This window comes from Oncorhynchus kisutch, linkage group LG11 (assembly GCF_002021735.2).
Source record: "Oncorhynchus kisutch isolate 150728-3 linkage group LG11, Okis_V2, whole genome shotgun sequence".
NCBI lineage: Eukaryota > Metazoa > Chordata > Actinopteri > Salmoniformes > Salmonidae > Oncorhynchus > Oncorhynchus kisutch.
The window spans coordinates 12465179-12537267 of record NC_034184.2 but is presented as its reverse complement, the minus strand read 5'-3'; the positions used below and the strand labels follow the sequence as shown (position 1 = coordinate 12537267).

General features: G+C 46.4%; 2 protein-coding genes across 2 annotated transcripts; one reads left to right on the top strand and one right to left on the bottom strand.

Annotated features, from left to right (window-relative positions):
* Nucleotides 1–19355: 19355 nt before the first annotated feature.
* On the bottom strand, nucleotides 19356–47849 carry LOC109900012 (UBA-like domain-containing protein 1). The gene is made up of 3 exons (XM_020495720.2): nucleotides 47514–47849; nucleotides 46818–46877; nucleotides 19356–21700 (listed from the first exon to the last, which is right to left on the bottom strand). Exons 1-3 carry the CDS (start codon nucleotides 47619–47621, stop codon nucleotides 21374–21376), a joined length of 495 nt encoding a protein of 164 aa, XP_020351309.1. The 5' UTR covers nucleotides 47622–47849; the 3' UTR covers nucleotides 19356–21373.
* Nucleotides 47850–53011: 5162 nt separating this feature from the next.
* LOC109899162 (forkhead box protein J1-B-like) lies at nucleotides 53012–57112 on the top strand. Its single transcript, XM_020494220.2, has 3 exons — nucleotides 53012–53347; nucleotides 53686–54326; nucleotides 55299–57112. The coding sequence occupies exons 2-3, from the start codon at nucleotides 53757–53759 to the stop codon at nucleotides 56139–56141; spliced, it is 1413 nt and encodes a 470-aa protein (XP_020349809.1). The 5' UTR covers nucleotides 53012–53347; nucleotides 53686–53756; the 3' UTR covers nucleotides 56142–57112.
* The last annotated feature ends 14977 nt before the right edge of the window (nucleotides 57113–72089 follow it).

Genomic DNA, 72089 nt, shown 5'->3' with positions numbered 1-72089 from the left:
TATCGATGGCGGTTATGATATCGTTTAGTACCTTGAGTGTGGCTGAGGTGCACCCGTGACCGGCTCGGAAACCAGATTGCACAGCGGAGAAGGTACGGTGGGATTCGAGATGGTCAGTGACCTGTTTGTTGACTTGGCTTTCGAAGACCTTAGATAGGCAGGGCAGGATGGATATGGGTCTGTAACAGTTTGGGTCCAGGGTGTCTCCCCCTTGGAAGAGGGGGATGACTGCGGCAGCTTTCCAATCCTTGGGGATCTCAGACGATATGAAAGAGAGGTTGAACAGGCTGGTAATAGGGGTTGCGACAATGGTGGCGGATAGTTTCAGAAATAGAGGGTCCAGATTGTCAAGCCCAGCTGATTTGTACGGGTCCAGGTTTTGCAGCTCTTTCAGAACATCTGCTATCTGGATTTGGGTAAAGGAGAACCTGGAGAGGCTTGGGCGAGGAGCTGCTGGGGGGGCGGAGCTGTTGGCCGAGGTTGGAGTAGCCAGGCGGAAGGCATGGCCAGCCGTTGAGAAATGCTTATTGAAGTTTTCGATAATCATGGATTTATCGGTGGTGACCGTGTTACCTAGCCTCAGTGCAGTGGGCAGCTGGGAGGAGGTGCTCTTGTTCTCCATGGACTTCACAGTGTCCCAGAACTTTTTGGAGTTGGAGCTACAGGATGCAAACTTCTGCCTGAAGAAGCTGGCCTTAGCTTTCCTGACTGACTGCGTGTATTGGTTCCGGACTTCCCTGAACAGTTGCATATCACGGGGACTATTCGATGCTATTGCAGTCCGCCACAGGATGTTTTTGTGCTGGTCGAGGGCAGTCAGGTCTGGGGTGAACCAAGGGCTGTATCTGTTCTTAGTTCTGCATTTTTTGAACGGAGCATGCTTATCTAAAATGGTGAGGAAGTTACTTTTAAAGAATGACCAGGCATCCTCAACTGACGGGATGAGGTCAATGTCCTTCCAGGATACCTGGGCCAGGTCGATTAGAAAGGCCTGCTCACAGAAGTGTTTTAGGGAGCGTTTGACAGTGATGAGGGGTGGTCGTTTGACTGCGGCTCCGTAGCGGATACAGGCAATGAGGCAGTGATCGCTGAGATCCTGGTTGAAGACAGCGGAGGTGTATTTGGAGGGCCAGTTGGTCAGGATGACGTCTATGAGGGTGCCTTTGTTTACAGTGCTTGGGTTGTACCTGGTGGGTTCCTTGATGATTTGTGTGAGATTGAGGGCATCTAGTTTAGATTGTAGGACTGGCGGGGTGTTAAGCATATCCCAGTTTAGGTCACCTAACAGAACAAACTCTGAAGCTAGATGGGGGGCGATCAATTCACAAATGGTGTCCAGGGCACAGCTGGGAGCTGAGGGGGGTCGGTAGCAGGCGGCAACAGTGAGAGACTTATTTCTGGAGAGAGTAATTTTCAAAATTAGTAGTTCGAACTGTTTGGGTATGGACCTGGAAAGTATGACATTACTTTGCAGGCTCTCTCTGCAATAGACTGCAACTCCTCCCCCTTTGGCAGTTCTATCTTGACGGAAGATGTTATAGTTGGGTATGGAAATCTCTGAATTTTTGGTGGCCTTCCTGAGCCAGGATTCAGACACAGCAAGGACATCAGGGTTAGCAGAGTGTGCTAAAGCAGTGAGTAAAACAAACTTAGGGAGGAGGCTTCTGATGTTGACATGCATGAAACCAAGGCTTTTTCGATCACAGAAGTCAACAAATGAGGGTGCCTGGGGACATGCAGGGCCTGGGTTTACCTCCACATCACCCGCGGAACAGAGAAGGAGTAGTATGAGGGTGCGGCTAAAGGCTATCAAAACTGGTCGCCTAGAGCGTTGGGGACAGAGAATAAGAGGAGCAGGTTTCTGGGCATGGTAGAATATATTCAGGGCATAATGTGCAGACAGGGGTATGGTGGGGTGCGGGTACAGCGGAGGTAAGCCCAGGCACTGGGTGATGATGAGAGAGGTTGTATCTCTGGACATGCTGGTTGTAATGGGTGAGGTCACTACATTTGTGGGAGGTGGGACAAAGGAGTTATCAGGGGTATGAAGAGTGGAACTAGGGGCTCCATTGTGAACTAAAACAATGATAACTAACCTGAACAACAGTATACAAGGCATATTGACATTTGAGAGAGACATACAGCGAGGCATACAGTAATCACAGGTGTTGATTACTGGCGTTGACTAGGCAACGGGGCCAACAGATAAAACAAACAAGCAGAATGGAGTACCGTGATTAATGGACAGTCCAGCGTGCATCAGCTATGTAGCCAAGAGATCAGTGTCCAGGGGGCATCGGTGGATGGGGCAGGGAAGCTGGACTGGCGAGTGTTATCCAGGTTTAAAAAAAACTAACAATGACTGAATAGCTTGTAGCTAGTTAGCTGGTTAGCTTCTGGAGGTTCTTGAGTGTGTTCTAAAAAGTAAAAAATAATAACGATTCCGTATCACATTGGGTGAGGCAGGTTATCGGAAGGTATAAACAAATTAAAAATCAAAGAGATAGAAAGTAAATATGGGTCCAGTGAGTGTTTGGGACGTGGCGATTCAGACGGTTAGCAGGCCTGTGCTAACAAGCTAACAGTTCGTAGGCCCGGGCTAAACAAGGTAGCAGTTAGCGGAACGGAGCTAGACAAGCTAGCAGTTAGCAGGCCGAATTAGCAAGCAGGGAGATAGCGAGGGCTAGAGAGTTAGCCTTTGGGGGACGTCGCGATGGGGTGAGTCTGTTTATTCCTCTTCATGCGGTGACATCGATAGACCAGTCGTGGGCCCGGGTATTGTAGCCCAGGAGTATGCTACGGTGGTAGCACAGGTGAGCTGGCCGGGCAAGCTTCAAGCTAAGTGGGTGGAAACGCTAGCCAGGAGTAATCATCCGGGGTTGCGGTTTAGCTAGATAGCTAGTTGTGAAGATCCAGTTGAAAAATGTTCCGTTTGCGGTGGGAATCCGGGGATGAATCCGGGGATGAAAAATAAATAGGTCCGTTATGCTCTGGTTAGAGTCGCGTTGTTCGAACTGGCGAGAGCTTGCCGAGCTAAAGGTTAGCTGATGACCGGTTAGCTGACGACCGCTAGCATAGCTGGTGGTTAGCTGGCTAGCTTCAGTTGAGGGATTCCGGTTCCGAAGTAAATATAAATACTTTAGGAAAAATAGCTACATTGGGTGAGGCGGGTTGCAGGAGAGTATTTGGAAACTTAGGTTTAGCAAAATGTTTTTAAAGAGATATGCGAAGAAAAATATGTAAAAAACGAAAAAGAAACGATATATACAAGGGACACGATACGACAGGACGACTTACTGCTACGCCATCTTGGAACGGGGCAATTCTACACATTTTGCCATGTCTAATGTGTATTCTAGTGATATTTGAATAACAAATAAATAAAATAAAATAAAATTTGACAGACAGTAATCAGAGAGATATAGGTAGGAGCAAGCCCATGTAATGCTTTGTAGGTTAGCAGTAAAATCTTGAAATCAGCCCTTGCCTTGAAATTACAACATTATCTATGAACTAAAAAAAACTAAATACATTTATTTTGCTGACATGGGCTAGTTGACCTGGACATTTCTGACAAGTCATAAATAGCTCTCTAAGGTGCAATGACTAACATGACAAATGGAACTGATGATACACTACTCAATTTCGAAATTGCACCTTCTGCATCCTACTATTACAACTTTAAAGGGTAAGTTTAAAACCGGATTGAGTTAATAAAAAAAACATTAAAAAAAAATTATATAATTATATTATCTGTGGACCCCAGCCCACAATTTTGGAACCACTGACTTAGGACACTGTATATGCTGTTGTTATTCAGGTAAACCACCACTAGAGAGCAGCCTCATACACAGATTCCCAGGCAGCCTGAGGCCTGTCATATTGAAGAATTCTCTGGTATGAAGTAGTCAGTAGAGCAGCTCTATGTGTGCTCTGCCGCGCTGCATCATACAGAGGTTAAATATTACCAGACGAAGAGATCTGCCCGCCTCGCTTCCCTACTTTCTCCTTTCCTCCCTCACACTCTCAACTAATCTTCCTCTCTCTTTCTCTCTCTCTCTCTCTCTCTCGATTTGCTCTTTTGATAATTTTTCCAACTCTTCCTTGATTCTCTCTCTCCTCCCCTCACTCCATTTTCTTTCTCTCTCCCAGGTGACATGAGTGAACATAGTTCCTCCTCCCACAGGGGGTCAACTGCTGCTCCCTACACTCTCCTGTGAGATGTGACATACAGTGCATTTGGAAAGTATTCAATTCCATTCACTTTTTCCACATTTTGTTACGTAACAGCCTCATTCAAAAATGTATACAATGATTTTTTTCCCTCATCAATCTACACACAATGCCCCATAATGACAAAGAGAAAACAGATTTTTAAAAGATTTATTTTGAAGCACCTCGAGTCTTCTTAGGTATGGTACTACAAGCTTGGCACACCTGTATTTGGGGAGTTTCTCTCATTCTTATCTGCATATCTTCTCAAGCTCTGTTAGGTTGCATGGGCAGTCAAGGGGTCTGAATACTTTCCGAATGCACTGTTAATGGCGTGACAGACAGAGAGGATCCATGTCAGTGTGCCAGCTGTCTCAGTGTTACCACCCAGGGAGGGACACACAACACATGGAGAAATAGTACACCAGAGGTATATAGGATGTGGACATGAAGCGAGGGTTTAGGTTCAGGTTAAGGGTTAGGGTTAAGGGTTAAGGGTTAGGGTTAAGGTTAGGGTTATGGTTATGGTTGAACTGGGAAGTGGACATGAAGCTAGGGTTTAGGTTAGGGTTAAGGTTAGGGTTAGGGTTAAGGTTAGGGTTATGGTTAGGGTTATGGTTATGGTTGAACTGGGAAGTGGACATGAAGCTAGGGTTTAGGTTCAGGTTAAGGGTTAGGGTTAAGGGTTAGGGTTAAGGTTAGGGTTATGGTTATGGTTGAACTGGGAAGTGGACATGAAGCTAGGGTTTAGGTTAGGGTTAAGGTTAGGGTTAGGGTTAGGGTTAAGGTTAAGGTTAGGGTTATGGTTAGGGTTAGGGTTATGGTTATGGTTGAACTGGGAAGTGGACATGAAGCTAGGGTTTAGGTTAGGGTTAGGGTTAGGGTTAAGGTTAAGGTTAGGGTTAGGGTTAGGGTTTAGGTTAGGGTTAGGGTTATGGTTAGGGTTAGGGTTAAGGTTAGGGTTATGGTTGAACTGGGAAGTGGACATGAAGCTAGGGTTTAGGTTCAGGTTAAGGGTTAGGGTTAAGGGTTAGGGTTAAGGTTAGGGTTATGGTTATGGTTGAACTGGGAAGTGGACATGAAGCTAGGGTTTAGGTTAGGGTTAAGGTTAGGGTTATGGTTAGGGTTAAGGTTAGGGTTATGGTTATGGTTGAACTGGGAAGTGGACATGAAGCTAGGGTTTAGGTTAGGGTTAAGGTTAGGGTTAGGGTTAAGGTTAAGGTTAGGGTTATGGTTAGGGTTAGGGTTATGGTTATGGTTGAACTGGGAAGTGGACATGAAGCTAGGGTTTAGGTTAGGGTTAGAGTTAGGGTTAAGGTTAGGGTTTAGGTTAGGGTTAGGGTTAGGGTTAGGGTTATGGTTAGGGTTAGGGTTAGGGTTAGGGTTAAGGTTAGGGTTATGGTTGAACTGGGAAGTAGACATGAAGCTAGGGTTTAGGTTCAGGTTAAGGGTTAGGTTTAAGGGTTAGGGTTAAGGTTAGGGTTATGGTTATGGTTGAACTGGGAAGTGGACATGAAGCTAGGGTTTAGGTTAGGGTTAAGGTTAGGGTTATGGTTAGGGTTAAGGTTAGGGTTATGGTTATGGTTGAACTGGGATGTGGACATGAAGCTACGGTTTAGGTTAGGGTTAAGGTTAGGTTAGGGTTAAGGTTAGGGTTTAGGTTAGGGTTTAGGTTAGGGTTAAGGTTAGGATTTAGGTTAGGGTTTAGGTTCAGGTTAAGGGTTAGGGTTAAGGGTTAGGGTTAAGGGTTGAGGATATGTTTGAGCTGGAATGTGGACATGAAGCTAGGGTTAAGGTTAGGGTTTAGGTTCGGGTTAAGGTTAAGGTTAGGGTTAAAGGTTAGGTGAAAGCAATGCACGGGCATGTGTTCTCTAATTCTATTGCTCCTAGGGAGACATCTTTATAAAAGTTGTTATATGAGGTGAGTAAACATTCCCAAAGGAAGGTTAAAGTTAGGGCCTCAGTAAAGGGTGGGGTTAAGGTTAGGGCCTCAGTAAATCAAATCAAATCAAATCAAATGTATTTATATAGCCCTTCGTACATCAGCTGATATCTCAAAGTGCTGTACAGAAACCCAGCCTAAAACCCCAAACAGCAAGCAATGCAGGTGTAGAAGCACGGTGGCTAGGAAAAACTCCCTAGAAAGGCCAAAACCTAGGAAGAAGCCTAGAGAGGAACCAGGCTATGTGGGGTGGCCAGTCCTCTTCTGGCTGTGCCGGGTGGAGATTATAACAGAACATGGCCAAGATGTTCAAATGTTCATAAATGACCAGCATGGTCGTATAATAATAAGGCAGAACAGTTGAAACTGGAGCAGCAGCACGGTCAGATGGACTGGTGACAGCAAGGAGTCATCATGTAAGGTAGTCCTGGGGCATGGTCCTAGGGCTCAGGTCCTCCGAGAGAGAAAAAGAGAGAATTAGAGAGAGCATATGTGGGGTGGCCAGTCCTCTTCTGGCTGTACCGGGTGAAGATTATAACAGAACATGGCCAAGATGTGCAAATGTTCATAAATGATCAGCATGTTCGAATAATAAGAAGGCAGAACAGTTGAAACTGGAGCAGCAGCACGGCCAGGTGGACTGGGGACAGCAAGGAGTCATCATGCCAGGTAATCCTGGGGCATGGTCCTAGGGCTCAGGTCCTCCGAGAGAGAGAAAGAAAGGGAGAAGGAGAGAATTAGAGAACACACACTTAGATTCACACAGGACACCGAATAGGACAGGAGAAGTACTCCAGATATAACAAACTGACCCTAGCCCCCTGACACATAAACTACTGCAGCATAAATACTGGAGGCTGAGACAGGAGGGGTCAGGAGACACTGTGGACCCATCCGAGGACACCCCCGGACAGGGCCAAACAGGAAAGATAAAACCCCACCCACTTTGCCAAAGCACAGTAAGCACAGTAAAGGGTGGGGTTAAGGTTAGGGCCTCAGTAAAGGGTGGGGTTAAGGTTAGGGCCTCAGTAAATTGTGGGTTTAAGGTTAGGGCCTCAGTAAAGGGTGGGGTTAAGGTTAGGGCCTCAGTAAAGGGTGGGTTAAGGTTAGGGCCTCAGTAAAGGGTGGGGTTAAGGTTAGGGCCTCAGTAAAGGGTGGGGTTAAGGTTAGGGCCTCAGTAAAGGGTGGGGTTAAGGTTAGGGCCTCAGTAAAGGGTGGGTTAAGGTTAGGGCCTCAGTAAAGGGTGGGGTTAAGGTTAGGGCCTAAGTAAAGGGTGGGGTTAAGGTTAGGGCCTCAGTAAAGGGTGGGGTTAAGGTTAGGGCCTCAGTAAATTGTGGGTTTAAGGTTAGGGCCTCAGTAAAGGGTGGGGTTAAGGTTAGGGCCTCAGTAAAGGGTGGGGTTAAGATTAGGGCCTCAGTAAATGGTGGGGTTAAGGTTAAGGCCTCAGTAAAGGGTGGGTTAAGGTTAGGGCCTCAGTAAAGGGTGGGTTTAAGGTTAGGGCCTCAGTAAAGGGTGGGGTTAAGATTAGGTCAAGGATCAAGGGCATGACTTGGTAACCTGCTGGGTGCTGGGTTTAGGTTAAGGTGAAGTGTTAGGGTTTGGGTTGGGGTTAAATGGGACAAAAACTGTTAACCTCAAGGGATACAGGGTGCACGGGCACTTAATACAATTACCCCACTCATTTTATGAACCTCTAGTTAAAACCAAGGTACCATTCTAACCCACTGTAAAAATAGATGAAGTGGTCCCAGAAAACTAAAAACTTCCAACCAGAACACAGGGTTGTTCCCTGTTATATTTGTTAGTGGTCACTAAATGGCAAAAATTCCCATCAACAGCGTACCATAAAACAGTTGGCGCCAAGTGCCTTTCTCAACGGAACACCCAAAATATTTATTTTCCCCTTCCCTTGGGGGATTCAAGGCTAGGGTTAGGGTTAAACTGGGATGTGGACATGATGCAAGGGTTAGGGTTGAGGCTAAGTTTAGGGTTGATCTGGGATGTAGACATAAAGCTAGGGTTAGGGCTAAACTAACCCTTTAAGTGCTCTCCACAGTGATTTCATAGTTGCGTCACGTTCCAAAAATTCAGCTGCACAAAAGTATATGTGTGTGTGTTCTCAATATTTGTCTGAATGAGGCTATTTCCCATGTAGCACTGAGCAGCTGGCCTGTGGATGTGAGTAATGCCGGGAGAATGAAAGAACTGACACATGACATGATGAGAGACTCACAGCCACTAATCACTGTTCAGCTTTCCTCCTCCTCTCTCTCTCTCTCTCTCTCCCTCTTCTGCTCTTTCCATCCCTTCTCTATCAATCTCCTCCTCTCACTCTCTCCCTCTCTCTCCTCCCTATTTCCCTCCCTCTCTCTCTCATGCTGCAGCATATTCAGGACACAGAAGAGCAGCCGTCTCCCCACCGACACATTGGCTAAACGTGAGCTGCAGTGATGTCATCATACCAGGACATGCTTGGTTTCAGACGGACTGGTCCACTGCACCACTGACACACATACACACACAATGTCTGTGGTGCAGCGTGGGAAGGCAGATTGGGAATTGCCGTGGTAAAACAAGTCAGCATCAACATCCTTTTCTGAGACAGAGCTGAATGTCTTCACCAGAGGTCAGAAGTGTCTTTGTGCATAGTGTAGCTTAGGAACCTGTTGATTTACCCATAAAAAGGTCTCTCTCTCTCTCTCTCTCTCTCTCTCTCTCTCTCTCTCTCCTCTCTCTCTCTCTCTCTCTCTCTCTCTCTCACTCTCTCTCTCTCTCTCTCTCTCTCTCTCTCTCTCTCAGATTGAGTTGTGAGTGTTTTTTGGGTGGGGGACACTGGAATGTGTCTGTGTGTTGTCAGCCGCAGGGGGGTGGAGCTTTATCACGCACACAGGAGGGAGTGAAGGAGTGCGAGGGAGAGATAGAGGCACAGATAGAGCCACAGATAGAGGCACAGAGGGATAAATGTGCTCGCTGATGCATTTTGTTGTTATTAGCCTTGTCTGACCTGTTTTGTCAGTGTAGGCACACACATACGCACACGCACACACACACACACACGCACACACACACACACACAACAACAGCAATTAGCTACTAAGGTTGTACAAAACACTTCACCGGATTTCAGCGTAAAAGTTCCAATGACACACCAAAGTGCAGCAGAGGCCTCTTCCTGTTTCTAGGAAGACTCAAGCAGATGAAATAATGTTTTACACAGGTCTACACTGCGTGTATGTGTGTGTGCATGTGTGTGTGTGTGCGTGTTTGGTGTGTATGTGCTTGGTGTGTGTGTGTCCATGTCCAGCCTGTATCTGCAGTGTAAGAGGCTTTCTAATGTGTTTACTCAGGCAGCACTGACACGCAGAACAGAGGCATGGTAAACCAGCCTTTTGTGCCCCACTTAGGAAGTGGACCATGGAAGGGCTGAAGCTGCATGGGGCATTGTCATACTACTGTAGGTTCACAGGGTGCGTGTCAAGGCCAGTTAGTACAGGCTACTATAGTTACTGCTACTGCTGCTGTAGAGAATAGATGGAACAGCTCATACACGTGGTAGGCTATATACAGTGCATTCGGAAACTACTCAAACTCTTTGACTTTTTCCACATTTTGTTACATTGCAGCCTTATTCTGAAATTGTTTAAATCGTTTTTCCCCCTCATACATCTACACACAATACCCCAAAATGACAAAGCAAAAACAGGTTTTTAAACTATATGACATTTACATAAGTATTCAGACCCTTTACTCAGTACTTTGTTGAAGCACCTTAGGCAGAGATTACAGCCTCGAGTCTTCTTGGGTATGACACTTCAAACCTGGCACACCATCTCTTTAACAAACATGGACAATAAAGCACTGTACCTATTGTACTATCTTATTATGTGTTTGAGTTATATATATCTGTTCATTTGTGTATCAGTACATTTTCATGTTTTCCTGGCTAGTGTTTGGAACTGTGATTTGCTGTTCATCTGAATGTCTATTTTGGTCATTAGTGAGTATGAAGGCAGTGAGGTGTCCTCTACAGTATGCCTGAGTATCAACACTACAAAACACTACACTCTAAGAAAAAAGGCTTATTCAGCTGTCTCCATAGGAGAACCCTTTTTGGTTCCAGATAGAACTCTTTTGGGTTCCAGAAATAACTATTTTGGGTTCCAGATAGAACTCTTTTGGATTCCATGGACACTCACACTCTTTCTTTCATCTTATTTATCTCATTCCTTCATCTTATTTATCTCTTTCCCTCCTTCCCTCCTGTCCCTCCCACCCAGATTGTTACCTTTGTCACAATTCCTGCTAACTCATGGCCATTCATTAAGCAACCAACTTTTCCTCAGCCTCACCCAGAGAGACATAGGGGACAGGTTACCAATGCACCCAATACCCGTGCTCTCCCCTGCTCTCCTATCCCCTCTCACTCCTGCTCTCCTCTCCCCTGCTCTCCTCTCCCCTGCTTTCATCTCCCCTGCTCTCCTCTCCCCTGCTCTCCTCTCCTCTGCTCTCCTCTCCTCTGCTTTCCTCTCCCCTGCTCTCCTCTCCCCTGCTCTCCTCTCCCCTGCTCTCCCCTACTCTCCCCTGCTCTCCTCTGCTTTCCTCTCCCCTGGTCTCCTCTCCCCTGCTCTCCGCTCCTCTCTCTTGCTCTCCTCTACCCTGCTCTCCTCTCTCTTGCTCTCCTCTCCCCTGCTCTCCTCTCCTCTCTCTTTCTCTCCCCTCCCCTGCTCTCCGCTCCCCTGCTCCACTCTCCTCTGCTCTCCTCTCCCCTGCTCTCCTCTCCTGTGCTCTCCTCTCCCCTGCTCTCCTCTCCTGTGCTCTCCTCTCCCCTGCTCTCCTCTCCCCTGCTCCACTCTCCTCTGCTCTCCTCTCCCCTGCTCTCCTCTCCTGTGCTCTCCTCTCCCCTGCTCTCCTCTCCCCTGCTCCACTCTCCTCTGCTCTCCTCTCCCCTGCTCTCCTCTCCCCTGCTCTCCTCTCCCCTGCTCTCCTCTCCTGTGCTCTCCTCTCCCCTGCTCTCCTCTCCCCTGCTCCACTCTCCTCTGCTCTCCTCTCCCCTGCTCTCCTCTCCCCTGCTCTCCTCTCCCCTGCTCTCCTCTCCTGTGCTCTCCTCTCCCCTGCTCTCCTCTCCTGTGCTCTCCTCTCCCCTGCTCTCCTCTCCCCTGCTCCACTCTCCTCTGCTCTCCTCTCCCCTGCTCCACTCTCCTCTGCTCTCCTCTCCCCTGCTCTCCTCTCCTCTGCTCTCCGCTCCCCTGCTCTCCTCTCCTCTGCTCTCCTCTCCCCTGCTCTCCTCTCCTGTGCTCTCCTCTCCCCTGCTCTCCTCTCCTGTGCTCTCCTCTCCAATTTTCACCATGTAACCCTTATTATAAATAAAATTCACTCCCTTATCTCCCTTTCTCTCCTCTCTCCTACCTGGCCAACTCAGCAGAGGATGAAATTCTCCCTAGACATTGATCTAAGGTTATTTTTCCCATCCTAGGATTGGGAAAGGAAAGGGTTTTGGGGTGGGGGGGCTGATACAGGATCTGTGCTGAAGCAGCTATCTCAGTGTGGTCCAGGACCAGCTGCCAGCTACAGTGTAAGAAGGAGTACACTAAAGTCCAGCATTCCTGACTAGAGTGGTTGGTCTCAAAGGCTGCTTTCTCATTTTGGTGGTCTTGTAAATGGTGTGCCTGCTGAATCACAGAAGCCTACGCATGAAACTCTGACTTTGTCATTATCAGATTATATGCAGGTTTCCTATAAGGTTTCCAATAAGGTTTCCTCTAAGCTTTCCTATAAGGTTTCCTATAAGCTTTCCTATAAGCTGTTTCACAACCGGCCATGATTGGGATAGGGTCTGTCACGTTCTGACCATAGTTCTGTTATTTTATTCTTTGTTTTAGTATGGTCAGGGAGTGAGTTGGGGTGGGCAGTCTGTTTGTTTTTCTATGTTGGTTTTTGTGTTCGGCCTAGTATGGTTCTCAATCAGAGGCAGGTGTCGTTAGTGGTCTCTGATTGAGAATCATACTTAGGTAGCCTGGGTTCCACTTTTGGTTTGTGGGTGTTTGTTTCCGTGTGGGTGTTTGGGCCACACGGTACTGTTTTGGTTTTGTATATTTCACGTTTATTATTTTGTTTCAGTGTTCAGTTGTGTTTTTGAATAAATACATTATGGACACTTACAACGCTGCGTTTTGGTCCTCCGATCCTTCTCGCTTCTCCTCCTCAGAAGGGGGTCACTGGTCCAACCAGTGACCCCCTTACAGGGTCACTGGTTGGACCGGTGTAGGCCGTCATTGTAAATAAGAATTTGTTAAATAAAGGTTCAATAATAAATAAATAAAAAGCTTTTTTTTCTAACATTCTCTATGCTGTACTGAGTTTCTGTGAGAAGTGTTACTGCTTTAGTCCCATGTAATGTTGTTGGATGAGTCATGGAAAATCTACACCACAGCCTACTCTTCTATAGCAACTAAACAGGTATCCAACCAGGGTGGTCTGGTCCGCGTGACTCAGGGCCATGTTAGCACACAGAGCTAAAGCCTTGATGTAAGTCTTCAGGTCTCGTCATGTGAGTGTGTTTTGGCCAGCAACCTCCCCTGCACCATACTGTACCAGGTTGTGACGTTTTGTGCTGCGCTATGCGGTAGACACCACAGTGTGTGTGTGTGTGTTACGGTGTGCGTGTGTGTGTGTGTTTTAGACGGAATACTCTGGGTACTGTTAGGCTGGGTCTCATGTTTGCTTCCACAGGCTCAGAGCCGCAGCCCAGTGCCAAGTTGGCAGTGTTTTCAATCACACACACACACGGCGGCAAGGACACACACACCGCTGTGTTGGGAGGGGCAGGGCACAGAGGAATCAAAGCCGCTCTCTCTCATTTCCTGCTGAGGAGTGTGAGGCAGGCAGAGGTGAGCTGAGGACACGCTCAGAACCCAGTGACCCCTCCATTACTAAGACGATGGGAGGGGTGTGGTTGTTTTGGAAACAGCTGGTGTTTGCGTTTATATGAACGACACTCATTCTGGGAGATAAACAGGGTGATGACTGCCTTCTTGATCCAACCCTCTATCAAATCAGACAGACAGTAGTCTACTGGTTAAACAAGAGTTAGGAGTCTGGAGGGACCAACAGACAGACAGTAGTCTACTGGTTAAACAAGAGTTAGGAGTCTGGAGGGACCAACAGACAGACAGTAGTCTACTGGTTAAACTAGAGTTAGGAGTCTGGAGGGACCAACAGACAGACAGTAGTCTACTGGTTAAACAAGAGTTAGGAGTCTGGAGGGACCAACAGACAGACAGTAGTCTACTGGTTAAACAAGAGTTAGGAGTCTGGAGGGACCAACAGACAGACAGTAGTCTACTGGTTAAACTAGAGTTAGGAGTCTGGAGGGACCAACAGACAGACAGTAGTCTACTGGTTAAACAAGAGTTAGGGGTCTGGAGGGACAAACAGACAGACAGTAGTCAATCAAATCAATCAAATGTATTTATAAAGCCCTTCTTACATCAGCTGATGTCACAAAGTGCTGAACAGAAACCCAGCCTAAAACGCCAAATAGCAAGCAATGCAGTTGTCGAAGCAAGGTGGCTAGGAAAAAATCCCTAGAAAGGCTTATTCTAGGTCCCAAGAATCAAAGAGATCTTCTGTTGAATCTGACAATTAATCTTAATGGTTGTACAGTCGTCTCAAATAAAACTGTGAAGGACCTCGGCGTTACTCTGGACTCTGATCTCTCATTTGAAGGACATATCAAGACTGTTTCAAGGACAGCTTTGTTCCATCTACGTAACATTGCAAAAATCAGAAACTTTCTGTCCAAAAATGATGCAGAAAAATTAATCCATGCTTTTGTTACTTCTAGGTTAGACTACTGCAATGCTCTACATTCCGGCTACCCGGATAAAGCACTAAATAAACTTCAGTTAGTGCTAAATACGGCTGCTAGAATCCTGACTAGAACCAAAACATTTGATCATATCAACCTGCTAGCCTCCCTACACTGGCTTCCTGTCATGGCAAGGGCTGATTTCAAGGTTTTACTGCTAACCTACAAAGCATTACATGGGCTTGCTCCTACCTATCTCTCTGATTTGGTCCTGCCGTACATACCTACACGTACGCTACCGTCACAAGACGCAGGCCTCCTAATTGTCCCTAGAATTTCTAAGCAAACAGCTGGAGGCAGGGCTTTCTCCTATATAGCTCCATTTTTATGGAATGGTCTGCCTACCCATGTGAGAGATGCAAACTCGGTCTCAACCTTTAAGTCTTATGATATGATATGTGTAGTCTGGCCCAGGAGTGTGAAGGTGAACGGAAAGGCTCTGGAGCAACGAACCGCCCTTGCTGTCTCTGCCTGGCCGGTTCCCCTCTTTCCACTGGGATTCTCTGCCTCTAACCCTATTACAGGGGCTGAGTCACTGGCTTACTAGGGCTTTTTCATACCGTCCCTAGGAGTGGTGCGTCACTTGAGTGGGTCGAGTCACTGATGTGATCTTCCTGTCTGGGTTGGCGCCCCCCCTTGGGTCGTGCCGTGGCGGAGATCTTTGTGGGCTATACTCTGACTTGTCTCAGGATGGTAAGTTGGTGGTTGAAGAAATCCCTCTAGTGGTGTGGGGGCTGTGCTTTGGCAAAGTGGGTGGGGTTATATCCTTCCTGTTTGGCCCTGTCCGGGGGTGTCATCGGATGGGGCCACAGTGTCTCCTGACCCCTCCTGTCTCAGCCTCCAGTATTTATGCTGCAGTAGTTTAATGTGTCGGGGGGCCACATATGCTCTCTCTAATTCTCTCTTTCTTTCTCTCTCTCTGAGGACCTGAGCCCTAGGACCATGCCTCAGGACTACCTGACATGATGACTCCTTGCTGTCCCCAGTCCACCTGGCCGTGCTGCTGCTCCAGTTTCAACTGTTCTGCCTGTGATTATTATTATTTGACCATGCTGGTCATTTATGAACATTTGAACATCTTGGCCATGTTCTGTTATAATCTCCACCCGGCACAGCCAGAAGAGGACTGGCCACCCCACATAGCCTGGTTCCTCTCTAGGTTTCTTCCTAGGTTTTGGCCTTTCTAGGGAGTTTTTCTTAGCCACCATGCTTCTACACCTGCATTGCTTGCTGTTTGGGGTTTTAGGCTGGGTTTCTGTACAGCACTTTGGGATATCAGCTGATGTACGAAGGGCTATATAAATACATTTGATTTGATTTGATTTGTTATGTTCAACATAGGAGGGCCAAGCACAGGAAGCAGCTCTTTCAGTAGTTTAGTTGGAATAGGGTCCAGTACGCATCTTGAAGGTTTAGAGGCCATGATTATTTTCATCATTGTGTCAAGAGATATAGTATTAAAAACTTGAGTGTCTCCCTTGATCCTAGGTCCTGGCAGTGTTGTGTAGACTCGGGACAACTAAGCTTTTTCGGGACAACTAAGTCCGTAATTTGCTTTCTAATGATCATGACCTTTTCGTCAAAGAAGTTCATGAATTTATCACTGCTGAAGTGAAAGCCATCCTCTCTTGGGGAATGCTGCTTTTTGCGACAGTATCAAAAATATATTTGGAATTGTTCTTATTGTTACGCGAAATGATTGAGGAGGTGTGGAGTCAGGTGCAGAGAGCAAAAGATGTGGGAAAAAACACGCTTTAATGTCCCGGAAACATAACATGAACCAAAAGTGGAAAAACAAATGATCAGAAATATAAACGGACAGCGTGAAACCCAAATACAAACAAAAATACACTCAAACAACAAAACAGACTGACAAGCCCGCACGAAACAGAAGCGGGCTGAACGAACTATATATAACCCTCCCCTAACAACCAAACAAGAAACAGGTGATACCAATCAGACAAAACCAAAGGAACACAGAACAACGGATCGGCGATAGCTAGTAGACCGGCGACGACGACCGCCGAGCGCCACCCGAACAAGAAGGGGAGTCACCTTCGGTAATATTCGTGACACTTATTCTCCTCAATTAAATTGGAAAAATAGGATGATGTAGCAGCAGTGAGTCGATACTGTACCGTTTCTCCAAGCCAGTCGGAAGACTTCCAATTTGCTGTAGCTCCATTTCCTTTCCAATTTTCTGGAAGCTTCAGAGCTCGGGTATTTTCTGTATACCAGGGAGCTAGTTTCTTATGACAATTTTTTGTTTGTTTTTAGGGATGCAACTGCATCTAGGGTATTACACAAGGTTAAATTGAGTTGGTGGTTAACTGATTTTTGTACTCTGACGTCCTTGGGTAGGTGGAGGGAGTCTGGAAGGGCATCTAGGAATCATTAGGTTGTCCGAGAATTTATAGCATGGCTTTTGATGATCCTTGGTTTGGGTCTGAGCAGATTATTTGTTGCAATTGCAAACGCAATACAATGGTGGTCGATAGTCCAGGATTATGACGAAAAACATTAAGATCCTCAACATTTATTCCACGGGACAGAGTATGACTGGTAGTGAGTAGGTCTGGAGACATGTTGGACAAAACCCACTGAGTCGATGATGGCTCCAAAAGCTTTTTGGAGTGGGTCTGTGGACTTTTCCACGTGAAAATTAGTCACCAAAAATGTGAATAGTATCTGCCATGACTACAAAGTCTGATAGAAATCCAGAGAACTCAGTGAGGAATGCTGTATATGGCCCAGGAGGCCTGTTAACTTCAGCTATAAAAAGTAATTGAGTAGGCTGCATAGATTTCATGACTAGAAGCTCAAAAGATGAAAACCCAGTCATTTTTAAAAATGTTTTATTTGCTATCGTAAATGTTAGCAACACCTCCGCCTTTGCGGGATGCGTGGGGGATATGGTCACTAGTGTAACCAGGAGGTGATGCCTCATTCAACACAGTAAATTCATCAGGCTTAAGCCATGTTTCAGTCAGGCCAATCACATCAAGATTCTGATCAGTGATTAGTTAATTGACTATAACTGCCTTGGAAGTGAGGGTTCCAACATTAAGTAGCCCTATTTTGAGATGTGAGATATCATAACGTCTTCCAATAATGACAGGAATGGAGGAGGTCTTTATTCCAGTGAGATTGCTAAAGTGAACACGGCCATGTTTAGTTTTGCCCAACCTAGATCGAGGCACAGACACGGTCTTAATGGGATAGCTGAGCTGACTCCACTAAGCTGGCAGGCTGGCTAACAGCCTGCTGCTTGGCCTGCACTCTCATTGTGGAGCTAGAGGAGTTAGAGCCCTATATATGTTCGTAGCAATAAGATGAGAGCACCCCTCCAGCTAGGATGAAGTCAATCACTCCTCAGCAGGCCAGGCTTGGTCCTGTTTGTAGGTGAGTCCCAGAAAGAAGGCCAATTATCTACAAATTCTATCTTTTGGGAGGGGCAGAAAACAGTTTTCAACCAGCGATTGAGTTGTGAGACTCTGCTGTAGAGCTCATCACTCCCCTTAACTGGGAGGGGGCCAGAGACAATTACTCGATGCCGACACATCTTTCTAGCTGATTTACACGCTGAAGCTATGTTGTGCTTGGTGACCTCTGACTCTTTCATCCTAACATCGTTGGTGCTGACGTGGATAACAATATCCCTATTCTCGGCAGTTTTAGCCAACACCATCTTCAGATTAGCCTTAACGTTGTTAGCCCTGCCCCCTGGTAAACAGTGTATGATCGCTGGATGATTCGTTTTAAGTCTAATACTGTGGGTAATGGAGTCGCCAATGACTAGGGTTTTCAATTTGTCAGAGCTAATGGTTGGAGGCTTCGGCGTCTCAGACCCCATAACGGGAGGAGTAGAGATCAGAGAAGGCTCGGCCTCTGACTCCAACCCATTGCTTAATGGGGAGAACCGATTGACCGTTTCTGTCAGCTGAATGAGCGACACCGGTTGAGCATTCCTACAGCATTTACTTCCAGAAGCCATGAGAAAATTGTCTGGCTGTGGGGACTGTGCGAGGGGATTTAAACTACTATCTGTACTTACTGGCTGCACAGACGCTGAAACAGTGTCCTTTCCCACACTTGCCTTTCCCACAGTGTCCTTTCCCAAATTACCCTTGCCTAACTATTGCGTCTGAAGCTGGGCTTGTAGCACAGCTATCCTCGCCGTAAGGCGATCGTTCTCCTGTATATTATGAGTACAGCGTCTGCAATTAGAAGGCATCATGTTAATGTTACTACTGAGCTTCGTCTGGTGGAGGTCCTGACGAACCATGTCCAGATAAAGCGTCCGGGGTGAAAAAGTTGAATGAAAAAAGTCGAGCGAGGGAAAAACTAAAAATATAAACGGTAACTAAAAACCATAAAGTTGGCAGGTAGCAAAGTAAGGTTAGCAACAAACCGCACAGCAGCACGTAAACAAATCTATCGGTTATACTAGTTAAGAGTCTGGAGGGACCAACAGACAGACAGTAGTCAACTGGTTAAACTAGAGTTAGGAGTACTTCGGTCTGACACTGGACTGGTGGATTAAATCCCTGTTCCTCTCTAGAGTAGCCAGGCGTGTCGATTAGGATGACTGCACGCGCTCCAGCAGGTGTATCTCACTGATCATCCCTAAAGCCAACACCTCATTTGGCCGCCTTTCGTTCCAGTACTCTGCTGCCTGTGACTGGAACGAATTGCAAAAATCGCTGAAGTTGGAGACTTTCATCTCCCTCACCAACTTCAAACATCAGCTATCTGAGCAGCTAACCGATCGCTGCAGCTGTACATAGTCTATTGGTAAATAGCCCACCCTTTTCACCTACCTCATCCCCGTACTGTTTTTATTTATTTACTTTTCTGCTCTTCTGCACACCAATATCTCTACCTGTACATGACCATCTGATCTTTTATCACTCCAGTGTTAATCTGCAAAATTTTAATTATTTGCCTACCTCCTCATGCCTTTTGCACACATTGTATATAGACCCCCCCTTCGTTTTCTACTGTGTTATTGACTTGTTAATTGTTTACTCCATGTGTAACTCTTTGTTGTATGCTCACACTGCTATGCTTTATCTTGGCCAGGTCGCAGTTGCAAATGAGAACTTGTTCTCAACTAGCCTACCTGGTTAAATAAAGGTGAAATAAAAAATAAATAAAAATCTTCTCTGTGTCACGGTTAACACATTTAGATTCACCCAAGCTGACTCAACCTTTCTCCCTCAACTCTTTTCTCTATCTATATCTACCCATCTCTTCTCTAAATCTATCTCTATATCTTTCACCAACTGATGGCTACATTCAGTTCAGTCACAACTAAAGAGAGATCATACTGTGTAGGTTGACATACAATATTTATTTAGGAACACAAAAAATGCTAAGTTAATTATCAGGTAGTCCACAAATATTGTGGGAATGGTAATACAGTCACACAGGGGGAAATATAACACTGAGAAACCATTCAGGTATAGGCCATCCCAAGATTCCCAGATTCAAACAAAAATGATGGAAAAGGGATGAACTGAAACATCCTTTTAGTCAAATTAAAGATGGTTTACTCAGAATTAGAATGATATTTTCCTGAAAATGTTCTGCCTAAAAAAAGAACTTACATAAACAAAGATTTCTAGCTGGGTTTATTTTATATTCTTTATTCAATTGAAATAACCCAAGGACAACAAAACTGAACGGGGCTGACCCTGCATGTGAATATTGTCTTAAATCAATGCTTTACATAATCTGCTATAGGCAGGATCACAGTACACGTGTGATCATAACCAGTTGTATTATGCTGCTATACAAATTATAAATCAGAGGGATAAACCATGTAGTATCCCCTGCGCCAACAGCCAGAAACACGTCTCGGTTTCAAGTGTTTGCTACAAGACAGTATCCCTCATGCAAAGTGGCAAGTTCTGCTTTACAAATGGTCAATGTATTTATAGTAGTCTGTTTTTTCTGTAGATTTATTTTTAGCTTCTCCGATTGGCTCTTCCCAAACACAACATAAACAAATCCCGCCCACTCTCGAATCCTCCAAAACCCCATCCATCCCTCCCACCAAGAAAACATGAACTTTAATATATCAAACCATGATTTTTATATAATACCCAAATCTGCAGAACCATTGCAGTGGCCTGTTCTAACTTCCAGAACAGGTTAATAGTAAAGCATCACCCTTCGTTGGAAAGAAAAGCTATAGCAGTGAACAGTGTCATCGTCATGAGAAAATACCAGAGTTGAAAAATTACAATCAGTTTAAAAAAATGTTCTGCATTGTCAAACAGTTGAGAATCCCTGATAGGCTGAAAAAAGTCAGGTGACCACCAGGTGAGGTAAGAAGAGTTCCACCTTCCGATGGGTAATGAAAACTATGTCACTGTTTCTTCTGCTCGCTAGTTGAGTGTGTAAGTGTGCATGACGGTTACACTGCACACAGACACATGTTGAGAATACTAGAGTAAAACTTTACACTGCCAGATTCTCTCTCTCCATGCAACACAAACACTTCTTATCCCAGGTCCCCAGTAGAGGTAAAACACTGGATGGACAGATTCTCTCTCTCCATGCAACGCAAACACATCTTATCACAGGTCCCCAGTAGAGGGAACACACTGGATGGACAGATTCACTCTCTCCATGCAACGCAAACACATCTTATCACAGGTCCCCAGTAGAGGGAAAACACTGGATGGACAGATTCTCTCTCTCCATGCAACACAAACACTTCTTATCACAGGTCCCCAGTAGAGGGAACACACTGGATGGACAGATTCTCTCTCTCCATGCAACACAAACACTTCTTATCACAGGTCCCCAGTAGAGGGAAAACACAGGATGGACAGATTCTCTCTCTCCATGCAACACAAACACTTCTTATCACAGGTCCCCAGTAGAGGGAAAACACTGGATGGACAGATTCTCTCTCTCCATGCAACACAAACACTTCTTATCACAGGTCCCCAGTAGAGGGAAAACACTGGATGGACAGACAAAAAGAAAAGAAGAAGAACAAGAGAAGAAACAGTTGCTGCCTTTTAAATGTCAGAAAACATCAGCATGATGGTGATTACCTTTAGTTCCATACATTTCTTTGTCTTATCTATACATTTACTGAGAGAGAAGAAAAACAAACTAACAAAGATTTCAGTTGCTCTCTTATTGCTAAGTGTGTGCACTGCTTTTTCCATTAAAATGTTTTCCTTTTGATTCCTTATTTGAATCATTTTCTCCACCTCTTGTTGAAATGTCCACATTATGTAGTTGCTTGGTTTTTCTTGGTTTACGTAGCTGTCTTTGTCTCCACCCTCCCATCCTCTCCCTTCCTCCCCCCAGGGCCATCCAGTCCTGGCCCCTCATCTCTCGGCCTCCATGGCCACACTCGCCTTCTGTTCAGTGGCCGGGTGTTGGTGGGTGTGGGGGTTAATGGTGACCCCCGTGGGCCAGGCTGCGGGGTGGGAGGGTGGCTCCCCCTGAATCCAGAGTCCCTGACCCTGTGGGCCGCTCATGGGCATGGGGGGCGGTGGCACGCCCCAGCAATCGTGTGGAGGAGGGGGAGAGGTGGCCATGGAGGCCATGGGGCTGCTGGTGGTGAAGCTCTCTGAGGCCTTCAGCCGGGAGAACATGGTGAGGGCGTCAGGGAAGTTGGGTGGGGTGGCCGGTGTGTTAGCTGGGGTGCACATCTGGAGGAGAGAGACAGAGATGTTAGAGGGACAGAAGAGGAGGAGCCCATACTGTTTATAAACGTCACTGTGTGTGACACACCATCACTGTGTGTGACACGTTTCAGGAAACTAGGCGTATGTCATGGTCGATACTTCACAGGAGAGCCGTTTGAACTCTAAAATCAAAATAGTTTTTTTTGGGCAGAAATGCCTTGTGAATTTTCAATTGCCTTAATTTTTATTTATCTAGGCAAGTTACTTGAGAACAAATTCTTATTTTCAAAGACAGCCTAGGAACAGTGGGTTAACTTCCTTGTTCAGGAGCAGAACGACAGATTTTTACATTATCAGCTCGGGGATTCGATCTTTCAACCTTTCGGTTATTAGACCAACGCTATAACCACTAGGCTACCTGCTGCCCCATACGCTGAGAGTTTGGATTGGTCTGCCAAATAGCATGCTTCTGTCTATTTGAGCTGGTCAGTATGTCTAGGAAACCTGTCTAACGCTGCTTATAAAAACATGTATTGCGTAGTAAAACTTAACAAAAGACTCCACTATGCAAGTATCCATTTCAATAGAATGTCAACGCAAACAACTGTGTCAGAGCACTCTGTCCGAGTGTGCCAGAGCGCAGAATAACTGATGAATGTACACACGCTCAACACCGGTTGGATATGGCTGGCGTCAGTGAACACGGCAAAAAAAGCGTAATTAAATTGTTGCCAGGAGAACAGTTACAGTCACCAACACTCTGGAGAACATGAAAACAGCCTAACCAGCTCTGCTAGGGCGAGTAAAATGGTCAGAGTTTGGGTGGGGGCTAAAGTTGAAGCTGATTCTTATGGCATTGCACACAGGTAGTGTGAACCAGAGTGACTTGACACAACAACAGACCAAGCAAGCTGTACAAACAAAAAGGAAACAATACAGGACTTATTATTTAATGAAAGGGGTTGCAGTCTGAACCGATTTGGTTAACTTTAGCTAGCTACAACAATCGGTTTGTATTGCTAGTACTCTAAGGATTGGTTTTATGGTTCATTGTTTAGCTAGCTAGCTTCAGGTATAAACAAAAGACCAAGTTAAAGCTTACTGTTAGCTAGCTAGCTGATGTTAGATGGCTGGCTGGCTCGCTAGCTAACATTACATCTATGATCTGTGTGTAGTAATGTTATCTCAGAATGCCAAGCTAGCTATGACAATCGGTTTGTATGGCTAGTAATCTATGGATTGGCATTATGCTACATTGTTTAGCTAGCATGCCTGAACAAAAAAGACTCCACTTTGCCAGATGATTACACAACCCATCAAGTTAGCCAGGTGTGTCTGACGGTGATTACGGCTATCTATGCTTTTGTCACTTCTAGGTTAGACTACTGCAATGCTCTACTTTCCGGCTACCTGGATAAAGCACTAAATAAACTTCAGTTAGTGCTAAATACGGCTGCTAGAATCCTGACTAGAACCTTCCTGCTTCCTGTCAAGGCAAGGGCTGATTTCAAGGTTTTTACTGCTAACCTACAAAGCATTACATGGGCTTGCTCCTACCTATCTCTCTGATTTGGTCCTGCCGTACATACCTATACGTACGCTACGGTCACAAGACGCAGGCCTCCTAATTGTCCCTAGAATTTCTAAGCAAACAGCTGGAGGCAGGGCTTTCTCCTATATAGCTCCATTTTTATGGAATGGTCTGCCTACCCATGTAAGAGACGCAAACTCGATCTCAACCTTTAAGTCTTTACTGAAGACTCATCTCTTCAGTGGGTCAAATGATTGAGTGTAGTCTGGCCCAGGAGTGGGAAGGTGAACGGAAAGGCTCTGGAGCAACGAACCGCCCTTGCTATCTCTGCCTGGCCGGTTCCCCTTTTTCCACTGGGATTCTCTGCCTCTAACCCTATTACAGGGGCTGAGTCACTGGCTTACTGGGGCTCTTTCATACCGTCCCTAGGAGGGGTGCGTCACATGAGTGGGTTGAGTCACTGATGTGATCTTCCTGTCTGGGTTGGCGCCCCCCCTTGGGATGTGCCGTGGCGGAGATCTTTGTGGGCTATACTCGGCCTTGTCTCAGGATGGTAAGTTGGTGGTTGAAGATATCCCTCTAGTGGTGTGGGGGCTGTGCTTTGGCAAAGTGGGTGGGGTTATATCCTTCCTGTTTGGCCCTGTCCGGGGGTGTGCAGCTCTGCACATTTGTAGCTAAGTTAAACTTAGCTGACAATGATGCATTAAAAAAATGGTATTAAGTTTAACTTTACATTTTCTTTTCATGAACTTATCTTACTGTTATTTTGTTGTTTGCAGGTGCACTGTCCTTCTGGCTCTATGCAGCCAAGTCCCATCTAATTTTTAAGAACTCCTCGCAAGTGTGGCTTGTTTGGTGTCTGCTGTGAAGGAATACCACAACAAGTCAACTACTTGATTGATGAAAGCATGTCATTCAGCAAAGGCAGCAGCGCGGTCATCAACTACATGCACCATTTCTTCACCAACTACGGAGTTGGGGAAACACGTGTGGACCTGAATTGTGATAACTGCAGTGGCCAAAACAAGAACAAGTTTGTGCTCTGGTATTGTGCCTGGCGGACCATGCACAAGCTCACAGTCTGGACCTTGACTTCCTGATCCCAGGCCACACCAAGTTGCCCCTGACTGGTGCTTCAGCCTCATCAAACAGCACTTCAGAAAGACCAGAGTGAACACTTTGTCTGAGATTGCTGGTGTTGTGAAGAACAGCACTGTGACATGGGTCAACATCCCACAGCTGGTTGGACTGGAGGATGGTACGGTGCTGGTGGAACGCTATGGCTGGCAACAACACCCCTGACTCTGTACTTCAGGCCACTGCCACAGATCAAGCAGTACCAGCTCTTCAGGTGAATAGCATTTTCATTGAATTGTATGAGGTTATTCTTCCTATCTAAACTTGGGAGGTGAATTGATGTAGTTCAAGGTTGTAAAGTCTTTTTGTTATTTCCTGTTTTACAGCTTCGATGCTCTGAAGCCTGATGTTGTCACCAAGGAGCATTGGACTCAGTCGGGGCCAGGTTTTAGCTGCTGCGCAACGCTGACATCCTTCCTCCCATAGATGGTCTGCCTGTACAAGCACCACCTGGACTGGACACTGCTAGACAAACTTATATTTTTGAGAAGATCGGGGAGTTTTGCAACAAAGGGGCTATGGACATCAGATGTCCTGCATCAAAGTCAAGGGCAGGACAGAAACAGGCTCTCCGAATATAGATTTCCTTGTTCATGCGTGGTTCGGACTGACCAGTCATCAGCACAATCTGCAGTGCCTCTATTCAAATGACTCTCTCCTAACACACACCAAACGTTGTTGCTACTATTTATTTTTTTATCCTGCTGCTCAGCCACTTTACCCCTGACTGTATGCATATAACTACCTCATCTATCACTGATATTGTTATTGACACTGTTCTTATACATACTGTATATAATATAGTGATGGTGTGTAACTTACAGTGATGGTGTGTAACATACAGTTATGTTACACACCATCACTGTATGTTACACACCATCCTTATATGTTACACACCATCCTTATATGTTACACACCATCACTATATGTTACACACCATCACTATATGTTACACACCATCACTATATGTTACACACCATCCCTATATGTTACACACCATCACTATATGTTACACACCATCCCTATATGTTACACACCATCACTATTTGTTACACACCATCCCTATATGTTACACACCATCCCTATATGTTACACACCATCGCTATATGTTACACACCATCCCTATATGTTACACACCAAAACTATATGTTACACACCACACTATATGTTACACACCATCACTATATGTTACACAGTATCACTATAGGTTACACACCATCCCTATATGTTACACACCATCACTATAGGTTACACACCATCCCTATATGTTACACACCATCACTATATGTTACACACCATCCCCATATGTTACACACCATCCCCATATGTTACACACCATCCCTATATGTTACACACCATCACTATATGTTACACACCATCCCCATATGTTACACACCATCACTATATGATACACACCAAAACTATATGTTACACACCATCACTATATGTTACACACCGTCACTATATGTTACACACCGTCACTATATGTTACACACCATCACTATATGTTACACACCAAAACTATATGTTACACACCAAAACTATATGTTACACACCATCACTATATGTTACACACCAAAACTATATGTTACACACCATCACTATATGTTACACACCATCACTATATGTTACACACCAAAACTATATGTTACACACCATCCCTATATGTTACACACCATCCCTATATGTTACACACCATCCCTATATGTTACACACCATCACTATATGTTACACACCATCACTATATGTTACACACCATCACTATATGTAACACACCATCACTATATGTTACACACCATCACTGCATCCAGGATGAGGAGGCCAGTATCTAAGCCTGTATATGGTCAGTCCAAAATAGAGGGGAATGTAGGGGAATCCCATCCTTTCTCTCCCTGAGGATCCTGACGACATTCCTCCCACCCTTTTCTCTGTTCGGTTCCTAACAACCTGTGTTTGGGTTCAGCCTCTCCACGACCTCACATCCTGTTAGCAGTACCCTGACATATCTCTCTGCCAACCCCCATCTTCCCTCCCCAAAACAACACCAGCCAACCATCACCTTCCTGCAGTTCAGGAGCCAGGCCAGGCAGGCGTAAACACTGTCTTCATAACACACTCCTCAGAGTGTTGTAGCAACAAGACACAGCATCTCACTCCCAGAGGCCTGGTTCTTCCAGGGCCAGTTTCCTGTACTCCACATCGATATTATTATTATAGACTACTGTCTATTCCTGACCTCAACAACAAGACGTTACACAGGCAGCCCCAAATAGAGTGGGGCGAAAAAGTATTTAGTCAGCCACCAATTGTGCAAGTTCTCCCACTTAAAAAGATGAGAGAGGCCTGTAATTTTCACCATAGGTACACTTCAACTATGACAGAAAAATCTGAAAAGAAATCCAGAAAATCACACTTTTAATGAATTTATTTGCAAATTATGGTGGAAAATAAGTATTTGGTCAATAACAAAAGTTTATCTCAATACTTTGTTATATACCCTTTGTTGGCAATGAGAGGTCAAACGTTTTCTGTAAGTCTTCACAAGGTTTTCACACACTGTTGCTGGTATTTTGGTCCATTCCTCCATGCAGATCTCCTCTAGAGCAGTGATGTTTTGGGGCTGTTGCTGGGCAACACGGACTTTCAACTCCCTCCAAAGATTTTCTATGGGGTTGAGATCTGGAGACTGGCTAGGCCACTCCAGGACCTTGAAATGCTTCTTACGAAGCCACTCCTTCATTGCCCGGGCGGTGTGTTTGGGATCATTGTCATGCTGAAAGACCCAGCCACGTTTCATCTTCAATGCCCTTGCTGATGGAAGGAGGTTTTCACACAAAATCTCACGATACATGGCCCCATTCATTCTTTTCTTTACACGGATGAGTCGTCCTGGTCCCTTTGCAGAAAAACAGCCCCAAAGCATGATGTTTCCACCCCCATGCTTCACAGTAGGTATGGTGTTCTTTGGATGCAACTCAGCATTCTTTGTCCTCCAAACACGACGAGTTGAGTTTTTACCAAAAAGTTATATTTTGGTTTCATCTGACCATATGACATTCTCCCAATCTTCTTCTGGATCATCCAAATGCTCTCTAGCAAACTTCAGACGGGCCTGGACATGTACTGGCTTAAGCAGGGGGACACGTCTGGCACTGCAGGATTTGAGTCCCTGGCGGCGTAGTGTGTTACTGATGGTAGGCTTTGTTACTTTGGTCCCAGCTCTCTGCAGGTCATTCACTAGGTCCCCCTGTGTGGTTCTGGGATTTTTGCTCACCGTTCTTGTGATCATTCTGACCCCACGGGGTGAGATCTTTGCGTGGAGCCCCAGATCGAGGAAGATTATCAGTGGTCTTGTATGTCTTCCATTTCATAATAATTACTCCCACAGTTGATTTCTTCAAACCAAGCTGCTTACTTATTGCAGATTCAGTCTTCCCAGCCTGGTGCAGGTCTACAATTTTGTTTCTGGTGTCCTTTGACAGCTCTTTGGTCTTGGCCATAGTGGAGTTTGGAGTGTGACTGATTGAGGTTGTGGACAGGTTTCTTTTATACTGATAACAAGTTCAAACAGGTGCCATTAATACAGGTAACGAGTGGAGGACAGAGAAGCCTCTTAAAGAAGAAGTTACAGGTCTGTGAGAGCCAGAAATCTTGCTTGTTTGTAGGTGACCAAAAACGTATTTTCCACCATAATTTGCAAATAAATTCATAAAACATCCTACAATGTGATTTTCTGGATTGTTTCCCCTCATTTTGTCTGTCATAGTTGGAAGTGTGCCTATGATGAAAATTACAGGCCTCTCTCATCTTTTTTAAGTGGGAGAACTTGCACAATTGGTGGCTGACTAAATACTTTTTTTGCCCCACTGTAGCTACTATCTATTCCTGAACTACAACAAGCCGTTACACAGCCTTCAACTCCCAACAGCAGGACCGGATGTAAACAAGAATAGCCCAACTTGTGACGATGAATGCTAATTTTGAGAATGGGTCACGAGTACTGTGTCTACACAACACTCTTAGCTTATAACAAAATACATGCCATGTATGTAGAGACACCCTGCAGCGAGAGGAAATGCCCTTTCCTTCATGGTTACCCCTCTACTTCCTGGTTAACCCCTCTACTTCCTCCCTATTTCCTCTACTTAGGTATTGAAATAGTGATACGCGTGTTGACTCATAACCCACAGTTTAGGGAGGATGAAGGGCGGGTTGAGAAAACAATACCTTGAAAAATCCATAAATGTATCATTGTTGTGTAATTTATATCTATAGGCTACATTGAGGTTTTTCTTTATTTTAGGCTATCTGGCATTAGTGTATTACCCTAAGCTTTAGGGGCTAACTGTACTCCCACCAAATAGCCTACACACCAATCGCCAGTCAGAAAAGGTTAACGTCGATTCACGGAGGCAAAAAGCTGCAAAATGGAGAGTTGAAAAAAAAAGAGAAGTGAGGGCCAGAAAAGTAATGTTTGGGAAAGATTTGGTGATGATTGTGAGGCGCTATACCAATTCCACAGTCACAGGATGGGGACTTCAAATAGGCCTATGGGATGGCAAGCGAGCTGTAGTCTATTGTTGAGATGGGTTGAATGGAAAGTGAAATCTGGACACTGACTATAGGCCTATAACCTCTCACAGAGCCTTAATATTAACTCCTGCAGAATTAATAACCCTTTCATGTGGTAAAATTATACACCAAAATGTAGGCAAAATTTTGACTTGGGAACAGGAGGGGAAAAATATGATTTCTTTGTATCAGCATCTTGAGAGAATGTGAATGTGCAGTTAGGGACCGTCTGTAGAGGTGCTGTCTTTATCAGCATCATAAAAGCTGATAGTATTTCATCCACATAAAATATGCATCCAAGCCGAACTGAAATCTGATCAGAAACATGTTGGGTCGTTTTCACAGATTTCTATTTCCTTACAACTGTCAAACTGAAGTCATTTGGACATTTTGCGCAGAAAAATCTTTCCTGTTTCCCGCCCCGGTCCCTAAACATCTTTGCTCCAAGAAATAATTGTATTTATCCTATATGTAACTTGGCAAGCCAGTTAAGAACAAATTCTTATTTACAATGACAGCCTACCCCAGCCAAACCCAGACAACACTGGGCCATTGCATGCCACCATATGGGACTCCCAATCACAGGCAGATGTAATTCAAACTGGATTTGAACCAGGGACTGTAGTGTAGCTTTTGCACTGAAATGCAGAGCCTTAAACCATTGCACAACTTGGGAGCCCCAAAGAAGCTGAGATGACAGAAAAAACGTTACTGATTTCAACTAGATTGAAGCGGTCATTATATCAATTTATAACATGTTTCTCGTGAGGGCAACATATAATGACAGGAGAAAAGCTGCATGTATCTAATTATAGACAAGCTGACTAACAAATAGCCTACCAAAATGTCAGAAATTCTATATTAAGAAAAATTAAATCCTGCACCCTATCAAAAAAATGGTTCCGCTGTCTGACTGTAGCCTACAGCGCATTTTCTATATTAGCGGTTTAGAGTCGGGAGTGGGCCTGAGATTTTCACTTTATCACATATAGTCAGGCGGTTGTAGATGGGTTATTAGCTATTGCGGGTGAACATACAGCTGTCCCTAGCACCACTAGTATGTAACACTGCTACGCTAAATGGACCACCCCAGATTGTCTTACTGCTGAGCTCACATATGCCCTTCTCACTCACATACATTCACTCCTACACACATACACACACACACACACACACATAGGGAAAAGGACCGGTGTTCAGTGTAGCGGCTGCAACACACTCCTTGTCTGTAGAGGTCTGTCTGTCATCATCCTTGCAGTCAGTGTCTGTAGAGGTCTGTCTGTCCTCAACCTTGCAGTCAGTGTCTGTAGAGGTCTGTCTGTCCTCATCCTTGCAGTCAGTGTCTGTAGAGGTCTGTCTGTCCTCAACCTTGCAGTCAGTGTCTGTAGAGCTCTGTCTGTCCTCAACCTTGCAGTCAGTGTCTGTAGAGGTCGGTCTGTCCTCAACCTTGCAGTCAGTGTCTGTAGAGGTCCGTCTGTCTGTCCTCAACCTTGCAGTCAGTGTCTGTAGAGGTCTATCTGTCCTCATCCTTGCAGTCAGTGTCTGTAGAGGTCTGTCTGTCCTAAACCTTGCAGTCAGTGTCTGTAGAGGTCTGTCCTCAACCTTGCAGTCAGTGTCTGTAGAGGTCTGTCTGTCTGTCCTAAACCTTGCAGTCAGTGTCTGTAGAGGTCTGTCTGTCCTCAACCTTGCAGTCAGTGTCTGTAGAGGTCTGTCTGTCCTCAACCTTGCAGTCAGTGTCTGTAGAGGTCTGTCTGTCCTCATCTTTGCAGTCAGTGTCTGTAGAGGTCTGTCTGTCCTCATCTTTGCAGTCAGTGTCTGTAGAGGTCTGTCTGTCTGTCCTCAACCTTGCAGTCAGTGACAGGGTGCTGATGTTTATCCAGACTGGAAGGAAGCACATGCTCAGAGGAATAGTCTGTGTACAGTTAATTTTCAGTCATAGCCAGGCAGCACACACTGGGCTGTGCAGACTGCAGACTACAGCATTACGGCCTGCTGTAAAGCCATAGTAGCTTGATCAGGCTGGCAGAAGATACAAATTAGGACCTGTCTGTCTGTGAAGGACACAGCCAGGTAATGCTGAAATGGGTGCTGGGACAGTGCGTGAGGGCAAAGCATCAAATCCGATTGGATGAGTGGGGGCATGTGCACTTGAAATGAGAAAGGTGCATAAATGCATGTATGTACACACTAAGAGAAATGCATGTTACCAACCACAGCATCCATTATTTAGAGAGAGAGTGTATTTGTTCTAGAAGGAGAGTGTTCTAAAATAGGCGAACACTGAGGCGTTGTCATGGGGATGGTCCATTGTTATGGTGAAGACAGATCTGGTGGTGATGGATACAAACAAAAATAAAGGTTCTAAATTGTACCAGATAGGGTTTTTTTGGCTTGTAATCATAGCGGAACCCTTTTTGATATAAAGAACCATGCTGATAAGGTTCTAATGGAACCTGTATAGTACTATAAAGAACCCTGTCCTAAAATTCTATAAAGAACCATTAATAAAAGGTTCTATACAGCACCAAAAAAGGGTTTCGCTATGGTTACAACCCCTTTTGGGGCTATATAGAACACGTTTGTATGGTTCTATCTAGAATCTTTATGGAGAACGGTTCCATAAAATAACCTTTCTCAATCTGAAAATCATTTTGAAGAACCATAATGGTTGTTTTATTCTGGTCAGCCATATTATATTGTTAAATTCCATAGGTGTTACTATTGAATGAATTGACAAGTTGAATTAAGTCAGTTACCTCTGGAACAGCTGGGGGTCCCCGAGGGGAGAATTGACAACTAGTGACTGATTTTGTCAATCATTTTCAAATGACAGAAGGCCATAAGTGGGTCTCTCACAAGACACTGGCCATAGTCATATACAGTATAACCTGCAGTAGTGGTGTGCAGTTCGCAGACTCTTTTTAACTGACTCGTGAGTCATGGTTTGTATTTCCGAGTGACTCTTTCATTTTAATCGTTTGTTTGATCTAAATTCTAAAGCAGGATTAATACGTGCTCCTCTGGTTCAGCGGCTCTGGAGACGTGCTCCTCTGGTTCAGCGGCTCCGGAGACGTGCTCCTCTGGTTCAGCGGCTCCGGAGACGTGCTCCTCTGGTTCAGCGGCTCCGGAGACGTGCTCCTCTGGTTCAGCGGCTCCGGAGACGTGCTCCTCTGGTTCAGCGGCTCCGGAGACGTGCTCCTCTGGTTCAGGGAGCTGCTGACCAGAGGAGCACGTCTTCGGAGACGTGCTCTGACCACCAACTGTCTATCATGTAATAATATAGATCATGCTGCAGGCAGCATAGACAAGGGAAATAACTGAGAAATGATTACATGGTGCAAGAATGAATTGATTATTGAATGTTATGGATGGACACAGCTTTGTAGAACCAGAACATACACAGCCTGCCTCTGCTCAACATTCAAACTCCAGAACCAATAGTTTGTGCGGCTGCTATATTTCACAAACGATCGCCTATTGTGCAAATCTCTCTCGCAGCAGTCAAACAGCTGAAGTCGCAAATAGAGACAGATTTTCCATCACTAATATGTCCTGACATTACACAACAACATTAGATCAACTGGAATGACACTCTCACTCAGGGATGCACAAAAAGAGCTGTGAGCAAATCACACCTCAAAATATGCTAATGAGCTGCCGGCCCTACATTTGAGTGATCACTAAAAGAACAAATAGCCTTTTTGTGAACTGTAAAGAACCATTGAAGGGCTCAAAGGTTTACCCACGTAGAACCATCACCATTCTCAAAGAACCCTTGAGGAACCATCATTTTTGTGTGTGTAGGACGTCTGTCATTAAGTTTACTGTGGACTCCAATCTGACGTTTCATCCTGCCTTTCTGTCTCTCTGTCCAACCAGCCCTCCACTGTGGTGAGGCTTAAGCCCAGGCCTCACTCGTCACTAACGTCTCTGACCGACGACATTCCTGAATAAAACCCTGTTTACAGGGAGCAACGTGTTGAATTTGTAAGGGGAGCAGATATTCCTCCCGATCACTATCCAGCCTGGAGAGGTTCATACGTTTACATGACTGCTGTAGCCCTGCATATTATTCAACCACATGTTAGTTGTCTGTCTGTCTCTCCTTCCGTGGCTGTTTCATGTCAACCCTTGCAGACAGACCCATGAGAGTTTAACTAGAGGACGACAAAGATCTAGGTAGAAGTTGCCCTTCGGCACAGATGTTCTAGGATCAGTTTACCTCCCCCAAATCTTAACGCTAACCATTATGTGGGCCAAACACATAACTGACCTTAGATCAGTTTTTAGGCATAACTTTCTATTGTTAGATTACTTGTTAGATTATACTGCATGGTCGGAACTAGAAGCACAAGCATTTCACTACACTCGCATTAACATCTGCTAACCATGTGTATGTGACCACTGAAATTCGATTTGATTTTTATTTCGCCATTTTTATTTATTTCGATTTTTATCTCTCCACCAACATTCCCTCTAGTCTCGTGTTCATTTGCTAACTGATTTCCGACTTGCTAACTGCTGGAACGCAGCACGTGTATAACTTCAACCAGTTAGTCGAAAACTTCTGCGTTTCATAGTTCCGACTAGCACATGAACGCGGCATGAATCCCTGTCCAATGACGTCCCTTGCTCAATAAACAGGGTAGGGAAGTATTTACCGTTTTTTGAGAGAGCCATGAAAAAGCTGCACCTGTCTTAACTGGTTGAATGTGGAATGTACCGGAGCATAACGTAGAATTGTGCAGGATTGTTTTCAAAATCCATTCTGTCCAATGAGGAGGTCTGTTCCAAAGTCATCGACCTGTGTTGTGACAGAGGGAGAAAGTGACTAGATCCAGTCCTTTGCAAATACAGTCTGTGCAAATACAGGAGAGGAGATAAGCAAAACAATCAACTTTAGACTATTGGGATGCTTCCTCTGACTATCAGGGACCCTTGGGGCTAGGTGAGTAGAATGTCCTGCAATTAATATAATTATATGTAGGTAATGGAATAATTGATGAGTCTCTGTGTTCCACTGTAAAGCAACCTGATAAGACGCATGATGATGCACAGACTCGCAGCAGTGTCTGAACTGTCAGAGAGACAGAGAGACAGAGAGAGAAAAAGATTGACAGAGTGTGAGAGAGAGAGAGAGACAAAGACAGAGACCGAGACAGAGAGAGACAGAAATAGAAAGATAAAGAGACCAAGACAGAAAGAGAGACAGAGGGTTGCCCTTTTCTTGTGCAACAGGTCACAAATCTTGCTGCTGTGATTGTTATTGTGAAGTGGAAACGTGTAGGAGCAACAATGGCTCAGCCGCAAAGTTGTAGGCCACACAAGCTCACAGAACAAGACCGCCGAGTTTTGAAGCGAGTAGCATGTAAAAATTGTCTGTCCTCTGTTAGAACACTCACTACCAAACTGCCTCTGGAAGCAATGTCAGCACAAGAACTGTTCGTCAGGAGCTTCATGAAATGGGTTTCCGTGACCAAGCAGCCGCACACATGCATAAGATCACCATGTGCAATGCCAAGTGTCAGCTGGAGTGGTGTAAAGATCATCGCCATTGAACTCTGGAGCAGTGGAAAAGTGTTCTCTGGAGTGATGAATCACGCTTCACCATCTGGCAGTTCGACAGACGAGTCTGGGTTTGGCGGATGCCAGGACAACGCTACCTGCCCCAATGCATAGTGCCAACTGTAAAGTTTGGTGGAGAAGGAATAATGGTCTGCGGCTGTTTTTCATGGTTTGGACTAGGCCCCTTAGTTCCAGTGAAGGGAAATGTTAATGCTATAGCATACAATGATATTCTAGATGATTCTGTGCTTCCAACTTTGTGGCAACAGTTTGGGGAAGGCCCTTTCCTGTTTCAGCATGACAATGACCCGTACACAAAGCGATGGTTTGTCGAGATCGGTGTTGAAGAACTTGACGAGCCTGCAGAGCCCTGACTTCAACCACATTGAACATCTTTGGGATGAACTGGAACCCCGACTGCGAGCCAGGCCTAATCGCCCAACATCAGTGCCGACCTCACTAATGCTCTTGTGGCTGAATGGAAGCAAGTCCCCGCAGCCATATTCCAACATCTAGTGGAAATCCTTCCCAGAAGAGTGGAATGAAATGTTTGACGAGCAGGTGTCCACATACTTTTCGTCATGTAGTGTACAAGCGGGACAACACTCTCAGTTATCGGTTGAGACAAAGTAGAGTGTGTGTGTGTGAAACCAAAGCATGCGTGCGTGTACTGTACGTGTGTGTGTACTGTGCCTGTATGTGTGTGTATTAGAGGTCGACCGATTATGATTTTTCAACACCGATACCGATTAATCGGACAAGTTTTTAATGATTTATTTATTTGTAATAATGACAATTACAACAATACTGAATGAACACTTTTATTTTAACTTAATATAATACATCATTCAAATCAATTTATCCTAAAATAAATAATGAAACATGTTCAATTTGGTTTAAATAATGCAAAAACAAAGTGTTGGAGAAGAAAGCAATATGTGCCATGTAAAAAAAGCTAACGTTTAAGTTCCTTGCTCAGAACATGATCCCATGAACATATGAAAGCTGGTGGTTCCTTTTAACATGAGTCTTCAATATTCCCAGGTTAGAAAGAAGTTTTAGGTTGAGGTTATTATAGGAATTATAGGACTATTTCTCTCTATACCATTTGTATTTCATATACCTTTGACTATTGGATGTTCTTATAGGCACTTTAGTATTGCCAGTGTAACAGTATAGGTTCCGTCCCTCTCCTCGCCCCAACCTGGGCTCGAACCAGGAACACATCGACAACAGCCACCCTCAAAGCAGCGTTACCCATGCAGCGCAAGGAGAACAACTACTCCAAGTCTCAGAGCGAGTGACGTTTGAAACGCTATTAGCGCGCACCCCACTAACTAGCTAGCCATTTCACATCGGTTACACCAGCCTAATCTCGGGAGTTGACAGGCTTGAAGTCATAAACAGTGCAATGCTTGACGCATTGCGAAGAGCTGCTAGCAAACGCATGAAAGTGCTGTTTGAATGAATGCTTACGAGCCTGCTGCTGCCTACCACCGCTCAGTCAGACTGCTCTATCAAATATCAAATCTTAGACTTAATTATAACATAATAACAAACAGAAATACGAGCGTTAGGTCATTAATATGGTCAAATCCGGAAACTATCATTTTGAAAATAAAACGTTTATTCTTTCAGTGAAATACAGAACTGTTCCGTATTTTATCTAACGGGTGGCATCCATCAGTCTAAATATTCCTGTTACATTGCACAACCTTCAATGTTATGTCATAATTACGTAAAATTCTGGCAAATTAGTTCGCAACGAGCCAGGTGGCCCAAACTGTTGCATATACCCTGACTCTGAGTGCAATGAACGCAAGAGAAGTGACACAATTTCCCTAGTTTAATATTGCCTGCTAACATGAATTTCTTTTAACTAAATATGCAGGTTTAAAAATATATACTTCTGTGTATTGATTTTAAGAACGGCATTGATGTTTATGGTTAGGTACATTCGTGCAACGATTATGCTTTTTTCGCAAATGCGCATTTGTTAAATCATCCCCGTTTGGCGAAGTTGGCTGTCTTTGTTAGGAAGAAATGGTCTTCACAGTTCACAACGAGTCAGGCGGCCCAAACTGCTGCATATACCCTGACTCTGTTGCACAGAACGCAAGAGAAGTGACACAATTTCCCTAGTTAAAAGAAATTCATGTTAGCAGGCAATATTAACTAAATATGCAGGTTTAAAAATATATACTTGTGTATTGATTTTAAGAAAGGCGTTGATGTTTATGGTTAGGTACACATTGGTGCAACGACAGTGCTTTTTTCGTGAATGCGCTTGTTAAATCACCCATTTGGCGAAGTAAGCTGTGATTCAATGATAAATTAACAGGGACGTATTGATTATATGCAACGCAGGACAAGCTAGTTAAACTAGTAAAGTCATCATCCATGTGTAGTTAACTAGTGATTATGTTAAGATTGATTGTTTTTTATAAGATATGTTTAATGCTAGCTAGCACCTTACCTTGGCTCCTTGCTGCACTCGCATAACAGGTAGTCAGCCTGCCACGCAGTCTCCTCGTGGAGTGCAATGTAATCGGCCATGATCGGTGTCCAAAAATGCCAATTACAGATTGTTATGAAAACTTGAAATCAGCCCCAATTAATCGGCCATTCCCATTAATCGGTCGACCTCTAGTGTGTATGTGTGTGTGCTGTACCTGTGTGTGTGTGTTTGCTGCACCTGTGTGTATGTGTGTGTGCGCTGTAACTGTGTGTGTGTGCTGTACCTGTTTGTGTGTGTGTACTGTGCCTGTACGTGTGTGTGTGTGTGTGTGTGTGTACTGTACATGTGTGTGTACGTGTGTGTGTGTGGTTGTTTGTGTGTGTGTGTGTGTGTATTGTGCCTGTATGTGTGTGTATGTGTGAGTGCTGTACCTGTCTCTGTGTGTGTGTGTGTTGTACCTGTGTGTGTGTGTGTGTGTGTGTATTGTGTCTGTATATGTGTGTATGTGTGAGTGCTGTGCTTGTCTGTGTGTGTGTGTGTGCTATACCTTTGTGTGTGTACTGTACCTGTGCATGTGTGTGTGTGCGTGTGTGTGTGTGTGTGTGTGTGTGTGTGTGTGTGTGTATGTGTGTGTGTGTGTGTGTGTACTGTACCTGTGTGTGTGTGTGTGTTTACTGAACCTGTGGGTGTGTGTACTGTACCTGTGCCTGTGTGTGTACTGTGTGTACTGTGCCTGTGTGCCTGTGTGTATGTGATGTACCTGCGGGTGTGTGTATGTGTGTGCATGTGTGCATGTGTACTGCGCCTGTGTGTGTGTGTGTGTGTGTGTGTGTGTACTGTACCTGTGCCTGTGTGTGTACTGTGCATACTGTGCCTGTGTGTGTGCTGTACCTGTGGGTGTGTGTATGTGCATGCATGTGTACTGTGCATGTATGTGTGTGTGTGTGTACTGTACCTGTGTGTGTGTGTGCTGTACCTGTGTGTGCGCGCTGTAACTGTGTGTGTGAGTGTGTGTGTGTACTGTGCCTGTGTGTATAATGTGCCTGTGTGTGTGTGTGTGTGTGTGTGTGTGTGTGTGTGTGTGTGTGTGTGTGTGTGTGTGTGTGTGTGTGTGTGTGTGTGTGTGTGTGTGTGTGTGTGTGTGTGGGTGTGTGTGTGTGTGTGTGTGTGTTCTGTATCTGTGCCTGTGTGTGTACTGTGCATACTGTGCCTGTGTGCGTGTCTGTGTGCTGTACCTGCGGGTGTGTGTATGTGTGTGCATGTGTACTGCGCCTGTATGCGTGTGTGTGTGTGTGTGTGTGTGTGTGTGTGTGTGTGTGTGTGTGTGTGTGTGTGTGTGTGTGTGTACTGAACCTGTGTGTGTGTGTGTACTGTGCCTGTGTGTGTACTGTGCCTGTTGTACAGTCATGGCCAAAAGTTTTGAGAATTACAAATATTAATTTCCACAACGTTTGCTTCTTCAGTGTCTTTAGATATTTTTGTCAGATGTTACTATGGAATACTGAAGTATAATTACAAGCATTTCATATGTGTCAAAGGCTTTTATTGACAATAACATGAAGTTGATGCAAAGAGTCAATATTTGCAGTGTTGACCCTTCTTTTTCAAGACCTCTGCAATCCGCCCTGGCATGCTGTCAATTAACTTCTGGGCCACATCCTGACTGATGGCAGCTCATTCTTGCATAATCAATGCTTGGAGTTTGTCATAATTTGTGGGTTTTTGTTTGTCCACCCGCCTCTTAAGGATTGACCACAAGTTCTCAATGGGATTGAGGTCTGGGAAGTTTCTTGGCCATGGACCCAAAATATTGATGTTTTGTTCCCCGAGCCACTTAGTTATCACTTTTGCCTTATGGCAAGGTGCTCCATCATGCTGGAAAAGGCATTGTTCATCACCAAACTGTTCCTGGATGGTTGGGAGAAGTTGCTCTCGGAGGATGTGTTGGTACCATTCTTTATTCATGGCTGTGTTCTTAGGCAAAATTGTGAGTAAGCACACTCCCTTGGCTGAGAAGCAACCCCACACATGAATGGTCTCAGGATGCTTTACTGTTGGCATGACACAGGACTGAAGGTAGCGATCACCTTGTCTTCTCCGGACAAGCTTTTGTCCGGATGCCCCAAACAATCGGTTAGCCAGGTCCAGCATTCTGGGTAGTGTTGCTCGTGGAAACATGCAGAACAGCACAATGGAACATACTAAGCTCAGGACAAGCCTGCCTGGTACTGTGACACCCCACACACACACTGGGAAATACTATACACTCTGCGTGGCCTGAACAGATGGTAAACTTGGAACTATGAGCAAAAATACACACGCAGACACACACAGTCATGCACCCACACACACCTGTCTTTCTCAATACGGGAAACATACAGTGGATTTCAGTTTACTCCAATGGTATTTATCCTGAGACAAAGTGGAAGTTTTTTCACCAGCCAGACAGACTGCTACAGACACAAAGATGATCTGTGTTAGTAACTGAGGAGAATCATCTCTCATCTCCAAATACTTCTTCATCATTACCCTGTTATTACCCTATTCTACCCTGCTTGAAAACCAATACTCTTACTTTATCTTCCTCCCTTCCTTATTGCCTCACTACTCTTTTCTCTCCCTTCTTCCCTCCCTCCCTCCCTCTCCCTCCCTCCCTCCCTCCGCCCTGGTGATGAATAGATCATGGTCATTGTCCAGGGCCAGTCAGACAGAGAGGGATAGGACCATTTCTCTCGTAGCAGCCATTGCAAAAGTGCAGTCAGTCAGCCATGTTGTCATTTATGACTGTGATTATAAATATCTTCCCATCTAACATCTGACCAGTTATAGCCTAATGGAGACTTCAAAATAAATGTGTGCGTGTATTTGTATTTATTAAGGATACGCATTACTTCCTGCCAAGGCAGCAGCTATTCTTCCTGTGGTCCAAACAAGATGAAGGCAATTACACACTACTCTACCACAACATATCTACAATACAACACATTATTACACACTACTCTACCACAACATATCTACAATACAACACATTATTACACTCTACCACAACATATCTACAATACAACACATTACTACACACTACTCTACCACAACATATCTACAATACAACACATTATTACACACTACTCTACCACAACATATCTACAATACAACACATTATTACACACATCTCTCCCTCCCACCCCCTCCCCACCGCCCCTCCCTCTCTCCCACCCCCCTCCCCATCCCTCTCTCCCCATCTCTCTCTCCCTCCCTCCCACCCCCTCCCCATCCCTCTCTCCCCCATCTCTCCCTCCCCATCCCTCTCTCCCCATCTCTCCCTCCCTCCCACCCTCTCCCCATCCCTCTCTCCCCATCTCTCCCTCCCTCCCACCCCCTCCCCATCCCTCTCTCCCCCATCTCTCCCTCCCACCCCCACCTCTCTCCCCCCCCTCCCCACCGCCCCTCCCTCTCTCCCCCATCTATCCCTCCCACCCCCTCCCCTCTCCCACCCCCCTCCCCATCCCTCTCTCCCACCCCCCTCCCCATCCCTCTCTCCCCCATCTCTCCCTCCCACCCCCTCCCCACTGCCCCTCCCTCTCTCCCACCCCCTCCGACTCTTATTAACTGGCTCTGCTGTCCAATCCTTTCTTGACTACGTCACCGTATCCAGACGACAGCTAGCCAGCTACTGTGAATGCCAGCATTGTAAAGAGAAGTTCATTGGACCACAAGACGACACATGGAGTCTAATGGTTGGTTCATTGATCATCTAGACCTACAATATCACACCAGACAAGAATGAACAATGACATCCATATCCACAAACTGTATATTTGTGTTGGAGTGAATCACATCCCCTGGTTTTGATAATACAATAGTGACATGAAATGAGTCAAATCTACAGGCATATTGTATCAGTCTAAGCATTATAAACTGTATTTCCTGGTTGTTACTGTAGCTGGTTCTCTAGGTTAGTGATTAGTCACATGTGCTGTAGTGAAAGTCACCCCACTTCCTTCTCCCAGGTCACATGATGCTCCATTCACTTTACTACAGCTGTAAGTTACTTTCAGTTCCACTCACCAACAAAGCCGCCAGTCAACAACACACCACACACACACACACACACACACACACCAAAGTGTGGGTGGTTTCACCACCACCTCCTATTCAGAAAGTCCCCCAGCTCACACCCTCATAGAGGTGCAGTGAGACCTCGGTCTAGGCCCAAAACACAGCCAGATAGTTAGCTCTGTGTCTGCAGCCTAGCTGGCCCCTGCTGCTTTGAAAGAGTCCATTTGGAACAGCCGGAGTCTGGCTTCCTATTGGAATGTGTTGCGGTGGCACTGTTTGTATGGGCAGATAGTGTGTGGAGAGGGAAACCGCGGAGGGGAGAGCCGAGCAGACACAACAAAGAGGAAAACCTAAACATGGCTGAGCATAGGCTAGCCTCTGAGGACCGCTGGGTCAGGAGGGACAGGAAGGGGCGAGGGCTGAGAGGAGTACAGGGAAGGGCGGGGGGAAGAGACAGCCAGGGTGGGACAGGGGGGAGGGAGGGTAAGAGTGGAGGGTAAGGAGGGGCAGGCGGAGCAGGGAAGAGAGTAGGGAGGAACCGGAGGAGCAGAGTGGAGGGTAGGGGGGCAGGAGGCTGGAGGGTAGGGAGGGGCAGGCGGAGCAGGGAAGAGAGTAGGGAGGAACCGGAGGAGCAGAGTGGAGGGTAGGGGGGCAGGAGGCTGGAGGGTAGGGAGGGGCAGGCGGAGCAGGGAAGAGAGTAGGGAGGAACCGGAGGAGCAGAGTGGAGGGTAGGGGGGCAGGAGGCTGGAGGGTAGGGAGGGGCGGGCGGAGCAGGGAAGAGAGTAGGGAGGGACCGGAGGAGCAGAGTGGAGGGTAGGGGGGCAGGAGGCTGGAGGGTAGGGAGGGGCAGGCGGAGCAGGGAAGAGAGTAGGGAGGAACCGGAGGAGCAGAGTGGAGGGTAGGGGGGCAGGAGGCTGGAGGGTAGGGAGGGGCAGGCGGAGCAGGGAAGAGAGTAGGGAGGAACCGGAGGAGCAGAGTGGAGGGTAGGGGGGCAGGAGGCTGGAGGGTAGGGAGGGGCGGGCGGAGCAGGGAAGAGAGTAGGGAGGGACCGGAGGAGCAGAGTGGAGGGTAGGGGGGCAGGAGGCTGGAGGGTAGGGAGGGGCAGGCGGAGCAGGGAAGAGAGTAGGGAGGGACCGGGGGAGCAGAGTGGAGGGTAGGGGGGCAGGAGGCTGGAGGGTAGGGAGGGGCAGGCGGAGCAGGGAAGAGAGTAGGGAGGGACCGGAGGAGCAGAGTGGAGGGTAGGGGGGCAGGAGGCTGGAGGGTAGGGAGGGGCAGGCGGAGCAGGGAAGAGAGTAGGGAGGGACCGGAGGAGCAGAGTGGAGGGTAGGGGGGCAGGAGGCTGGTGGGTAGGGAGGGGCAGGCGGAGCAGGGAAGAGAGTAGAGAGGGACCGGAGGAGCAGAGTGGAGGGTAGGGGGGCAGGAGGCTGGAGGGTAGAGAGGGGCGGGCGGAGCAGGGTAGAGAGTAGGGAGGGAACGGAGGAGCAGAGTGGAGGGTAGGGGGGCAGGAGGCTGGAGGGTAGGGAGGGGCAGGCGGAGCAGGGAAGAGAGTAGAGAGGGACCGGAGGAGCAGAGTGGAGGGTAGGGGGGCAGGAGGCTGGAGGGTAGGGAGGGGCGGGCGGAGCAGGGTAGAGAGTAGGGAGGGAACGGAGGAGCAGAGTGGAGGGTAGGGGGGCAGGAGGCTGGAGGGTAGGGAGGGGCAGGCGGAGCAGGGAAGAGAGTAGGGAGGAACCGGAGGAGCAGAGTGGAGGGTAGGGGGGCAGGAGGCTGGAGGGTAGGGAGGGGCAGGCGGAGCAGGGAAGAGAGTAGGGAGGAACCGGAGGAGCAGAGTGGAGGGTAGGGGGGCAGGAGGCTGGAGGGTAGGGAGGGGCAGGCGGAGCAGGGAAGAGAGTAGGGAGGAACCGGAGGAGCAGAGTGGAGGGTAGGGGGGCAGGAGGCTGGAGGGTAGGGAGGGGCAGGCGGAGCAGGGAAGAGAGTAGGGAGGAACCGGAGGAGCAGAGTGGAGGGTAGGGGGGCAGGAGGCTGGAGGGTAGGGAGGGGCGGGCGGAGCAGGGAAGAGAGTAGGGAGGGACCGGAGGAGCAGAGTGGAGGGTAGGGGGGCAGGAGGCTGGAGGGTAGGGAGGGGCAGGCGGAGCAGGGAAGAGAGTAGGGAGGAACCGGAGGAGCAGAGTGGAGGGTAGGGGGGCAGGAGGCTGGAGGGTAGGGAGGGGCAGGCGGAGCAGGGAAGAGAGTAGGGAGGGACCGGGGGAGCAGAGTGGAGGGTAGGGGGGCAGGAGGCTGGAGGGTAGAGAGGGGCAGGCGGAGCAGGGAAGAGAGTAGGGAGGGACCGGAGGAGCAGAGTGGAGGGTAGGGGGGCAGGAGGCTGGAGGGTAGGGAGGGGCAGGCGGAGCAGGGAAGAGAGTAGGGAGGGACCGGAGGAGCAGAGTGGAGGGTAGGGGGGCAGGAGGCTGGTGGGTAGGGAGGGGCAGGCGGAGCAGGGAAGAGAGTAGAGAGGGACCGGAGGAGCAGAGTGGAGGGTAGGGGGGCAGGAGGCTGGAGGGTAGAGAGGGGCGGGCGGAGCAGGGTAGAGAGTAGGGAGGGAACGGAGGAGCAGAGTGGAGGGTAGGGGGGCAGGAGGCTGGAGGGTAGGGAGGGGCAGGCGGAGCAGGGAAGAGAGTAGAGAGGGACCGGAGGAGCAGAGTGGAGGGTAGGGGGGCAGGAGGCTGGAGGGTAGGGAGGGGCGGGCGGAGCAGGGTAGAGAGTAGGGAGGGAACGGAGGAGCAGAGTGGAGGGTAGGGGGGCAGGAGGCTGGAGGGTAGGGAGGGGCAGGCGGAGCAGGGAAGAGAGTAGGGAGGAACCGGAGGAGCAGAGTGGAGGGTAGGGGGGCAGGAGGCTGGAGGGTAGGGAGGGGCAGGCGGAGCAGGGAAGAGAGTAGGGAGGAACCGGAGGAGCAGAGTGGAGGGTAGGGGGGCAGGAGGCTGGAGGGGCAGGCGGAGCAGGGAAGAGAGTAGGGAGGGACCGGGGGAGCAGAGTGGAGGGTAGGGGGGCAGGAGGCTGGAGGGTAGGGAGGGGCAGGCGGAGCAAGGAAGAGAGTAGGGAGGGACTGGAGGAGCAGAGTGGAGGGTAGGGGGGCAGGAGGCTGGAGGGTAGGGAGGGGCAGGCGGAGCAGGGAAGAGAGTAGGGAGGGACCGGAGGAGCAGAGTGGAGGGTAGGGGGGCAGGAGGCTGGAGGGTAGGGAGGGGCAGGCGGAGCAGGGAAGAGAGTAGGGAGGGACCGGGGGAGCAGAGTGGAGGCTGGAGGGTAGGGAGGGGCAGGCGGAGCAAGGAAGAGAGTAGGAAGGGGCTGGGGAAGCAGAGTGGAGGGTAGGGGGGCAGGAGGCTGGAGGGTAGGGAGGGGCAGGCGGAGCAAGGAAGAGAGTAGGGAGGGGCTGGGGAAGCAGAGTGGAGGGCAGGGAGGGAATATACCCAGGCAGCCGGCAGGAGTTTAGGAGTAATTTCCCCTCGCCACTGATTTGTCCCCTCGCCACTGATTTGTCCCCTCGTCCATCTGATGGTTAAGGTTAGGATTTAGGGAGGGAAAGCTGATCCTAGATCTGTACCAGAAAGGCTACTTCGGTCCTAAGCTCCTCACTGAGTAGTAGGCTCCTAACTCCACCACGGTTAGGCTAAGTCTCACTTTAACTACAGGCTTTAACTAAGGCCCTTACATCAGTAACAGGCTCACAGAACTGAAGTCCACAGGAAAGGGTCTGCTTCACACCCATTAGTCTTTGTGCTGTCAAACAGAGGATGCTTCATTAGTATTCTGTCCAATAAACACGACTCATTTGAAGCCTGTTATGCTCTCTGAAAAAAGAGTGTGTACAAACACACACACAAACACACACCCATCAAATCCGTGTCTGTGCAAAGCTTAACGTTTGTTTATGTTGTGCCAGGGAAAGGACACGGCACTCCTCTAGCTTTGCAATAGCTGCTGAAAAAATTATAAAAAGCTTAAAGTTAGGCTAAATCTCCCACCTTTCACAACATTATACAAGAAGAAGCAGGGGCTGCTGCATGCCGCTACTGGGACCAGTCCATATTTAATTGGTGATCAATCTCCAGCTGTAAAAAGCTCATAGGTGGAATGTGTTGATGCTAGGGTAAATACGATTTAGACTTAGCTAAAGGAAAGTCCAAATTAATAAAGATAATATTTTATAGTATACTCTGGAACAGTCATCATCTCATTATACTGAGCATAAACATTTATGTGAATTCATGAGCATAGAATAGAGAAATCCCACCTGCTTGAGGACAAGAGGTTAGCGTACATTAGAACACTACATGCAAACACATAGCTAAGTATCTTACCACTCATGTTAGGGGTAGATTTATATTCATGTGTATTGTACTGTAGAGCATTGACATGGTTAATGTTCAGTACAGTTGCTCAGGACCTGGTTTATGCTGGTTTCCTTTACGGAGCTTTAGCTGATTCCATCAGGTCTGTCAATCACTATAAAGTGTGTCAGTTAGAGGAAAGACTGGAGCAAAGTGGATTAAGTCTCTATAGCCAAGCCACACATACAGGCTCCAGGGGGTTGGCAATGGCTGCAGCCTGCCATGAAGTAGACTACCACACACACAGACACAGAGCAAACTGTTCTGCATTGAGATGGAGGTTCATTATTCTGTGTCTATGGATATGAAATTCCTACTGATATGACAGGCTACTGTACACAAATACAAGTGTACGAACCAGGTTCACCTATATCTGCGTGAATGTTGACTTACTAAATAAAAAAAGTCATTTCAGGTGACACACATATAGGCAAAAAAAAGGTTGGAAGGTAGAAGTACTGTTTCTGCACAGCTAATAGATGTCATCAGGTCTCGGTTGAATCACTCCTACAGTGTTGTACTTTCAAACACAAAAGCTTCAGGTAAAACAGCATATTCTCCAGCTTAAATAAACAGCGTTGTATGAATACACTACACTGTAAGCATCATGCCATGCACCCCAATAAAACGTATATCTGATACCAATCACTGCATTGACACAGCAGCATGAACACTAAAATGTCCACTAGCGTGGTGAGGCTACCTGACAGAGAGAGAATCTGGACAAACACAGCGATGGGCTTCTACTCAGCTCCAAACTGATGAACATTACCACAAATCCTCATCTATGGTGTGTCCCAGAACGTGACATGACATGCAGCTCAACACAAAGGCCTATGTGCCACTGAGTGGGCAGTGTAGTGCTTACAAAACCATAACAAGTGACTGACAATGTTATGCTTGAGATTTCGTTTCCTCTATTGTTTTACACATGTAACACACTTAGAACAACACATAATGATGTAACATAGTCCGACAAAATGGAGACAACTGCAGATGCAGGGACTGGCTGTCCTTTTCTGGGAAGTGACATTACCTGGTGTCTCCATTTATCGGACTATGTTACATTATGTGGTGTTTGTGGCACACAGAATGTGAAATCCGTCCACGTGTATCCACCACTATGCAGTCCACATATCACCGACATATTCTTCGAAACCATCTGCATCTTTCCTCTGTCCATTCCATGATCACCAAGGTTCTGATCGAACGCAGCCTGTGCTGGCTGAACGGAACGTGGCTGCTGCAAGCATGCCTCTGTTTACAGAGACCCCGACTCCGCAACATGGCGGACATGTGCTTTGTTATTGTTGCTACATCATAATGATCGTTTTCGAAGTAATTACTAAGAGAAGTTCTACTATACTACTATTGACACCGTTAAAAATAAATAACACCACCATATTAAAAAAAGGTTAAGGTGAAGAGTGGACTGCATTCTGATACGGAGCCCATACTCACCATTTGATGATGGTGACCGTATGGAATATTCGTTTCTTGAAAAAAGGCACTGAGGGCAGTCTAAAACAAAAATAAAATATCATTTGATCAATTACATTTAGACTCTACTACATAGAACACAGAACATGTATTTTTAAATAAATCAATATAAATACATGTTGTTTAGAGATGTATGTCATTACAGTGTGTGTTTACAAAACATTCAGCACATAAACAATGGAGCTGAATCAAATGTGATGTGAAAAATCTATTTCACTTTTTTGTGCAGACTAAACAATCATGTGCAGTCAAAACAAACGAACGGTTGTCTTCATTGCATAATTGCATTTTCTAGCCTCGCCTAACCACTGCATGGGAACAGGTTAATTTAATCTCTAGAGTAAATTATAATTGGATATTGACTGGGTAAACGTTTCCCATTCCAGCCTTACTTAATGGATACTACGGATATTTATAAAGCACAGATACAATAGCACAATTCGATAAAAATACAAATAAATACATGTTAGAAGTTGAGTTCAAGTGTTGATACTGATCTTTCTTTTCGAATGTTCTTGTGCAACATCAAATTTCGGCCATGACCAACAACAATGAACATCGCAGCCCGGTCAAAACTACATTTACTGTCTGTCACATACGCAGTCAAACATAAACATTAGCAAGCCATCTCGCTACTGATCGTAGCCAAACCCTTACCTCAAATTGCCAATGTGCTGCTTGCAAAAGCTGCTTTGCCTGATCTGCAGCACAACCCGCTGTCAAGACGAACTGGTTTATCATTACTTGGTGTTTGAGCTCATCCATTTTGCGCTGAAGCTTTATTCCTACTCGCGTCTCGTAGTATTGTGTCTAGACTTTGATATTCGTGGTTTTATTCCTCTCTTTTCAGTCTCAGTCGTTCACCATCACAACCGGTTGAGAAAACACAAATATTTACTGTAGGAGCAGTAGTGCCCCTTGAGTGACGCCAGCCGGCAGCCAGTGAAGACAAAGCACTGCAAATGGGATTTGTATGCCGCAAAAGTCCTGCCATAACTAGGGGGGCCTTGATGAATTATTCCATGTTCTCGAATCACAAGACAGGAATTGTCAGTACATTGCAAAAAATAATATGGAAATGCTTCGAATCTAGACAGTTCACATGTTCATGAAAATATAAAATAGTAACGTCAAATATGAGAGGATTATGTGCCCAAAAATGAGGATTTATTATATTTGTTTGTTTTGGACTACAAGTCCCGTGAGTCAATGCTTTGTTTGTAAAGTTCTAGGGGGTGGAATTGTGTGAATGACGGCCGGTCCTGTCCAATTCCCATGCGCGCTGTGTCACTATCTTGCCAAATATGGTAAACAAAACTTCCACAATTACATTCGGGACAGTCTATTCACGGGTGTATTTAATATAGCCCACATTCAGAAGCGTCGTGTCTGCGCATTTCTTTAGTGAGATGACTTAAGTCAATATTGCAGTCAAAACCACGCAGCACAGCCTAGATTGTCTATATGCAGTCATTAAATAATGAATTACATGTTTATAAATGACTTGTTAAATGTTGTCATATACCAATTATATCTTAGTTTTGTATTATGAATACTTTATAATATATGTATTATATATATGTTTCAAACTGTCTACGACTCTATTACTGTACGCGTAGCCTCGACGAGAACCAGGCTTCTCCAAGGGAGGCGGTTACAACGATGTGATTTTGGAGGTATGGTAACGCGAGACTACTGCATGCGTGACTTGTTCTCATTCTGCTCGTGCAGATTTGAGAATCTGCAATCATTTTCTCTCTTTGTCCATACACCCTATGTACTGAGCCTCTAGTTGGCAGACTGTTTCATCCCAATTAGCTCTCATAAGAAAGACAATGTTTCATTTAATGGCCCCAATGAGACCCCTATTAACAACAGCCCCCAATGCCTAAATTGCATTGAAGTGGATGAAGGGTGAAAGGAAAAGAACACTGCAGCCACAGGGAGTAGACAACGGTTCCCCAGCTGGCGTTTTCCGATATTTTTTTATTATATATATATATATATATATATATATATATATTTGTTTGTTTATTTTATTGTTGAACGTAAAATACTGTAAAAACACCAGCAAATCAGCTCCAAGTGATTTTAATTTAGGAAATCTGTTCCAAAGTATTCCCACGCATAAGAGATATAGAGAGATATACAGTATGTGACCATATACAAATATCAGCAAGGGTTGAGATTATTCTGTTTTAGTATAATATTATATCTGTTTGGGCTTCTTGCGGTCAATTTGCAGTTGACAAATTATTTGCAATTACGTTCCGGCCACCTGACCATCTGCTCAAGAAAAATGGTCCCGCTGCTGAATCTAGTTGATGATCCCTGGAGTAGACTGTGTGTAAAACGAACCCTCAATGCCGTCAATAAACTTACAAGGAGTGTGGGAAACTGGATACTGTAAACATCCTGTTATCTGTGTGCAGCCTCTCTTATGCGCAACCTCTCCGTGGGTGTGTGTGCGTGGGTTTGTCTTAGGTTTTGGAAATAGAGACACCTGCTGGTGAAATAGTCCCTTTGAAAAGCGCATTATATCAATATAATATAGCTATCCTCAGGGCACAACCAAACTGCCAAATTCTAGTTTTGGACTCTCTATGAATATGGCCAATGTTGTCACTTTTAGTACTATAATCCCCTTTTTGATGAGTCTGATGACCTTTATAATCACCCTTAAAGGACATCATAGCTAGACCATATACCGTGGCCTGATTTCAGTGTCCTCATGTAAAGTGGGCTAGACGTCATGCAAAACAGGTGAATAATGATAGATTACAAGACATCCCCTATTACAACAGACCCCCGTCTGTAGACGTGCTGTATGCCATAGGCCTCTCTTGACAAACACTGCTGTTGCCTCTAGCAACCATAACAACAGCTGGTCAAACACTTACCCTGTTTCACCAGGGCCCCCTCGTGATTGACCAGAAACAAACCTGGAAACATCCCACTGGGCACACACTGGTTGAATCAACATTAATTGCACGTCATTACAAGTAAATCACATTGAACCAACGTGGAGTAGACGTTGAATTGACATCTGTGCCCAGTGGGATTTTGAAACCATTTGGTGCCTCCTTCCTTCTGTGACAGACAGTAGCCTGCAACAGCTGGACTGGCTTATCTAAGTGTTTACACTCTCATAAAATGACCCACTTCTTCTTTGTCCCGGCATTCACAGCTCTGCTTTGCCCCAGATCTGTTCAGGCAACTAGGCCTACTGTTTGTGAACCTGCTCTTCTACAAGCGCATGGACCAAAGGCTCTTTAGTATGCCCACTATTAACAGTGTATGATTGAGAGACTGCAGTATTTTCCCACTACTGCCACCAATGTAACAACTGAGAGGGAACAGCCAGCTCAGCGCTCCAACCACCACCCCTCAAGTTACAGGGCAAGCACAATAGAGATTCTATTAAATTACTAGAGGGACTACGTCATAAACCCTAAAAGTTCCAGAATGGGTGAAAATGGCAGCCATATTGGTCAGGGAGAAATCCTAACCAGTCTAATTAGAATGAATGGCAGTAGAGGCATAATCCTGATTTTACTTAAAGCAGGAAAATAAAAGTATGTAATATATCAGAAATTGTGTAATAACATGTTTGTCAACCTAGAATATTGTCATATAATTATAAATATAGTTTAAACAGGTTTTATACCAATTTTCTGTATAAATAGCCTATAAAATGTATGTAAACAGACCATAAATGTCCAAATAAAAAATAAAAGTGGGGGAAAACTATGAGTGCTATTATATGAAACAATGTCAGTACTTGTTGCATTTACAACTTGTCCTATCATCAACTGATTTCAGCCAGTGACCGGCTGTGGCTGGACTGCATTGTTTGAATGGAATGTAGGCAATTAGAAAAATGTATTGGGGGATGCACTACATTTGTGATTTTTAAAAACCGAAATGTATTTGAGTGTTTACAAGCATTTGTAACTTGAGTTTGATAATTATCTGATAATACTTGTGGATATAAAAATACTTGGTTGATATATGTTTTCCACTTTGAAAATGTATGTTCTCAGTACTGTAGGTTTCTCTGGATAAGAGTGTCTACTAAAATGGAAAAGGAATGAATAGACCATTTCAGTTTTCACATAGAAATAAGTTGCATTTGCATACTTTTTCATACTGATCCCCAATGGGAATCAAACCCACATCCCTACCATTGAAAGTACCATGGTCTACCAACTGCACCACATCATCACATCATTGCAAACCACTTGATATCTCAATATACTCACTTACTATATTGTGCATTGTTTTTGGTGACAGAAAGTCTACAGGTACAAACCTAGATGACCACCAGCCTATGTACAATACAGTAATGTACATTTACATTAAGTGGTTTGTAAGAATGGTAAAATAATACTGCACAAAAAGTGGTGGTTTATTGTTATTTGATCAAAAAAATATATTTAATTTGATGTGGATGTTTTGTGTCTTTGCCCATAACTTTACGCCTTTTGATGTAAATGTTTGAGGACAGACAGGGTTTTGTTCTTTCTTGATCCTATTTGGATGGATTTAGAAGAGAAGGGGTCAGGGCAACAACTCTTACAATTCCAACTATTGAAACCTGCAAGATACTGTTCTTCATTATTGCTTGCCAAATCAGAGATGCCTGCTATATCGGTCCGTTAATACTAGTAAAGACCCAGTGCACTACTTTTGTGAGATTTATTTTTATTTTTATCATATTAATATATTAATACACTCAGCACCCCAACATCCCACAACTATGGATTCAGAGCAACTGCAACAGAGGTTAAATGAGGCTTGTGAAAGGGAAGGTCACTGTGTGTGAGGGAGAGTGAGTTCAGGTCAGGTTAGGATCCTTAATCTCTACCAACCTCTAGAAAATGTCTGATGTTTTACAGGCTCAGGTCTGGGGCCATCTGTTTGAAGATGCTGAAACCACCATGGGCAGCATCTCAATGTCTTATGTGTTTTGCTCTGCTCATGCCCTTTCCTTCATTTGCATTGATCTACATGCACCAACCTGCTGGGAATTTGCTTTCACCTGTCCAGTTTTCTCATATCAGTACAAATTGATTCAGCTCTCTAGGTACAGTGTGTAGGATCTTAATGTGATCACCCTGTAGCAGGAGAACTTTCCTGAAATACAGGACATTTATATTTGTTGGCATTTGAGTTTTTCACTTTGAAATTTCAGACTTGATTTTCCGATATGAAAAATGTACAATTCACTACAAAAATGTATATGAATTATAATCCACATAATAATTCACATTTCTTGTTGCTGGACGATTATTTTCCTGCTGTCGCAAATTGGCTCAAATTAAGATGCAGTACACTATATCTCCACAGAGCGGCAGTGCATCCCTATGTGAGCAGCTGAGATAGCTTTCCATTGGCAACAGATGGAGGCAGGTTTTTTTGTGTCATTTATAAACTGTGGATTGTAGTAAATAGAAAAACGAGATGTCCAAAATCCCACAAAATTGCAATAATTTGTTGGAGTAGGCAAATTTGTTAGGTCATCCCCAAATATTACGCTAATTCCCTAGGAGAGAAGATGTGTAACTTGAGTTATTTTGTATTCTATTTCACAAGCATTATAGTTGGTGTCGAATTGAATATACATTACATTACTTCAAATGAAATAATTCAGATACCGTAAAATATTATAGTAGGCCTAAGGTCTACTATAGCCTATGACGCTATTGTGTAGGATTTCCCTCTCATATTTCCCCTCTCTGCAGTTGGACGGTGCTATTTGATAGCCTACAGTTAATAAGGGGTTAGCTAAATGTTGACAAAAGGTATGGAATGCTGAGAGTAAAGTGTAGCACACGCGCGGGACTTGTGGCGCGACATTTCAGCGCTCCGTGGGGGCATTGTCGCGCCATATTGCTCTCAACAGGTCTTGGATCAGGATTGGGCTCGGGACAACAATAGCCTTTAGAAAGAGATGTCAATTGTTGTTGATTTTGTGGTTATCCTTGTATTCTGCAATGTAACCTTAACATAGGCCAGCCTAATGTCGGTATAATGATACATTCCTTGTTGAGCAGTTGAGCGCGCTCCTCATATCCTCATGCACACCAGCTTTGTCTGTCAAGACAAGTGAAACCTGGAGAGCAGGCAACCAATCAGAGACCTCTAAGACGTTTAAAGGGCTCGTGGGAAGTCTCTCCACCTTTATTATGAGCATCCAAGAACCTTCCAGCACCCAGACCTTTTCATGTATCATTCTGGTGAGCAATTGACCGGGATTGAAATATTATGGATTATTAAAAACGACTGAAATTGATTAAATCATCTTCTACATTTCTATATAAACTGCTGGATCATACTTAGGTGAGCCCTCCCCCTCTGCACTTGTTGCGCAGAAGATAGATGCTGCTTCTCCGGAGTCCTAGGAGAATAGAGCACAGGGACCGACCGATCACCGACCACTGCAACAGGTGTACACTGTTCCCGAGCATTATCGCTGACCTGTTTTTGAGGTAAGGGTATATAGGCTACTGTGTTATAATCACTTGTTTAATTTTCATGTTTTGACATGTTGGCATGTTGAGAAAAAAAACGTTTTTTTTATATAGTGTGTTTTTAATAGGCTACTGTAATGGGAGTAGTGACTCGAATTCGACTGTTGAGACATAGGCTTTTTATATAGTGTGTTTTTAATAGGCTACTGTAATGGGAGTAGTGACTCGAATTCGACTGTTGTGACATAGGCTTTTTATATAGTGTGTTTTTAATAGGCTACTGTAATGGGGGTAGTGGCTCAAATGCGATCTTTTTTATGTGGTTTCGGTCGATTTCAATATTTGTTTTGCTGCAGGACATCTCATTGAACAGTCCTTCAAAATTTCCACATCTTCGCGATTGAACGTCCGGTGCGTCACGCTTAGAATGCCTGTCCTGATGAGTCCGGAGATCGCCTCCAAGTTTAAGGAGAAATGGCTGAACCTCCAGCCGGAGCTTCAGGACAGCACAGCCGGCTCAGTGCACCTGGACGACAGCCTGACCAGCCTCCACTGGCTGCAGAACTTCTCCATCCTCAGCGCTAACCAGGAAAGACCCACCGGCACTGGCTCCGGTTGCCCTTCACATCACCTGCTTTCCTACCACCAGCGCCTGTACCCCCGTGGAACCGACTCACCGTCCAGCCCTCCAGCGGGGGACACCGCCGCCTGCGGGATGCCTCGCTGCCTCGGGAGCCCGGTTACCTCTGGCAGTAACTCCACCGATGTGCGTTTGGTGAATTACCCTCACCAAGAACACCACATCAAGGCGCAGATCATCCCACCGGAGGAGATTGACTTTAAAACGAACCCCAAAGTCAAACCGCCGTATTCCTACGCCTCTCTCATCTGTATGGCCATGCAGGCCAGCAAGAAGCCCAAGGTGACTCTGTCCACCATCTATAACTGGATCACAGACAACTTCTGCTACTACAGACACGCAGATCCTAGCTGGCAGGTAAATGACCCGGCTCTCCTCTGTCACTCTATTATTGATGAGCTAAATGGCGACAGGGAGAGAAGAGAGAAGAGAGAGACAAGATAAGGGCTAGCAGAAGGGTTGCAATATGCATACTAAACCTGTTGTTTTGTTGTAAGAATATTAATACACAAAAATCAATTTAAAACACATTGTTCCTGTTATTTATTATAATTATCCAGTAACTTATAATCACCAACAGTAACTTATACTGTATTTTATTAGATCCTAGTGATATTCATTTGAATTTACATTTATAATTTATAAACCAAGGTGTCTCAAATAAGAGTACATCTCTGCTATTTCTACCCTCTGAGAGATATCTGTCAGGCTTCTATCTCAGGGGGTCAGACACAAGTGCTTTACTGCTCTAGGGAGGGGTTTGTGTGTGTGTGTGTGTGTGTGTGTGTGTGTGTGTGTTAATGAGTATCCCTGTGAGATCTCCCTTGGCAGCTAAGCATAGTTGATCATGTTTGAAATGCACAGAGCTCTACACTAGAAAGCCTCATTAGGTACATTTCCTACACAAACAACAACAATAACTCCTCCTCCCCCTTAGAAAGCCCTCTCTCTTTTTCTCTCTATTTGACACACACACGCATATGAACACACATACACACACTATATCAAATTAGATTATTATTTACATCACATGCAACATGGATTTAACACATTTGTTTCTTCTCCCCTCCCCCTCTTCCCTGCACCTCCCTTTCTCCACTCCCCCTCCCCTCCTCCACTCTCCCCTTCTCCCCTCCCCTTATCCACTCCCCCTCTCCATCTCCCCTTCCCTTCTCCACTCTCCCCCTACCCTCCTCCCCTTCTCCACTCTCCCCTTCTCCCCTCCCCTTATCCCCTCCCCCTCTCCATCTCCCCTCCCCTTCTCCCCCCCCCCCCCCATTCTCCCATTCTCCACTCCCCCTCCCCTTCTCCCCTCCCCTCCCCTAACAGAACTCTATCCGCCATAACCTCTCGCTCAACAAGTGTTTCATGAAGGTGCCGCGGCAGAAGGATGAACCAGGGAAAGGAGGCTTCTGGCAGATCGACCCTCAGTACGCTGACATGTTCGTTAACGGAGTCTTCAAGAGAAGGAGAATGTCCTCCAACCTTTACAACGCCAACAGGCAGAGCAAGCTCCTACACAACCAGGAAACTGACTACCATAGAGGCACTCAGGGGAGCCAAGATGGCTACTACTACCTAGGAGCTGGAGCCAGCAGTAAGCGTAAACAACCTTCTCCAAGGCAACACGGCAAGATTGCGCGGACCCACAAATCCCCGCTGTTAGCCATGGAGGCCCACAACGCAGATATAGTTCTGAGGGGAGATTTTGACCTGGTGTCTGTGTTTGATGACGTCCTCAGTGGTAACTGCAGTACGTTCGAAGAACTGGACATTGACACTGCTCTGAGTTCCCTGGGCTGCTCTCTGGACCTGACCCTGCAGGGGAGGCACTCCGCTGGGCTGGGAAGGTGGTGTGGAGAGGGGGACAACCAGACCCAGCAGACCCACTACTCTTACGACTACATGGAGCTGAGTGGCTCAGTGGGATATGACAGCAGTAACATGGGGGACCATCATGTTCAACAGCAACAGCTGAGCCAGGATCAGTTGTTACAGAGCCACCTGCACCAGTTCGAGGAGGTGACTCTGTTTCCAGAGCAGCAGGAGGTGCATCCCTGGGAGGAGATGAAGGAGGAGGCTCAGGCTATCCCTCTGGATCAGGGCTTTGGGCTGTGTGAAGGATTCTTCTCAGAGATACAACCCTGGGAGAGGGCTGAGGCCTACCTGTGACAGACCAACTACTGTTACGCCAGCCATTAACCAAGGGATTCAGGCCCTAGCCACGGCTTTCTTACAGTAAATGCTGGGACAGGAAAGTCAGACTTCACCAGTGGGCCAGGAGACCTACATACAGACTACTATTTTGCTACATTAGCATCATAAAGTCATCATGTTTTGAGAGATCTATACTGTATGTTTAGGACTTCAAGATGATCTATGTTTCTGGTTTGATCACAGACTGGAGGACTAGAGGAGTCAATGAAGTGGAGATGCACTTATGGTGTTGGGTCGTAGTCGGACCTAGAGATCAGATTTCGATATGCTTTTCAAGTAGTCAATTTAATATATATCCATTAGAGTCTATGATAAGAGTCTGGCTGGGCACTAGTCTTTTGAGTCCTAGGCTATGGCAAAGTGGAGAGAGGGACATAAATAAACTGAAATGCCTCAATCAGAATATCCAAGCATGAGAGACAACGGGTATGTTTGAGGATAGAAAACATTTCAATTTCTAATGCTCTACTGTCAGAATGCTATTTGCCCTTGTTCCATAAAACATGCAATGACACAGATTGAACACTCCATTGTTTGACAACAATACCACAGCCTTGGCAGGCACAGATGCTTTTGTTCAAGTTTTCCATGATTTATTCTGCCAATCTTGCATTTGATTGAACTCTGTCGATGAGTATGTTCAGGTTTAGGCTACCCATTGATATACTGAGGAAATCTAAATTCTCTCTCTGGGGTGATCGGCTTCCTTTTAGTGATATTGATTTCTGATTGATTACTTCAAGTTACTATAATTTTGTATGTTTTTAAAAGGATGAAAACTGATGAACCAATGAAATGCTTGTACTTCTTGAGTCAATCGTGAAGTTCAGCTCAAACTTGATACAATGTCTTCAATGTAATTCTGGTGTAATTCATAAATTGTTCAAAATGCAATCATGCCTCAATGCAATAAATGGCAATTTAGATGTTTTATCTCATTCGTTTGCCATACTGCATATGAAAGTCAAAGATGCAATCCCATTGGTCAATAAGGGTCAAGAACAGCTTGTTCATAGTTGGGAAGACAATATATCTCAATCATAGTCAGGCCCAGACTAGCCTGGTCTCCCAGACTAACCTGGTCTTTCAGACTAACCTGGTCTCTCAGACTAACCTGGTCTTTCAGATTAGCCTGGTCTCTCAGACTAACCTGGTCTCTCAGACAAGCCTGGTCTCTTAGACTAACCTGGTCTCTCAGACTCGTCTCTCAGACAAGCCTGGTCTCTTAGACTAACCTGGTCCCTCAGACTCGTCTCTCAGACTAGCCTCATCATTCAGACTAACCTGGTCTCTCAGACTAGCCTGGTCTTTCAGACTAACCTGGTCTCTCAGACTAGCCTGGTCTCTCAGACTAACCTGATCTCCCAGACTAACCTGGTCTCTCAGACAAGCCTGGTCTCTTAGACTAACCTGGTCTCTCAGACTAGCCTGGTCTCTCAGACTAACCTGGTCTCTCAGACTAACCTGGTCTCTCAGACTAGCCTGGTCTCTGAGACTAGCCTGGTCTCTCAGACTAACCTGGTCTCTCAGACTAACCTGGTCTCTCAGACTAGCCTGGTCTCTGAGACTAGCCTGGTCTTTCAGACTAACCTGGTCTCTCAGACTAACCTGGTCTCTCAGACTAACCTGATCTCCCAGACTAACCTGGTCTCTCAGACAAGCCTGGTCTCTCAGACTAACCTGGTCTCTCAGACTAGCCTGGTCTCTCAGACTAACCTGGTCTCTCAGACTAGCCTGGTTTCTCAACATCACAAGAGAGAGAGTATGAGTTGGTGTTAATAGAGAGTGAGAGGGAAGAGAGAGAGAGGGTCAAAGATTGGGGGGATGCCGGGCAAGCATGGGCATGCCACGGGCACAGAGTGTTTCATTCACCTGTTAGAGGTTGGATACGCCATGTGCTGAAGTGTACTTGTTCAAGGTAGTACAGGAGCATATTGTGGAGTTGGAGCATGAAGAACGGCATTAATGTTATTTTCTATTTCCAGTTGTCTCATTTTGCTGTCTCTTGACATGCCCCTTTTACTTGAAAGAGTAAGTGTCTGAAGCATTTGTCTTGATCAAGTCTCTATTCAGAGAAAATTCTCTCAAACCAGGTTGGTTTGAACTAAGAGTAACAGGTTTCAAGGATATTACATCTGTGTAATAAATTCAAACGCGATTTTCTCCCTTCAAATCTCTTTTTAATTGAAAAAGGCAGCAAAAGGGGATAAAAATGAGGAATATCCCATTGGTTCTCCCTCCCTGGGGTTGGAGGTCAGGAGTAAAGATCTTTTGGGATCGACCAAATAACTCAGATTCCTAGAAACAGCAGGGACTATGCACAGAGACAGATTTGTGACGCTACTTGTATATTCATCCTGAGAGCTGATGAACACTATGGTTCATCAGCTCTGTACCAGCCTGTATCAGTTGTTATGTTCCAGTCTCAAAAAAAGGAGACCAGCTTCTTGTTGTTACTGTTTGACAGTGTGCCTAATATCATTGTCAAGTCAAGGGATCCCTAAGGCTTGTTGTTGAGGGGCACATTGAGGAAGGTCAGTGTGTGTGTGTGTGTGTCTGTCTTTCTGTGTGCCTGTGTGTCTCTGTGTCACCCGGTGTGTGTGTGTGTGTCTGTCTTTCTGTCTTTCTGTGTGCATGTGTGTCTCTGTGTGTGTACGCGTGTGTGTGTGTGCATGTATGTTTGTTTGTAAATGTGTTTGTATGTGAGGTTTAAATATTGTCCCCATGGTTGAATAGATAACCTTATCTCCATGGGGCAGGTCCCTGCAGCTCTATTCACCCTGTCTCTAAGACCAGCGCTGCTCAGAATGCAGACGCTGTGACTGCAGGACCAGGAACAAGACCGGCCTGTCACAGTGGGCTTATGCTACGCAACTTTATCACTGTGTGTGTGTATGTGTGTGTGTGTGTGTGTGTGTGAGGGTGTGTGTGTGTGTGTGTGTGTGTGTGAGGGTGTGTGTGTGTGTGTGTGTGTGAGGGTGTGTGTGTGTGGGGGGGGGGGGGGTATGGCCAAACCCTGATTAGCGGGGTGCATACAGACCCCTATAACACATAGAGGACATGAGAAGGGAATCTGAGGAGTGGAAGGGGAGTGGCTAAGGAAATACACCTCAATGACCTTTCTAAAATGTTGATGTTTATGCATGACATGTAAATCAGGTTCCATTTGAGGGTCTGTTCCATTTGACAATATTTGCTCTTTTCATCCTTGTGCTTCTCAGTGTACTATGTACCAGTGATACAATGGTTTACATTGTTTGTGTTCATGTGTGTGTGTGTGTGTGTGTGTGTGTGTGTGTGTGTGTGTGTGTGTGTGCCTGCTACGTGTGTCAATATGTCCGTCTGTTCAGAACACTTTACATGTAAAAGCTCTCAGCAGCCTGTGTTGAATGGGGTTTAGTGATGTTATTGTTAAGCTAAACCCAGACGCTTTCCCCCAGCAATTAACCATTATGTCTATGTGGCTATGATTAACAGTGGCTGTACCTTATAAGTTGTGTGTGTGTGCCCCCCCCCCCCACACACAGACACACAATGCACACACACACATGTACACACACATTTTCATTTGTTTTTGATGTGCTAATTTCATTTACTCATGCACCCCCCACCCCTCCTCCCCTAGCCAGGAGGCAATTAGGGACAAGGTGGCGTCTGCATACTAGGTTCGGTTTGCTCCTAGCAGAACTCGGCTAGGCGAAGTGAACGTCTGTGCCTCGCATACGCCCTTAAACATTCGCTTGAAAAACTAGAAAAAAGCGGCAATAGTACTGTTTGTCCCTCTTGAGACGCTGCAGCCAGTATATGCTTCCTCAAAATAGTCTGAATGAATCTGTTATTAATTTTGACATTTTTTCTGCTTAGTCACGTAATTTTACATCTAAATTTGATGTTTGGTGCAGTATTTCTCAAGTGAAAAAATGCGTTGAATGACAACAAACACTTAATTGAAGAATCCCTACTGTTGACCAATCAACGAAGGGGCCTAGACTTTGGCTACCGAACTTCGGCATGCCTCAGGATAAAATATCGTGCCACAAACAGTCGAGAAAACCCTTGCTGAACAACAAAACAAACAAAAACGTGACAAAATATCATCATAATGCACAAACTGTTTTGGATAGGAAACATGCAGACGGCCGTAGCAGAGGTATCTGGGATGGAGACCAGAACATCCCCATGCCCTAACACTCCCCTCACCTCCCCTCCCCCACCTGCCCAAACTTCCCTCACGATGCCCTCCCCTCACCTACCCTACTCTCCTCACCTAATCTAACTCCCCTCATTATGCCCCCACTCCCTTCACCTGCACTAACCCTCCCCTTACCTGCCCTGCCCTGCCCTGCCCTCCCCTGCCCTCACCTCCCCTAACTCCCCTCACCATGCCCTTACCATGCCCTAACCCTCCCCTTACCTACCCTGCCCTCTCCTCCCCACACCATGCCCTCCCCTCACCATGCCCTCCCCTTACCATGCGCTAACCCTCCCCTTACCTCCTCTGCCATAACCCTCCCCTCACCTGCCCTAACCCTACCCTCACCTGCCCTCCCCTCACCTATCCTACCCTACCCTCCACCGCCTGAACTCCGCTCCCCTCACCTGCCCTAACCCCCCCTTACCTCACCTGTCCTCCCCTCACTTGCCCTAACCCTACCCTACCCTCACCTACCCTCCCCTCACCTCCCCTCCTCTCCTCTCCTCTCCTCTCCTCTCCTCTCCCCTCCCCTCACTTGCCCTAACCCTACCCTCACCTGCCCTCCCGTCCTCTCACAGTTCTATGTTATTCAGAGGGTTCATTCTATAGGGGGATGACTATTAAGCACAGTTCTATGTTATTCAGAGGGTTCATTCTATAGGGGGATGACTATTAAGCACAGTTCTATGTTATTCAGAGGGTTCATTCTATAGGGGGATGACTATTAAGCACAATTATATGTCATTCAGTGGACCAGTATGCTACAGAAACAGAGAAGCATTTAAATGCAAATAAATGTGGTGCATGCTTTAAACAGACGGAGGTCCTCTTCGATCAAAGGTGACGACCACCAATTCTAAATCGATCCCTATCTATTCTAGGCACCTGAACTATAGGTTATAAGATGGAAGCAATATGGTGAACAACAACTCCAACTAGTATATTAGGGGTCCATTTGAAACTATTAACATATTATTAATGCACAGTTGAAGACCGAAGTTTCCATACACCTTAGCCAAATACATTTAAACTCAGTTTTCACAATTCCTGACATTTAATCATAGTAAAAATGCCCTGTCTTAGGTCAGTTTGTCACTACTTCCACTGAAGGTGGCTCCTCTCCCTGTTCAGGCGGCGCACGGCGTTGCCGGTCTACTAGCTGCCACCGATCCCTTTTCTTTTTCGTTTGGTTTTGTCTGTCTTGTTGTTCACCTGTGTCTAGTTTAGGTTATTAGTGGGGTATTTAATCTCGCTCTACCCTCTTGGTTTTGTGCGGGATTGTTCTTGTAGCTGTCATTTGTTTGGGTTGCGATTTGGTTTGTTCTGTTGAACAGGAGTTTTTTCTGGACTGCGTTCCTGTCGTTTTGTGGCTACTGTTGTAGTCCTGTTCCTGTTCTTTGGACTTGTAAATAAACGCCCTTTCTTGCAATTCGCTCTCTCCTGTGCCTGACTCCACACCCACCTCTCCTAGGGAGAAACTGACAGAATCCCACACCACAATCATGGAGTCAGCAGGAGCGGACGCGCCCTCCCCGTCCATGGAGGAACATGTCCTCCAGCATACAGCCGTGCTACACCGCCTGGGGACAGCCAAGGCGTTCCTGCTCCAGCTGGAGCTTTGCCTGGCGACCGTTCACCCGACTCCCTCGGGAGGGGAGAGTGTGAACGTCCTCGTGGGCCACGCGGTCTGGGAGGGTCCAGATTCGGCGAGGGACCATTACCCAGAGTTCACCCGCTTCCGGGCTGTGTTCGATCACCCACCAGAGGGCAGAGTGGCGGGTGTACGGCTGTTCCATCTGAGGCAGAAGACGAGGAGTGCACAGGATTCCACTCTGGAGTTCCGGACCCTAGCTGCCGGTGCGGTCCACCTATAGTGGCCCTGATGGATCACTATAGGTGTAGCCTGCGAGAGGACGTCCGCAGGGAGCTAGCTTGTTGAGATACCACCCTCACTCTGGACCAACTGATCTACATGTCCATCAGGCTGGACAACTTGCTGGCTGCTCGCGGGCGTCCAGATAGGGTTCTGTTCGTTCCACCTCCCAGCCCTCCCGCTCCGACACCCATGTAGTTAAGGGGGGCTGCAGCTAGGGCGACAAGAGGAGGAGCCTCCTCCTGCACCAGTTGTGGTCGGAGAGGGCACACTTCTGACCGGTGCTGGAGGAGCTCGTCTGGAAGTCGAGAGGACAGGCAGAGCACTGCTGGGACACCTCAGGTGAGTCAGCACCAGGCTCACCCAGAGCTCCCTGTTGGTCATATGTATGTGTTGATTTCCTTTCCTGAGTTTTCCCCTCATTCCCAGCATAAGGCACTAGTAGATTCAGGCGCAGCGGGGAGTTTTATGGACAGCGGGTTTGCGCTTAAGTTAGGGATTCCGCCTGCCCTGCCGGAAGCTGGGCCCGCGGTTTGTGGGGCCATTTAAAGTCCTGAGGAGAATAAACGAGGTGTGTTATAGGTTACAGCTCCCCTTACTATCGTATTAACCCCTTGTTTCATGTGTCTCTTCTCAGGCCGGTGGTAGCTGGTCCACTGCAGGACGTTGAGGTGCGGGAGGTCCCTCCGCCCCCCCTGGACATCGAGGGGGGCCCGGCGTACACTGTGCGTTCCATCCTGGACTCTAGGCGTCGGGTGAGGGGCCTGCAGTACCTTGTGGATTGGGAGGGGTACGGTCCGGAGGAGAGGTGCTGGGTGCCGGTGGGGGACATCTTGTACCCTTCTCTGCTGGGTGAGTTCCACCACCTCCATCCGGGGTCGCCCTGCACCTCGCCCTCCGGGTCGTCCTCGAGGCCGGCGTCGGCGTGCTGCGGGAGCCATGGGGTACTGTCACAACTTCCAAAGAAGGTGGCTCCTCTCCTTGTCCGGGCAACGCACAGCGGTTGTCGTCGCCGGTCTACTAGCTGCCACCGATCCCTTTTCTTTTTCGTTTGGTTTTGTCTGTCTTGTTGTTCACCTGTGTCTAGTTTAGGTTATTAGTGGGGTATTTAATCTCGCTCTACCCTCTTGGTTTTGTGCGGGATTGTTCGTGTAGCTGTCATTTGTTTGGGTTGCGTTTTGGTTTGTTCTGTTGAACAGGAGTTTTTTCTGGACTGCGTTCCTGTCGTTTTGTGGCTACTGTTAAACTCTCCTAGGGAGAACCTGACACAGTTAGGATCACCACTTTATTTTTAAGAATGTGAAATGTCAGATAGTAAATAGTAAAGAGAATTATTTAGTTCAGCTTTTAAATCTTTCATTACATTCCCAGTGGGTCAGAAGTTTACAAACACTCAATTAGTATTTGGTAGCATTGCCTTTAAATTGTTTAACTTGGGTCAAACATTTTGGGTAGCCTTCCATAAGCTTCCACAATAAATTGGGTGAATTTTGGCCCATTCCTCCTGACAGAGCTGGTGTAACTGAGTCAGGTTTGTAGGCCTCCTTGCCCGCACACGCTTTTTCAGTTCTGCCCACAAATGTTCTATGGGATTGAGGTCGTGGCTTTGTGATGGCCACTCCAATACCTTGGCTTTGTTGTCCTTAAGCCATTTTGCCACAACTTTGGAAGTATGCTTGGGGTCAACGTCCATTTGGAAGACCCATTTGAGACCAAGTTTTAACTTCCTGACTGATGTCTTGAGATGTTTGTGAAGTGCACCAGTCCCTCCTGCAGCAAAGCACCCCCCACAACATGATGCTGCCACCCCCGTGCTTCACGGATGGGATGGTGTTCTTTGGCTTGCAAGCCTCCCCCTTTTTCCTCAAACATAATGATGGTCATTATGACCAAACAATTTTGATTTCATCAGACCAGAGGACATTTCTCCAAAAAGTATCTTTTTCCCCATGTGCAGTTGCAAACAGTTGCAAATATAGATACTTTTTTACCTTTTTCCCCCAGCATCTTAACAAGGTCAAATTTACTCAAACTATGTCAATTAGCCTATCAGAAGCTTCTAAAGCCATGACATAATTTTCTAGAATTTTCCAAGCTGTTTAAAGGCACAGTCAACTTAGTGTATGTAAACTTCTGACCCACTGGAATTGTGATACAGTGAATTAAAAGTGAAATAATCTGTCTGTAAACAATTGTTGGAAAAATGACTTTGTCATGCACAAAGTAGATGTCCTAACCGACTTGCCAGAACTGTAGTTTGTTAACAAGAAATGTGTGGAGTGGTTGAAAAACGAGTTTTAATGACTCCAACCTAAGTGTATGCAAACTTCCAACTTCAACTGTACCTATAAAAAAATTGTCCAGGTATACACAAGTGCCTAGGAGTTAGGGACTGGGGGCCGATTTGGAAATGGGTGCCACCATTGAACCACTGCATCGTAGTAGTAATGGGGGGGGGGGGGGGGGGGGATCTATAAGCTGCAGAACAGAGAGCTTGAAATGGGAAACAGAGAGACACCATTTATTTTCATGAATCTCTTGAACAGCTTATGGTGCTCGCTCATTGTAGAAGACGATCTTCTCTGTCTATTCAAATTGTGTTAAAAATCATTCCAGTCAGGCCTCTATTCTGACGGGGCAGTACTAGCAGTGCTATGGACAGTGGTGTTTGTATGATAAATTTGGTAAGCAGTATGTGACATAATGATGTGTGTTGTTGGAGTCCGTGGAGTGTTTTCCAGAGGGTGTTGTTGTGTGTTGCCATTGCTGCTAGCACTACAGCCCAGGTCAGTGAAAGACATTCCTCTCTGCTCCCTTTGGTCACCATGATCTATGGGTTCTATGGAACCTAACTGGCTGCTCAGAGGAGAGAAGGGGGGGGTCTATGGAACCTAACTGGCTGCTCAGAGGAGAGAAGGGGGGGGTCTATGGAACCTAACTGGCTGCTCAGAGGAGAGAAGGGGGGGGTCTATGGAACCTAACTGGCTGCTCAGAGGAGAGAAGGGGGGGTCTATGGAACCTAACTGGCTGCTCAGAGGAGAGAAGGGGGGTCTATGGAACCTAACTGGCTGCTCAGAGGAGAGAAGGGGGGGTCTATGGAACCTAACTGGCTGCTCAGAGGAGAGAAGTGGGGTCTATGGAACCTAACTGGCTGCTCAGAGGAGAGAAGGGGAGTTCTATGGAACCTAACTGGCTGCTCAGAGGAGAGAAGGGGGGGGGGGGGTCTATGGAACCTAACTGGCTGCTCAGAGGAGAGAAGGGGGGTATATGGAACCTAACTGGCTGCTCAGAGGAGAGAAGTGGGGTCTATGGAACCTAACTGGCTGCTCAGAGGAGAGAAGGGGGGTATATGGAACCTAACTGGCTGCTCAGAGGAGAGAAGGGGGGTCTATGGAACCTAATTGGCTGCTCAGAGGAGAGAAGGGGGGTCTATGGAACCTAACTGGCTGCTCAGAGGAGAGAAGGGGGGTCTATGGAACCTAACTGGCTGCTCAGAGGAGAGAAGGAGGGTCTATGGAACCTAACTGGCTGCTCAGAGGAGAGAAGGGGGGGGGGGTCTATGGAACCTAATTGGCTGCTCAGAGGAGAGAAGGGGGGGTCTATGGAACCTAACTGGCTGCTCAGAGGAGAGAAGGGGGGTCTATGGAACCTAATTGGCTGCTCAGAGGAGAGAAGGGGGGTCTATGGAACCTAACTGGCTGCTCAGAGGAGAGAAGGGGGGTCTATGGAACCTAACTGGCTGCTCAGAGGAGAGAAGGAGGGTCTATGGAACCTAACTGGCTGCTCAGAGGAGAGAAGGGGGGGGGTCTATGGAACCTAATTGGCTGCTCAGAGGAGAGAAGGGGGGTCTATGGAACCTAACTGGCTGCTCAGAGGAGAGAAGGGGGGTATATGGAACCTAACTGGCTGCTCAGAGGAGAGAAGGGGGGTTCTATGGAACATAACTGGCTGCTCAGAGGAGAGAAGGGGGGTTCTATGGAACCTAACTGGCTGCTCAGAGGAGAGAAGGGGGGTTCTATGGAACCTAACTGGCTGCTCAGAGGAGAGAAGGGGAGTTCTATGGAACCTAACTGGCTGCTCAGAGGAGAGAAGGGGGGTCTATGGAACCTAACTGGCTGCTCAGAGGAGAGAAGGGAGGGGGGAGACTATGGAACTAAACTGGCTGTTCAGGGAAGAGAAGGGAGGGGGGAGACTATGGAACTAAACTGGCTGCTCAGGGAAGAGAAGGGAGGGGGGGAGACTATGGAACTAAACTGGCTGTTCAGGGAAGAGAAGGGGGAGGGCTATGGAACTGAACTGGCTGCTCAGGGGACAGAATGGGGGAAGGGTCTATGGAACTTAAATTACTGCTCTAAACACACTGCCCCATGCCAAACACACTGCCCCATTCCCAACACACTGCCCCATTCCAAACACCCTGCCCCATGCCAAACACACTGCCCCATTCCAAACACACTGCCCCATTCCAAACACACCGCACCATTCAAAACACACTGCACCATTCAAAACACACTGCCCCCTGCCTAACACACTGCCCCATGACAAACACATTGCCCCATGCCAAACACACTGCCCCCTGCCTAACACACTGCACGATTCAAAACACACTGCCCCCTGCCTAACACACCGCACCATTCAAAACACACTGCACCATTCCAAACACACTGCACCATTCCAAACACACTGCCCCATTCCAAATACACTGCAACATGCCAAACACACTGCCCCCTGCCTAACACACTGCCCCATTCCAAATACACTGCAACATGCCAAACACATTGCCCCATGCCAAAAACACTGTCCCATGCCAAATACACTGCCCCATGCCAAACACACTGTCCCATGCCAAACACACTGCCCCATGCCAAACACACTGTCCCATGCCAAACACACGGTCCCATGCCAAACACACTGTCCCATGCCAAACACACTGTCCCATGCCAAACACACTGTCCCATGCCAAACACACTGCCCCATGCCAAACACACTGTCCCATGCCAAACACATTGCCCCATGCCAAACACACTGCCCCATGCCAAACACACTGCCCCATTCCAAACACACTGCCCCATTCCATACACAAAGCACCATTTCAACCACACTGCCCCATGGCAAACACACTTCCCAATTCCAAACACACTTCCCCATTCCAAACACACTGCCCCATGGCAAACACACTTCCCCATTCCAAACACACTGCTCCATTTCAAACACACTGCACCATTCCAAACACACTGCCCCATGGCAAACACACTTCCCCATTCCAAACACACTTCCCCATTCCAAGCACACTGCACCATTTCAAACACACTGCACCATTCCAAACACACTGCCCCATGGCAAACACACTTCCCCATGGCAAACACACTTCCCCATTCCAAACACACTTCCCCATTCCAAACACACTTCCCCATTCCAAACACACTTCCTCATGCCAAGCACACTGCCCCATTCCAAACACATCCCCATTCCAAACACTGCACCATTCAAAACACACTTCCCCATTCCAAACACACTGCTCCATTCAAAACACTGCACCATTCCAAACACACTGCTCCATTCAAAACACTGCACCATTCAAAACACACTGCTCCATTCAAAACACTGCACCATTCCGAACACACTGCCCCATGCCAGACACACTGCCCTATGCAAAACACACCGCACCATGCCAAACACACTGTCCCATGCAAAACACACCGCACCATGCCAAACACACTGTCCCATGCAAAACACACCGCACCATGCCAAACACACTGTCCCATGCAAAACACACCGCACCATGCCAAACACACTGTCCCATGCAAAACACACCGCACCATGCCAAACACACTGTCCCATGTGAAACACACCGCATCATGCCAAACACACTGTCCCATGCCAAACACACGGCACCACGTAATTTAGTGTGACGGCAGAAGTCGTTTCTGATGAATATACAACACATTGGTATATCCATCCATGGTGGATATTGTCATGGTGGATATTGTCACGGCGGATATTGTCACGGTGGATATTACCACGGTGGAGATTATCACGGTGGATATTACCACGGTGGAGATTATCACGGTGGAGATTATCACGGTGGATATTACCACGGTGGAGATTATCACGGTGGAGATTACCACGGTGGATATTACCACGGTGGAGATTATCACAGTGGACATTACCACTGTGGAGATTATCACGGTGGAGATTATCACGGTGGAGATTACCACGGTGGAGATTATCACGGTGGATATTACCACGGTGGAGATTATCACGGTGGATATTACCACGGTGGAGATTATCACGGTGGATATTACCACGGTGGAGATTATCACGGTGGATATTACCACGCTGCGTTTTTATCCTTCAGACGAAGAGGAGGAAATCTGCCGTTACACACGGTGGATATTACCATGGTGGATATTACCATGGTGGAGATTATCACAGTGGATATTTTCATGGTGGATATTATCATTGTGGATATTGTCATGGTGGAGATTATCATGGTGGATATTATCATGGTGGAGAATATCATGGTGGATATTATCATGGTGGAGATTGTCACGGTGGAGATTGTCACGGTGGATATTGTCACGGTGGAGATTGTCACGGTGGAGATTGTCACGGTGGAGATTGTCACGGTGGAGATTATCATGGTGGAGATTATCATGGTGGATATTATCATGGTGGAGATTGTCACGGTGGAGATTCATGGTGGAGATTATCATGGTGGAGATTATCATGGTGGAGATTATCACGGTGGAGATTATCACGGTGGATATTACCACGTTGGATATTGTCACGGTGGAGATTATCACGTTGGATATTATCATGGTGGAGATTATCATGGTGGAGATTGTCATGGTGGATATTATCATGGTGGAGTCTGTCATGGTGGAGATTGTCATGGTGGAGATTGTCATGGTGGAGATTGTCATGGTGGATATTGTCATGGTGGAGATTATCATAGTGGAGATTGTCACAACAAAGATATGAATGCTTAATAGTTCTTGAGACTCTTGCAAAAACTATTTTTCAGTAGAATGTGTGCGTGTGTGTGTGTGTATATGAGAGTGTGTGCCTGTCTGTCTATACACCCACACCAAATGTCCTTAGCCTCTTGAAGGCCCTACACTGAGCACTGAGCCACCCCACAGTTCCTCTCATTCGCTCTCTCCCCGACGTCCACACACACACACACACTCCATTCTCTCTCTCAGTCTACACATACACTGCTAGGGGCTCTTATTTGATTAGCTGGGCTTTGCTTTGTCAAGCTTGGCATCTGGCACACACATGCACACACATACACACACCATCACCACAATCAACATCACCATCAGTAGCGTAAGCAGCACTCCTAACAAAAACCAGTCCAGTCTAAATCATTTACATCTGTCGAACTCTGATCATGATCTCTATGATCTCACTCCATTGTTGGGAAAGCACCTCTGATTACATACGGGTGACTGTATGGTGTGTAACTCTATCGGTCAGGCCTTAGTTAAACTAATCACCTGTTGGTTAAATATGCATGAACTGACTGGTCACCTGTGTGGGGTGTGAATATGCCATGTGCCAAACATCAGGTGTCTTCCCTCAGCTTACCTTACAGTGACCACATCAACATGGTCTTGGAGAGTTAGAAGATTGTAGCAGAGATGGTTTGCAGGACTCCGGTTGCATGATGACAAACCTGGCTGAGCTGAAGTGGATTAGTAAGCTGTGATAGTTAGAGAGCATACACACACACACACACACACACACACACACACACACACACACACACACACACACACACACACACACACACACACACACACACACACACACACACACACACACACACACACACACACACACATACACACACCACAAGGGGTTAATTAAAACTGATTGGGTCTTGTGGGACCACACCTGCGTGTGTGTGTGTGTGTCTCTCTCTGTGTGCACACATATGTGTAAGCCACAAGAGGTTGGTGGCACCTTAATTGGGGAGGATGGGCTCGTGATAATGGCTGGAGCAGGATAAGTGGAATGGTATCAAATATAGCAAACACATGGTTTCCATGTGTTTGATGCCATTCCATTTGCTCCAATCCAGACATTAGTATGAGCCGTCCTCCACTCAGTAGCCTCCACTGGTGTAAGCTAAGCAGTGCGTCCCCCTCCCCCACTGCAGTACTTCTCAGTGAGACAGGCTTGAAGCTGCAGGCAGGCAGAAATTGGTTCTGGAGTGTTCCAGTGTTCCAGAGTGTAGATCTAATCAGCAGGCGAGCGTGAGCATTCTGAAGTGGCTCTGAAGAGCATGGCACACCTCTCTATATCCTGCTGGGACTGCTGGGGTAAAAACAGAACCTAGAGCCCATGAGCACTACATTAGGCCTATAACTCTGCACTAACACACACACGCACACACACACACGCACATGCACACAGACAGACAGACAGACAGACAGACAGACAGACAGACAGACAGACAGACAGACAGACAGACAGACAGACAGACAGACAGACAGACAATGAGCTAAATCTATACAGACAAGAAATTCAGAGCATTGTCTTCTGTTGTCTGTGCCAATATATTGGTGTGTTCATATTAGCATGGAATGTTCGGTTCAGTCACAGGCTGGATGTTCATGTCAGCTAGGCAAAGCAATGTTCCAAAGCAGCAGAATGGCAGGGCCAGGAGACAGGCACTAACAGTACACACCTCCCTCTACTCTGCCATCAGGCTAGAACAGTCAAATTGGCCACTGGAGAACAGACAGGGCCATGGTAGAGATCTCCACTGGGGCTGGATGGTAATGCAGGGGAGAGGAGAGAGAGATAGAAGGAGAGTGAGAGAAAGAGAGAGAGAGAGCAAGAGAGGGGGGGGCAGGGGGGAGAGAGAGGGAGGAGAAGGGGGGGAGAAGGGGTAAGGAGCAGAAGAGAGGAATGGAAGGAGAGAGAGCAGAGTAGAGCAAGCGGGGGAAGGAGAGTAGAATGAGAAAGGGGAAGAAGGGAAAAGAATGATGTTGGACGTGTAATTATATTGGAGGTGTTGACATGCAGCTAGTCTATGCCTCCTAGTGCCCTGTCACAACACACAGAGCACGAGGAAGACAATGACCCTGTCCTCCTCCACACTCCTTTCTGTTGGTCTGTACTTCTAGTACGTACCTCTGTCTAAAGCTGAAACAGCCATGGCTACAAAGCTAGCCATGTTCACAGTCACTAGCATCATGGTCCTGTCTGGTGCCAATAAAGCTTTTTGGAAGAGGCCAAGTCACCGTTGCGGGTCACTGTGTCTAAATGTGGACGAGTGTTTCTGTGACCAGAATGGCTCTTTAATTGACACTGTCACACTGCCATAGCCATCTATAGGACTCCAAAAGGACAAAGGTCTTCATTCTGATTCAGTATCAAATACTTATTCTGTACTAGGTCAGTCTTTCTGTCAATCGATTCAGTATCAAATACTTATTCTGTACTAGGTCAGTCTTTCTGTCAATCGATTCAGTATCAAAGACTTCTGTACTAGGCCATTCACAGGTCTACAATCTGATTCAGTAACAAAGACTTCTATACTAGGCCGGTCTTCTTGTCAATCTGATTCATTATCAAAGACGTATGTGCAAGGCCAGTCTTTTTGTAAGTCTGATATAGTATCAACAACTGCTGTACTAGGCCAGTAATTTTGTCAATCTGATTCAGTATCAAAGACTTCTGTAGTAGGCCAGTCACAGTTTTTTAATCTGATTCAGTATCAAATACTTCTCAACTAGGCCAGAAATAAAGACTTCTGTGCTTGGCCAGTATTTTTGTCACTATGATTCAGTATGAAATACTTCTGAACTAGGCCAGT

Coding starts and splice junctions, on each gene's coding strand:
- LOC109900012 (XM_020495720.2), bottom strand. CDS start 47,621: ATGGATGAGCTCAAACACCAAGTAATGATAAACCAGTTCGTCTTGACA. Junction 46,878..47,513: donor CAGCACATTGGCAATTTGAG/GTAAGGGTTTGG, acceptor TTTTTGTTTTAG/ACTGCCCTCAGTGCCTTTTT. Junction 21,701..46,817: donor ACGGTCACCATCATCAAATG/GTGAGTATGGGC, acceptor TCTCTCCTCCAG/ATGTGCACCCCAGCTAACAC.
- LOC109899162 (XM_020494220.2), top strand. CDS start 53,757: ATGCCTGTCCTGATGAGTCCGGAGATCGCCTCCAAGTTTAAGGAGAAA. Junction 54,327..55,298: donor ACGCAGATCCTAGCTGGCAG/GTAAATGACCCG, acceptor CTCCCCTAACAG/AACTCTATCCGCCATAACCT.